We start from the raw sequence: 72,089 nt of genomic DNA on the forward strand, positions 1-72,089 counted from the left end.
CACTTTCTCCCCCCCCCCCACCCCCCATCTGCTTGATATTTCAAATGCTAAGTGCCACTTTCATCTCGGAGACGCCCATGAATTAATTCAGAAATCTTTCCCAGATTTTCAAAAAAAAATGCCGAGGAACCCGTCGCCGAATCTATCGTCACGACATTCTCTGGCGGCCACGTGTTTCTGCAGTTTGAGTGACAGCGTGCTGGAGCTGGTGTGGGGACCGAATGTGCTAACATGATGTGGTTTTTCTAGCTGGGTGAAAGCCCAAAAGGCTCCGTGCAATTTGATTGATTCTGGCAAACGGCGCGGTGTAACCCTCAAACGGCCGCGTGCAGACTTTAACCTCTGCTTCATGCTCCACAGCTGTTTCCTGCCCCAAACTGCTAAAACAGCGGTTTAGAAGGACCTGAGGCAAAGCCTCTCTCTGTTGGCCTCACGCACAAAAAAAATAAAAAGTAAAAAAAAAGAAGAGAGCCCCCTCCCCCCCCTCCCCGCCTCCCTGTGGACTGCTACTGGTCACCTCGCAGCACTTCCTGTTTGAGTAGGGTCATTTCCTTTTTTCGCCGAGGGAGGGTTCAGACGTCGCTGGGGTTGTGAGGCTCGGGCTGGATGAGCTGGGGGAGGAGGGGGAGGTGGGGGGGGCGAAGGTCGCAGCTTCCTCTCTATTAACGGCCTTCCACCTGTCCGTCACTCGCATAGCTCTCCCCGCAGAACAATGCGCGCGGACAGACGCCTCTCTTCACGCCCCAGTTCTGCGCGCCAGAAGTGACCGAAAAACCACGCAAATTCACATCTGGGCAGAATGAGGGCTTGGTGGGACTCGTGTGATTCTAAAATAGGGGAGGGTGGCAGTGTGAAGGGCTGGGAATGAGGCTCACGACAGGACGGTCGCTGCTCTGTCCAGCGAGTAGGAGCGTTTTTTTTTGTTGTTGTGTGAAATGGCAACGGACCCTTGAACGAGGACCTTTCCCTGATTCAGTAGGGTTGAGTAGTGCATATATGAAGGCCGCCTGTTTAGTGATAAAGTGAAGAGTTAGGTGTTAGGGTTAGTGTAGCATCACTCCTTTTTGCATGTAGAAAAGTACAAAGATTATTGAGTGTGTCCTGGGAAATGAGCATCAAACACAATACACCTCTCCTCTTATCTGCATGGGCGAATCAAAAGCGTCTTCTAAACGAAAGCTGACTAAAAACAACTGTTTAGAGACCATCCCCAAAAAACGCAGATTGCTGAGGAGGGAGACGTTTTTCCTCACTTCAAAGTGGTCCCAAATGAGACGGGACCCGTTAAACGGTTTGGCCCCTCAAGTGTGCTCAGCGCCATCACTCTCTGGCAGAGAGAGGGCAAAGAAACGAGGCAGATTGTTTGTGACAATTAGACTGATGCCAGATACGGCCCGCCATGGCCAGCGCAATCACTTGTCCCCATCAGCCAACTGTGTTTACGGGGTAATTGTAATTTGGAAAGAACTCTGCTGCTGCGATTAGGCCGAAGGAGTGGTCGGACGGGGAGCTCGCCCAGCCCTAAACAAGAGAGCAGTGTTTGGGTAGAGTCTGCACGAGGTCCCACTGAGGGTGGAAGGAAGGAAGGAAGGAAGGAAGGAAGGAAGGAAATATCAAGAAAAGGAGCAAATGGACCACGTGCGCCACATTAAATATTGTCTGATCGTTGACACATTCTGTCTGATAAGGAAGCAGTATTTCGGCACATTCTTTTCATACTTGGCTTCATCCTGTCATATATATTCTGCCGTGTGCATCCCATAATATTTGGGCAAACGTTCCCCCCCCCGAGAGCGCACGGCCATTTTGAACCAAAGGTTTTTGTGTTGTCGGTCCAGCATTAAACCGCGTGCAGCAACAGCATGCTGGTGGCGTGGACTGGTCCCACCGTAGGAAGAGCCAGGTATTAACACGCCGTTTTGCGTCGTCTCTCCTCTTGTTTTTTTTAAGCGATTGAACAGCCGTGTCCGGGACCACAGCCTGCCCGTCTGCGTATCGCATTGGAGTCGACGAAAAAAAAGCCAAACAGGGCACAGCTTTGACCCGACGTCCCGTGATTCATTCCTTCAACGTCTCCCCTGTAAGACACAGAACACACACACACACACACAGGAGCCTGACTGACATCTAGTGGACGTGTGTGGCGACTGCACGCCGAGGCCCGGCGTGGCGTACGGTCACGGTCGGGAGCCGTCATTTCCTGGGATCCGCGCTGCGCGTCGGGAGACACTGCAGTGCATTAGCGCGCCAGATGATGGGAAACCTGCTGGATTTGAGGGCTAAAGCGCTCGCCGTGACAATCTGCTGTTTAATGATTATAAAACCTGTTTTATTTTTCCCTCCTCGCACTCTGCAAACACAAGGAGAACATTTCCTTCCACATCGGTGTAATGCTTAATGTATCCCCACCTCTGATTGAGACACTTAACTTGTTTATTTCACCGTAAAAACTGTGTTGCTCCTCTCTTTCAAACAATAAACTGATATTGTTTCATTTTAATTTCCATCTAAGGTGTTTTGCTGAAGATGTGATTCATGTCCATGTGGGTAATTTTTCATCTTGTATGTTTAGTCTCATCAGTATGTGTCTCCTTTACATCTCGTAAGTTTGCAGTGGAGAGAGAAAACACACATCATGTCAGCAGTGTGTATCTGCTTGTCTACCTTTTCAACTGTTGTAATGATGAAATTGAAACGAAATGATGTAGTTATTGCCCGTAACATCGTTATCATTTTAGTGTGTGTTTAAATGAGGGGATTCAGCCAAAACAAGGCTGCCAACTTAGTTTTTAATCATCTATTCCCGTACTTTTAAAATATTTCCAATCCCGCTGCAGAGATATGCACTGGTACACAGTGAGTATTAAACTGTTTCATGTTGGTGCAGTCTGCTAAACGATTCAATTTTGAGCGATTAGTGCTTTTCAGATGTGAGAGGAGAGCATTCCATAAATCATTGTGTGCTTAACAGAACCAATCACTGCCAAAACTGATAAGTTGGTGAAGCACATCAGGTGATTCTCGAGAATCACCACATTTCTACAGAAATTATGAAAGCTTAGAAACAACCATTTGAAACTAGAGGCTCCCTCCGCATTTTTACTACACTGAACTGAAAAATTCATGAACACATGGCACATGTAAGCCCCCCCCCCCCAACCTATAGACAGTCTTCATATAGCTCAAACCCAGGGGCTCAGGAGGCTGCAGGCTACAGCTGCTTCTGACTCAAGTTGTGCCAGCTTCGTGTGACTTTTTGTACCAAAAAACCACAAAGAGGGGGGGGGAAACAGTCCTCCTTATAGCCCTTCCTGGTCCCTTCCCAAGTACACACAGACACACACACAAACTACTAATCAATGTGAAGTTTGAGAAAAACAGGGAACTTTCAATCTTGTTCACACGCAAAAAATAGATTCAATGTCAAAGTTATGCCTCGGTACCGTAGCAGAGCAAACAAACAAGACCTCAACAGAGAGTCAAATAAATCACCCTTATCGGTGTCAAACAGAGGGGGCCCGTGAAACCTCCTCCTGCCAAAAAAAGTTTTGTGCTTCTGTACCTTTTTAATTAGGCAATCGCCTTTTTAGAGGCCACCAGGCGGTGAGGCCAAAACAAAAAAACAAAAAAAGCGACGCGCGCCACTGCCGGCAGGAGATACGCCGCTCAGAGCGTCAAAGAGAGGACGTTTTGGACAGCCAGCTAACGGGCCAAAGAATAACCTGCCCCGCCGTGTGTCCGCGCGGCCCTTTCAGGTCGGCGCGTCCACCCTCGGCCCGTTCTGTCGATGCCAGATGCCCTCGGGCGTCCACGCTTCTATTAATCTTCCCGAGGAGTCCGCTGGATGCGCATTGAAACGTCTTCTCTTCTCTTCTTTAAACTCCGCGCCGCATCGAAGGCGGAGTTTCGAGCAGCAATGATGAAATAGAACAATGAGCCCTAGCAGGACTCGAAACACTTGAAACATTCCTTCCAGCCACACGCCTTGCACCGAGCCCTTTCTTGTGTTTTCCCATCGCTTCCTTATGGCCTTTACCCTCTGCAACCCCCCCCGGCCCACCCCCGCCCTCACCCCCGCCCTCACCCCTCCATCCTGTCTGCAGGCTGCCAGGCACAGATAAGGTGTCTTGGCAGGGAGTCGCAGTGCCGTCCTTCGCCTCGCTGAGTGATGCCGTGTTCACGCCATGTTCGCTGGAACAATAGGACAGAGAGGGGAAGCAATTGGGATGAAAATGAAAAAATAAAAAAAGGAAAATGTAGAGGGGGGGGGGAAGAAAACGAGTGTTGGACAATCAAAGCCTTGCCCCTGCCAGAAGTAGATAGCAAGCTGACACGGTTTAAGAAACAGCGCACAGCAACACGTTTTGTCCCTGATTTCCCCCCCATTGTCAGAAATTTGGAAATCCTCGACATTCGCCGCACAAATGTATCGATCCAAGTTATTTTGATGCGGTGAAAGATTTAAACGTTTCATTTACTGCATTCTTTGGCTGATTTTTTTTTGTTTTTTGTTGATGATGAAGTGGTGGCAAGTGAGTAATTGGTTTGCGTGTGCTTTCACATGGCGGCGTTGTGAAAACGCCAGCCCACTGAAATCTGGTCCTCGATTCATACGCCGTCGCTCGGCGCAGAGACAATGGCAACAGAACAATCATTTGAACCGTCTGTGGTGTAGCAGGTAGTGCTGCACTATCGAGGAAGGGTGGATGTCTCGAATAAACACAAGGATTTCCATCCCCACGTTTTAGAAGTGGCTTTGTTTTGTTCTGCTACCAGAATTTAACTTGATGCACTTCAGTTTTAAGCCCAACCGTGTTATTTCTTCTTAACCTCTTCTTGGTTCTGTATCGCGCAATGTCGGTCCAACTGGGCGCGCAGGAAAGGTACGACTTGGAAAAGTCAATAAATAAATAAATCACGCAAATGAACAACAACAATCACCGGGAACTCAACTGTTGGGACCATTTCTCAAACCGCAGCGGGGCCCGAAGCGGCTGCTGAGTTTTCGGAGTGCGGCGTTCCTGTCGCGCTCCCGGTCTGATTCACAAAAAAGCACGCCGCGGCGTATCCGCTGTGCACGAGCACGGACGCCTTTCACAATCACGGCCCCTGCGGCCCTCGCTCCCCCCCGCCCACTCCCCGTCTTCTGTGCCTCTCTCTGCAGCCAGACATGCCACAGAAATGCCACAGACATGCCACATGCCACATGCCACATTCCCACCGGGTGTAAAGCGTGGCCGGGCTCCGAGTTCGATTCTCTCTCTCTCTCTCTCTCATCTCTCTCTCTCTCTATCTCTCTCTCTCACTCGGCTTTGTTTCTCTCAGGGTCCAGATGCGTCTCGTACGTTTTCAAAGGGCGAGAAACATCTGTCTCGCTTTCTGTCGGATGCGTCGTGTCCTCGAAGGCCGCGTGACAGACAGCCGTGAAGGAACAAAAGGAAGCTCCGTTAGAATATGACAGATGATATGCACGCATTTACAGCCTTTAGAAATGTAAGCCTGTCGCTTAATTAACGTTCACCTTGAATACATGTTTTCGAAGCTCCAGCTGCCATCTGAAGACTCCTCTGCTCCGTCACTGCCTTTTTACTGCCACAGCTTCACCTCTTCAATGCGCGGCCCTCCAGAGCAGATCTATCACTCCTCTCTCCTTATTGTTGAATAAATATCTCCACCAAAGACCACGTGAAAATCCAACCACGGGCCGGTCATCTGTGGAAGGCGTTGAAGGAAGCCACAAATTTGGGGGTAGAAAATGAGGACCACGAACATGTAAACAGTGTAATTCAAAGCACCGTCCGTGTGGTTGGATCAAGAGTCGATGCGCGAGGCCTTCTGCAAATCATGGCCGGGCTGAATCTCTCCTCCGTTAAACAAGGTTCATTACCCGAGTATTGGCAAAGTAATGCTGACATTATTTTAATGGTTATAACATCTCTGGAAGGACATTTGTAAATTGTGGTAACTGGTTAGTTTTCTCAAACATTTACCACAGTACCCTTCAAAAAATCCCCCTCTGAGCTAAAACTTTCTAACAAGAGAGTAACTTTCATGGCTATCAATTCAATTCAGTAAAGTAGATAACTCAAGTTAGTAGCATCATTTCAATCATGTTCTGGTCGGCCCGTTCGAAAAAAATCCTTTGAACATGGGTGTTTCTTTGAAATTGAAGCACAGTACAAGTGTCCCAACATGTCATTGTTGAATGAAAACATGGCGTCATTCAGCATCCGGGGACCACCGAGCCTCAACCAACCTTATTATTCACAATTTCAACTTTGCCACTAAATGCTCTTGATGGTGCACATGGAATCTGACACTTGGATGGAGATGTGTCGGATGTGTCGAAGGAGACATGAACCGATTATTTTGAAGTGTCGTTAAGAATCAATTTTTTTTATTTTTTTGGATTCAACCTCCTTTCGTCTTTGAGGGGGGGTGGGGGGGGGGGGGTGGGGGTGAGCCTGGAGCCGAACCAGAGAGGCGGCTAATCATAACTCCTGAGCCGAAACTGAATTCACCACACCTATCAAAACCCATTTAGGATCAGAGGCCAGAGGTCCAAGCATTTACTATCTGTGCGAGCGCCCCCCCCCCCCCCCCCCCCCCCCCTCCCTCCCCCCTTTTTCTCTCTAATCCCTTTCTTTCACAGGGAAGAAAACAGATAAATGAAAGCCAAATACACACGGATAATCCCCGGCGTCTTTCCAAAAAGGAAATTATTATATTCAAAGTTATGAAAGTGCTTCCTGAAGTGAAGGAAATGCACTGGATTTTACGGGCCTGCGACTTGATCTAAGAAAAACATAAGCAGACTGCACACTGGCAGAAAGACAAACATATTACCTTCCACAACCTTCTCTTTCTCCTGCTGGCTCAGCCCCTCCGTGTGCGCAGCGACTCACAGTATATCTCAAAGCTGAAAGAATTTCTTTAAAAAAAAAAAAAAAACGTGGTGGAAAACTCTAAAGAGGTCCTTGTGGCCAGCGACATGAAGGGAGGAAATTGCATTGATTTAAGCTCAGCTTCTTTTGGCATCTGTCTGCCTTCTTGTTTTTTTTTTTTTTCTTTCCTGAAGTGAAGGCGTTTGTTCCACGGCCCCCGGTTTTTAGACACACTCATCCAAGATGTTTCTTCTTTGTCTGTCATTTCATCCACGGTAAGCTGACGGGTGGAAGTGAGCAAGCGGCATCTTGAAGCTTTATGACTTTAAACCATAAACTGCTTCACGGTCAGTTTTTTTTTTTTTTTTTATATATATGGTAAAGAAGCTGGAACAGACAGACAATAGCTGCTCTCATGAAACGGTCAAAACTCAATTGAACTGGTTTTTATTAAAGAAGTAGTTGGGTGTAGTGATACCATATGCATCAGTTATTTGTCCTCATTTATCTGTTTTAAATAATTTGTCATCATTGATGTCATGTTTATGTTTAATATACTGAACTGGGATCAATTTTTTAGTAACTAATCTATTTCATAATGTTTTTGTTGATCAAAGAACCACCTTGTCAGTCACTGAAGAAACATCTGACTCTGTGAGCATCTCTATTCCACCTGCTTTGGGGTTTTTCTAGTCTTGCATTTGATTCGGGCCTGGAATGCGCTGGACGACACGGCCGCGACCCCCCCCCCCCCCCCACCCCTCCGGCGGGAGCTTCAGTTTTCAGGACGATTGATGGCCCGCTTCCCCGCCGAGTTCACACGGCAGCGGCCCGTTTCCGTGGTAACCGTCCGCTTTCCCCCCCCCCCCGGCACACCCAACCGACACATTCCCTTATTGATTACAACCCCCCCCCCCCCCCCCTCCCGCGTTGACACAATGTCTCTCATGGTGCACCACCTGCAGGTCACGCAACGCCAACGAGCTTCGAGATCTCGGCTCGTGTAACCGCTCGAATAGTCGGGTTTTGGTCTCTGAAACCCGAGCCGGGCCGGGTTGTTAAAGTTAGGGCTGGGGGGGCGGGGGGGGGGCTTGACCTCCCTGTGACCTCTTGACTCCTTGGCGTCTCCGAGCAGCTCCGAGGGAGGAGATGCCTCGTCAGCGGAGCCAGAAGGAGGAGAGGCTGGAGGCTGGAGGAGGTGAGGTTGCGCGTCCAGAGGTTCGGGGGGTGTCACTTGGTCCGACCCGACGTGCCAGACTGAAGGCCCGGGTGGGGGGGGGGGGGGGGGTTGTTTCTATTAGGACCCTTATCCCATCCTTTGATTGGCCCAAACACATTCCCCCTGGTTTCTCAGTTCTCCCCTTCTGACCTCTGCTTACGTGCCCCTTTTTCTACATCTTTTGCAAAATCAAACACGGAGACTCTCAAAGTGACAAGTTTCTTCGCAGCAGCCTAAATATGTCATTAAAGCGCAGAGAACGAGGGGAAGGGGGGGGGGGGGGGTGGGGGTGGGGGCCCACAGAGCTACACGGTTCTCGGTGTGGGAGATCATACGTGGTTCTGGGAGAGCGTTTCAGGTCTTTCCAAGCCGTCGTTTTTGAGACATAAAATGAAAGCAGCGCAGCAGTGTGGGAGCCAGCCGAGTCCGTGGAGGCTCAAGGACTCGGTGCTTTGAGCTCTCGGTTTCATATCGAGCCAACGCCACTTCTCAACTCCAGCTCCGGCGATGCCTCCCAGTCATCCGTTTTCTCTCCAGGCCCAACGGTCCGCTGCTCACTGCTCCCTCGTTCCTGCTGGATTCTCTCTATTTGATTGATGAATTTCACATCACTCGCTAGAGGAAAAACAACTGCCCTCTTTGCCTCTTTTTGCCTCTTTTTGCCTCTTTTTGCCTCCTCTCGGTCCATTTTCTTTACATTTCTGGCTCCCTCTTTTTCTTTTTTTCCTTTCTGCCTGCCCCCTCTGCTCCACTTATGCATCCCAGCAGTCTAGATTTCCTTTCCTCGGGTTATAATAGTCAGACTGTGAAATCACCCGGGCCCCCACACTCCTCCCTTCATCCCCACGTCCTCCTTCTCCCCAACATCTCCCTCCCTCCCTCCTTTGATCCCCTCCCCTTCTTTCAATACTTACAGCCAATCTTTAATATTTATTACGACCTCGAAGCTTGAGAAGCGAGTGTGGGGGGGGGTGAGGGGGGGGGGGGGGGGGGAACCAACGGAGGGTTTTTTCGCGGGCAGGAGGTCGAGGCCCGTGAAGCTGCAGCCCTGCAGGAGCAGAGCGGAGGGTGCCCAATCTCCTCCGAGCCCCCCATACTGAAGTGATTAGGCCACAGGAAGCTGAACCTGACATTGCTGACACTAGCCCACCCCCCACCCCTCCCCTCCTCCTCCCCTCCCTACCACATCCTGCCCCAACATCCACCCGCACAACACGACACCGCCTCTCCGCGCTGACACCCGACTCACCGTGGCAACCACACGCGGCTGATTTACATGTTCTGATATTGATGGAAGGGAAGAGGATCCAGGACACAAAGTGGGAGAAAAATAAAAATAAAGTCAAGAAGAAATGTGAGATCTGTGGGAAAAAAAAAAACGAGCTTGAGGCGGTTGCTTCTTTTATTGTCTCCCTGTCTCACAGTGTGTTGGTAGATATAAACAGGAAAGAGAAAATAGGCTTGAAATTGGAAGGCTGACTGAAGTGTAAGTGGGATGACTGCTGCAGGTGCCTTTTCTTTGTCGGGATCCCACGGATCAGGAGATCTTTCTTCACATCAAACCTGCGACTACGACACAATTACGTAACTCAATTAAACCAAAGACAGGAACAAATGTGAATAAAAGTCCTCCCCACGGAAAGTTCAAGCACGTTGTTTTCTTTGCTTATCGTTTGTAAATACACGCTAATAAAATGAAGGGCAGCTTGGTTTGAGTAGACAATAGAGTGATTAATGTAACCTTTGTGAAAGAGCACTACTGCCCTCCTGTGACTGGGGTGGTAAGGGCACAATTTAAAAACATGGAAATGGCATTTGATTCAACAGATTTTAACTTACGAAGTCAAAGATCACAAAGACAAAAATAAATCACATCCAAACAATGCTTTTTTTCTTTTCTTTTTTTTAATCTGCATTTGCTTCACTAGCGACTTACATCAACAGCAGTTAATTAGAAAGGTTCGGGTGGCACATTGGGCTTTTTTTTAAATCGTACTATTAAAATGTAATTCCCTCATCCGTTAAAAATCGTAAATATTACATGCAGGTAAAATTAGGCACGTTTAGGCTTAGCAATAGTTTTGGTTCTTTGATGAGCATTCAGCAAATCTGATTCTTTATCCACGTACAGTCCCATTTTAGCTGTTATTTGTTCTCTCTGCGTCTCCCTCATCCTCTGCGGCACCAATCAAAACGTGTCTGTGTGGTTTTTCTTTTTTCTTCATATTTCATATTTCATTTTTTTCAAGATAGCGATTGCTCTCAGTTTGACTCCCGTCTCCGGTGAAAGTGTTTCATTTCACTAATGCCGAAGTGAAAGCGTCTCACTGAATACTCTGGGGGCTCGTGGAAATAATCAAAACACTGAAAAGAAAAAAAACCGGCGAGGAATACAAACTCCGGTTAAGAACAAAAAAAGGAAATGGAAATCAATGGCGGGATATGCAGATTTTTTTTTTGACAGCTCGACAGGGCAAATCATCTTTCGGGAGTTTGCCCTCTGTTGCCTTTGCCGGGTTAAAATAACAACTGCGCGGGGGGGGGGGGGGGGAATATAAAAATGCACTACGCTGTACAAAGGGCACAGCATTACACCTACTTAGTTTTTTTTTTTTCTTTTCCTGTGAAGCTATTCCAAAAACAATCAATAAAGAATGTAGTGCATGGCGAGCAGGGCTGAACGGCCCGAGGCATGGTCGCAGCTACCAGCGCGCAGGCTTTCCAACCTCAAGAACTCATTTAAAGCCGGCCTTATTGAAATGCTGCGACCCCGGGGGGGGGGATCTCACGAGCAGCTGTGCGGCTCGGCCTGTCGACACTTGAGGAGCTTGAGGAAGGCCTCCATTTTGTGGGCGTCCTTCTTGAAGCAGCGGAGCAAGGCGTAGTCCTTCATCACGGATTCCACCACGTGGGGCTGCACGTCGTACTGGAACAGGGCTTCCTCGCTGTGGTCCAGGCTCAACGCGCCCTCGTCCAACATCTGGGGAAAAAAAACAACAACAACAAGCGCGACTGGTTTGAGAGCGGGTCTCGCGACGGGAAAAATCACAAAGCGGGACCCCCCACGCACCTCCTTGATGAGGACCACCACCCCTTGCTCCAGACTGATCAGTTTCTCGGACACCCACTTGGTCTTGTTGATGATCGATTGGGGGGCGGCGTCGTAGCGATCGAGGGAGGTCTGCAGGTAGACCAGAGGCTCCACCCACGACTGGACCAGCATCAGCACCGAGTGCAGCAGCCACTTGTCCTGCGAGGCACACGGGGGGCGAAGACGTGAAATGACCCCGAGAGAAGGGCCGACGCGCCGGGAATATGAATAGCGGCAGGGGCCACTTCGTAATTATTGTAAGATGGTAAAGAAACGAAAGCGATCAGGAAAGACACATGGCCTCCGGGCCGCACAGCTACCAAGCATTCAGCACCAAACGGTGGGTCGAAATGTCACGAAGGTAAAGCAATGAGCCGGCTTTAATTCCCCTAAGCAAGTGCCCATGGCCACCATACAAACGGCCATTAATCCGCAGAGCAGGCCATATTTCAGCATAAAGGGCAGGGGATGAATTACTGAAAACAGTATATGCAGTTTATGCAGTTTCAAAGATTCACTGCTGCAGCCATGACATAACTTTTAACCAGCATTTTCAATATAGCTGCATTTTAGTCCTTAAATATATTGTTCATGACATGTATATATTAGACTGATGGAGGACTATTGTGTAACTTCCCATCATCCTTTCCATAAGTGGTTCAATCTAGTTTCCCGCACTGCTGATGAAACCGACATTTGGCCCCAAAAAGGGTCGCGTCCCCTTGGACAGTGTTTAACATTCCATGTTAAAACAGGTGAGTGCATGTGAAAGATTCGAGGACCTTTCATTGCAATTAGTGCAAAGCAGCCCATCAGCCCGTAGCTGACGGGGGGGGGGGGGGGTGAAGCCTAAGGAGGAGGAGGAGGAGAGGTTCACGTCCACACTGAGCAGCATCGAAGCAGCTTGAGCTCAGCAGCCTGTGTGCAGAACCCATGTCCCATGGACGCACAAACAGTAGACGAGAACACACATTTCCGTCGTGCATGGAAGAAACGTGCCTCACAATGATGAATTGGCACAAGAGACGGGAGCCACACACACACACACACACACATTATGATCGGCTCTGCACTCACGGATATCTGTTGGACTTCACTCCTGGAGCTGGGGATGGGGACGGGTGAGGTTCTGGTGATGCACGAGTAGCCCGCTTGGTTCCTCTGGAACTGCAAGGGCAGCGGGATAAACGTCTCCTCCTGAAATCAAACCACACGGCCCCCCCACGCATCTCATGGTTACACCGCGTTGACCGACGCACCCTCAGACCCACTTCTTCTTGAGTCTACTCTCCTGATTTTAAGATTTTTTAGTACACATTATGTTGAAATGGCTGCACGTAAATCCAAGCAAAGGCAAACAAACGCTTCAGTGGATTTCTCAAATTGTTTTGACAACCTTCCGTTCTCACAAGTGGGAAAACTACAAGAACACACGCAAAAAAAAAAAGAAAAAAAGACACAATGACAGAAGCTCCACCGATCTCGCCCACCAGAGCCACAGCTGAGATTCATTTTTGTTTGGCTGTTCTCATCTGTCGACCGCATGCAGCGCCTTCTCCCTAACAAGTCCTACATCATCCCATTTCAAAGGACCATTTTGGATCTCGAGCCGCAGAGTGAAGGGGATTCAACAGGCTGCGAAACCTGCAGTGTATCATTATCACACTCGTGTTACCCCCACTGTTGGCCCGCTTCTTCAATAAATCATCTCGGGCTCAGGAGGAGAGAAAGAAGATTACTTTGAAGCAAGGCAGCGAGAGGATGCTCATGTCAGAATCAAAAGCGAATAACACGGAGCGTCCAACAGGAAGTCAGTGGAATGCGTTTGGTCCGGCGAATCGCGAAAGGAGGGCCAACATTTGTGCTCTCGTCGTAGAACTCGTTCCAAATTTAGTTGCTGGATTCGATGATTAAAAACACCCTTACCTGAGAAACGAACGAGATGTGAGAAAACAACATAATCACCTCCCTCTCTGGATGTGTAAAAAGCAAATATGAAGCTTTTTCCCCACACGCAAACTGCAACCCATAAAAGTACTTAAAATAATAATAATCATGGCCGAGAGATGCTCAAGTTCCTCCCGAGGCTATACAAGCCCCCCCCCCCCCCCCCCCCCCCGCCGCTGTTACTCACATACAAAGAGCACGACTCTTCGGAGACGCGGTAGATGAGCTCAGCGTGCTGGATGACTCGGTCCAGAAGTTTCTCCTGGGAGATGGAAGGGCAGCGGGGGATGCCGTCCTGCTCCTGCCTGCAGTCCAGCGGGAGGCCGGAGGTCAACAGGTCGGGCCACAACAACACGGCCCACACACACCACCGCATGACTGAAAGCAAAACGCGGGGGGGGGGGGGGGGGGGGATGCAGGTGTAAGCACCAGTCACGCAAAAACAACGGATTCAATTTGTTCTCCCAGTGGTTTGTGAATAAAACCCTCGCACAAAGTGGGATTTGAACCCGTCAACACCAGATGAACACAAGCCGGCGTTGGGTTTTCAGTGACAAGGCCTTACCTGAAACAAGGTGCATTCTGTGAGCCTTCAAGTCCTCCCTAGGTTTCTCTACGATGCCGACTTTCTTTATAAAGCCTGAACAGGCCATGAATAAAGGAAAAGAAGATTTTTGGTCTCGCGTAGGTTCTTGTAAAACGATACACGTCGTCCCAAAAGCGATGCATAATACCGAGATGGCAACAGTAGTCAGGCTCGCTAAGCCTAAATATCCCTGTTCCAGATTTCTAGTAACAAAATGATTTTATCCCGATATATGTGGCAATGTGAAATCAGCCAATGAAATAAAATCAAAATTCAAAATGAGTGTATTGTAACATTTTTTTTTCCACCAGCGGGCCAATGACCAAGGAATAAAAGGTCTGAGACCAATTTATCAACCAAAAGGATCTGTAATGTAGATGCAAGCAGAAGAAAATGTAAAACTGCAATAGACAAAAAAAAATGAGCTGGAATAAACCACTGAGATCTTATAAAACCCTACAAAGCCTTCCTTTTTATTTTTACACTCATATTCCATTTAAAATTTACACATATTCTGTTCAGAAAAACAACAGGTGCGGGAGAGCAGCTCAACTCAGAAGGTAGACTTTAACAACTGTAATGACTGTTAAGCTGTCATAGAAGGGAGCACATGTTTAGTCGTAATGCATGTCGGCTTGAAACAGGCTTCATTAAAAAGCTGCTTTTCCTCCCCGGCTGCACTTCTTATTTAATCCGCCTTTAGGCAGGTGTAATAAAATTGGCAGGTTAACGGGTTGAATTGTCTGGTAACAAATCCACCCCTTTAAATAAGATAAACACTCTGTTCTTAAGATTTTTTTTTTTCTATTTTTTTAAATTTTTTTACATGGAGCATAACAATGGAGAGCGGCAACATTGGGGAGGCTCCGATGTCTCTTCCCTCGGAGATGTTTAAGGATAAGCAAAAAGCAGGATGCGGATCAGAGTGTGGCAGCTGACGCGTGTCTTGTTACTCAAGAGATGGTTTCCGCCCACCCTCAAGAAACCTGAAGCCTCGTGCCACACATGGCCACCTCTTACACATTAAACAATGTTCCCTTCTTAAGCCACTCTTTCCTTCTCCACTTGTTTTCCTCCTCCAAGCAAAAAAAATATATGCATGTTGAATCCTTTTTAAATGCGCTGGGGATGTATTTTGGTACATTTATAGAAGATTATGGTATTATTTATCAATCGAATCCGAACTGGATGACGTCCAAAAAGGTCTTCGTCGCCCAACCTTTTACAGATTTAACCCAATTTGTAGAATCAATTCAAATTACCACTACTCCTTGAGTTGTCGAAACGCAGAGGCAAGAAAAGCCAAAGCTTCTTTTATTAGCTGCTATGGCAGAAGAAACAGAGCACCTTACGTTACGAAAGAGGAGAACGCCGGAATTAAAATGTAAAATTATATAATGCGGAACGTGAGGCCTTCCAGAGTGCAGAGAGGAAGAAGAGTGTGGACCGGTGTCAGTGGGACACAGAGGAAGAGTGTGGACCGGTGTCAGGGGGACACAGAGGAAGAGTGTGGACCGGTGTCAGGGGGACACAGAGGAAGAGTGTGGACCGGTGTGAGTGGGACACAGAGGAAGAGTGTGGACCGGTGTGAGTGGGACACAGAGGAAGAGTGTGGACCGGTGTGAGTGGGACACAGAGGAAGAGTGTGGACCAGTGTGAGTGGGACACAGAGGAAGAGTGTGGACCGGTGTCAGGGGGACACAGAGGAAGAGTGTGGACCGGTGTGAGTGGGACACAGAGGAAGAGTGTGGACCGGTGTCAGTGGGACACAGAGGAAGAGTGTGGACCGGTGTCAGTGGGACACAGAGGAAGAGTGTGGCCCGGTGTCAGGGGGACACAGAGGAAGAGTGTGGACCGGTGTGAGTGGGACACAGAGGAAGAGTGTGGACCGGTGTGAGTGGGACACAGAGGAAGAGTGTGGACCGGTGTCAGGGGGACACAGAGGAAGAGTGTGGACCGGTGTCAGGGGGACACAGAGGAAGAGTGTGGACCGGTGTCAGTGGGACACAGAGGAAGAGTGTGGACCGGTGTCAGTGGAACACAGAGGAAGAGTGTGGGCCGGTGTGAGTGGGACACAGAGGAAGAGTGTGGCCCGGTGTCAGGGGGACACAGAGGAAGAGTGTGGACCGGTGTGAGTGGGACATAGAGGAAGCGTGTGGACCGGTGTCAGGGGGACACAGAGGAAGAGTGTGGACCGGTGTCAGGGGGACACAGAGGAAGAGTGTGGACCGGTGTGAGTGGAACACAGAGGAAGAGTGTGGACCGGTGTGAGTGGGACACAGAGGAAGAGTGTGGCCCGGTGTCAGTGGGACACAGAGGAAGAGTGTGGACCGGTGTAAGTGGGACACAGAGGAAGAGTGTGGACCGGTGTCAGGGGGACACAGAGGAAGAGTGTGGACCGGTGTCAGGGGGACACAGAGGAAGAGTGTGGACCGGTGTGAGTGGAACACAGAGGAAGAGTGTGGACCGGTGTCAGTGGAACACAGAGGAAGAGTGTGGACCGGTGTCAGTGGGACACAGAGGAAGAGTGTGGACCGGTGTCAGTGGAACACAGAGGAAGAGTGTGGGCCGGTGTGAGTGGGACACAGAGGAAGAGTGTGGCCCGGTGTCAGGGGGACACAGAGGAAGAGTGTGGACCGGTGTGAGTGGGACATAGAGGAAGCGTGTGGACCGGTGTCAGGGGGACACAGAGGAAGAGTGTGGACCGGTGTCAGGGGGACACAGAGGAAGAGTGTGGACCGGTGTGAGTGGAACACAGAGGAAGAGTGTGGACCGGTGTGAGTGGGACACAGAGGAAGAGTGTGGCCCGGTGTCAGTGGGACACAGAGGAAGAGTGTGGACCGGTGTAAGTGGGACACAGAGGAAGAGTGTGGACCGGTGTCAGGGGGACACAGAGGAAGAGTGTGGACCGGTGTCAGGGGGACACAGAGGAAGAGTGTGGACCGGTGTGAGTGGAACACAGAGGAAGAGTGTGGACCGGTGTCAGTGGAACACAGAGGAAGAGTGTGGACCGGTGTCAGTGGGACACAGAGGAAGAGTGTGGACCGGTGTGAGTGGAACACAGAGGAAGAGTGTGGACCGGTGTCAGTGGGACACAGAGGAAGAGTGTGGACCGGTGTGAGTGGAACACAGAGGAAGAGTGTGGACCGGTGTCAGTGGGACACAGAGGAAGAGTGTGGACCGGTGTCAGTGGGACACAGAGGAAGAGTGTGGACCGGTGTGAGTGGAACACAGAGGAAGAGTGTGGACCGGTGTCAGTGGGACACAGAGGAAGAGTGTGGACCGGTGTGAGTGGAACACAGAGGAAGAGTGTGGACCGGTGTCAGTGGGACACAGAGGAAGAGTGTGGACCGGTGTCAGTGGGACACAGAGGAAGAGTGTGGACCGGTGTGAGTGGGACATAGAGGAAGCGTGTGGACCGGTGTCAGGGGGACACAGAGGAAGAGTGTGGACCGGTGTCAGGGGGACACAGAGGAAGAGTGTGGACCGGTGTCAGTGGGACACAGAGGAAGAGTGTGGACCGGTGTCAGTGGGACACAGAGGAAGAGTGTGGACCGGTGTCAGTGGGACACAGAGGAAGAGTGTGGACCGGTGTCAGGGGGACACAGAGGAAGAGTGTGGACCGGTGTCAGTGGGACACAGAGGAAGAGTGTGGCCCGGTGTCAGGGGGACACAGAGGAAGAGTGTGGACCGGTGTCAGTGGGACACAGAGGAAGAGTGTGGACCGGTGTCAGGGGGACACAGAGGAAGAGTGTGGACCGGTGTCAGGGGGACAGAGTGGCTGAGGGTGGACTGAACGAGCTCTTGACTCTGGAGTGGACTTTGGAGGACTCATCGGGGCTCTTGTTGGTTTGAGTGAGTCGCTACAACAACACTCCTTGAAGGCTGCAAACGCGTCTGTGTGTGTGTGTGTGTGTGTCTGCACAATAATCGCCCTCCTTTCCCGGTTCGTCAGTGCAACATCAGCAGAGTTTCATTGTTCCGACTCGCCTCCGTTTCCTGCTTTTTTTTCATGTTTTATTCCGCTGTTGAATCCACTAAACGCGTGATGTAATCCGGTGGCAGCCGCCATGGTGTCCCTCTTGCTATTCAAAGCGGTCGCGGCCCTCTCGGCTGGTTGTGTAATTGATAATTGTACGCTCAGGCTGCAGAGAGCAGATTAGTGCCGTAGTGCTGAGAGGGGAGTCGTCCGTAGTGTGAGAATATTGTCATGCGACATTATCGTACGTTTTCTTTGCTCCATCATACAATAAAAAGGCTCAGAGAATACATTTACCCATCTACTTGATAACTCATTGTACTTGCCCACAGGTAACAGTACTTTTACATTAGTGAGAAAATACTCTTTCCATCATTGGCTGTACGCAACAACACTCCAAAAATAGAACACATTGTTGCACAAACAAGGTTGCTGAGGTCTGTTTTTTAAAAGGATGCGAGTGTTTCAACCACCTCACATCAACAACCGCCTCCTTTAGCCAACGGGTTCATGTTTGCGTTAGAATCAATCACATCGTCACACTGTCACTGTCCACACGTCTCCGTCGGTCTGGGTCTCATCCTTCAGCGGGAGGCCGACAAAAGAACAGTCAGAAGAAATATTGGAAGATTTAAGTAAAGGGTAAATAACATGAGGGATATAACTATAATTTGCACAAGTGACATCGGTTTGCTTTTAGCTTCGGCCTTTGATGTCTTATCACGGGTCATATACTTTTCTTTTCTCTTAAAATGTGTATTTTTTTTTTTTCTTCACCCCTTTCATTTTCATTTGAATGAGCGGTTTGAATCGTCACAGCAAAAAAAAAAAAAAACCCCATCATTACTGCTCTCATCTCGCAGACACGTTCTCATCTCTGCTCTTGTATTGCCCTTTGACGATCCACCCTCAGCCCACCATGCGATCGCAAGCTAGATGTTAAATTGCAAAATACACATTTCATTAAAATATCCCAGAGCTTTTGTCAATACCCCGATACGATAGCGGCAATGTTCCTGCATATTTCTACGTTTTAATTATTGAACTGAAAGTTCATTGTCTCCAAAATAGCTCTTTGGGTTCATGTGAGCACATGTGACCGTCGCTCTGTTCTCTGCAGGATGTATACGTTGTTGCACTGCTCTCAGTCTGGTGTCCATGGCTACGGAAGCTGTGCAGACGACTGTGTTATATTTTCCTCCTGTCAACGTTCTCAATGCGTGTACCGGTTCTTACCAACTCGTGGTCACTTACCGAAGGAAAAAGTGCGCTTGAAAAATCACAGCGACGAAGACTTACTCACTAACTTTTCCCTCTTCTTACCGTTTTGTGCTCTTTGTCACGTCCGTGGGCCGGTTCTCCAGCGCGCTGCGTCCGTCCTGCGGCCCCCGAGCTGCGACCCCTCCTTCCAATTGAGCGGCGCGCGCGGCTGCAACGCGTCCACTAATCAAGCACCCTCCGGCCTGTCCTCAAAGGTGGAACTCACACACGAGTGTTGGTGGGGATGGTAAATTAGTGTCATTTCAGCGCCTCAGTGAGTCCATGGAAAAAGCTGCGGACCGGGCCCTTTTGTGTCCCACGTTTGAGTCCCGCTTTCGGAAATCCATGAAGGCAGAGTCTGTCATTTCTGAAGCTGTCAGAAGCAGAATTAAGGGGACAAGGAAATCCAAAGAATGGGGGGGGGGGGGAAACTAACGAGCGCCGCCAATGCCTTGTCACCTGAGGGTCACGCTGTCACTGAAACGAAGAACAAATGGTTTGACGTGAAAAACGTCTTTTTTTCCTGTCAGCGGCTGCGACGTGAGGTGGTTGAATCACACTGATGTTTGTAGTGTTGTACGTTAACATCATCATTGACCAATTTAAATATAAACCACCAATGCAGCGTTGCCAAGATGATTTAAACCTTCAACACCATTTGGTTACAATTTCCTTCAGTTGTATTTCTATTTAATAATTTGTTCGATTTATGAGGTGGCAATCAGCGGGGGGGGGGGGAGGGGGGGTCGATGCGTATCGGTGTTACTTTTCCATGTTTACTGTTTAATTTTCACCTGCATGGTGCATTCACCCGTGGGCACAGACACTTTGCTATTTTGTTCTTTTGGAATGTAGGGTGAGAATTGCATTCACCAAAATCCCTTGCAGAGATTCGAATTAGTGAAAATCCTCAAAGGGGAGAAACCTTTGTCTAGTATTTGCTGAAAGGCGTCGCCTCGATGAGGTCATGTCGGCCACTTGAAGAATGAAGTGTGTTACCAAAACTCTAAAGCAGCCCATCCAACAGGTGGTCGCCGTACCAAATGAGATGAAAAACATGTATTTTAGTGGAACGTGCTGCAACATTCACGATTCTCTGCATAATTGAAAGGGTTCACCAGCCGCTTTACCTCGTCCCCCCTTTTTATTTTGTATCCCGATTTTCTTTCAACTTTCACCGGCCGTAGCGTGTCTGGCGAGCGCCTCGTGTACGTTCTTCGTCTCGCGCCATTGGAGACCGTGAACCTCCACTGTGGAGCATCCCACCCAGACCTGAAACACCGAAGCCGCCCTCCGCAACCGGACTGCTGCCGCCACGTTGTCATGTCCGTTGTCCATCGGTCAGAAAGATGATATAAAACAACTAAATGACGTGTATGAAGTCAAACATTATGTACGTCACTATTTTTTCTTTCTTTTTTATTGTTGTGGGCAATACTTTTGAGGAAAAAAATCAGTAAAGTACAGTTTTACAGACTTGTAAAGTTAAGTTAAGGTCGAGATGAGAAGGAAGACGTGTTCGTGGCTTTGAAATGTTCAGTGACTCACAATAAATGTGAGTCGAATTAAGAAAAAAAAAAAAAATTAAACCAATATTGGATGTTTGGACTGAAACTGGAGTTTATTTTGGATTTGTCTGAGACAGTAACAAACTCGTTATTTTACCCCATTCTGATATATTCTAAGTCATGTTCTCAATCCGTCATTGTTTCATTCATAAAGCAATGTTGTTCCTCGGTGTCTTCAACTTTACTTGGAAAACATTTACATGCAGTTTTACAGCTTGTTTTTGCACTGTTGTTGGCGTGTCTGTATCCCAGAGCCCAGTATTCAATTCAATATATTTTATAAGTGCACTGGCAAAGAGACAATAGTTTTTCTTCTTCAGATTCACCACCACGTCAGTGTTTTCTCACGTGTCCCTTGTGTTTTGCACAATCTGTGTGACACTTTCAGTCGACTGCATGACAGTGGTTGAGCACAAGAGAATGTGTGACTCAGTGTTTTTAAAATTGACAAGAACCAAAGCGTTTTGGGCATTATGGCTCGTAGCTGTTGACTGTTTTTGTCAACAGCTGTCTTGGTTTTGATGTGCATCAACGTAACCCCCCCCTCGAGGCATTGAATCACAATACGATATGGATGTCTTCTTCTCAGGCTTCAAAGGAACAGAAAGGTTACTTATTCAAGGCAGATCTCCCCCCCCCCCCCCCCCCCCCACACTGGGAAGCCTGCAGAGTTCTCCTTTTTTTATTCTTTTTTGTCTGCATTTGAGAATTCATCATATTAATTACGACGAGCTGAATCACGAAAACAAAAACAGTTGGTTGATTCTTCTCTGGGGGTGTCTTAACGTTTCACGGGATGAGTTAAGTGCAGGTTATAGCTTTTAAATAAAATACTCTCATGAACTCTTCCAACGTGGCTCCTTCCCATTGTCTGCAGGCAGAAGACACAGCTTCCGCGTTCACGTTAAACCTATTAATACGTTGTTAGCTTTGTTAATGGGGAACGTTTCATTAGACCTACAGTAACGAGAGTAGTCGTCTGTAATGGACCCCCCCCCGTTTGTTGGCTCTGCGTGTTTGTGTAACGTTAGTGGGAGGGGGGGGAGGAGACGTCGATAGAGAAAAAAGGTCTCATGAAAAAAGGGCAAACAAAAGAGGAGAACTTGGAGATTATTAATACTGCTGTTGGAAGTCATTCATATTTTATTTATATTTTGAGGCCCCTTTATAGCTGGTGGAAGTGGGTCATTGTGAGTATGTGCCTGCATGTATAATTGTGGGTTTGCATTTAAATGTGTGCCCGATTTTTTGGGGTATATTTTGCAATGAAAAGACAGAGACAACTTGAGAAATATGTGTTGACAATGAATTCACTTGTAATTGCTAACAGCAGTAATTGGGTAGAAAAATAAATAGTATTTCTAGAACTTCTTGTGTTTCACAAGTGAAAGTATTGTGTGAGACAGAGAGTGAGAAACGCATTAAATGACGGTGCACATACAGCATCTTGAAGAATAGTGGAGACAATAAATCAAAGTGTAACATCCTGTTAGTTTCATCGTGTCTGTGTGTGTGTGTGTGTGTGTGTGTGTGTGCGTTTCCCCTCATTGCACTCATCCTACTCACCTGTCCGGTCCACACAGCTGTCTCCAGTGGTCTTACCCCCCCCCCCACTCTCATACCTGTCCTCCCGCTGCAGATGTCCTATCGGTTCTTCTGCTTGTGCTCTTCACATCTCTCGTTGCTGATCCCTCGTGTTTGTTCAATGATTTATGACTTTGCCTTTTTGTTAGTCTTTGCTCGCTCCCGGTTGGAGTCGCTTTAAGTTTTTCTTTATTACTTTTGGTGAACAGTAAAAAAAAAAAATCTAATTTCCAACTTCACCTCGTCTCCAGCATCGACCTCTTGAGTCTCAGCCGAGTTCTGGATCGTGACACTAACAGGACAAGGCGTCGTTTTGTTATGGCATGCACAAGGCCTGAGTGTATTGTGTATATATATATATATAAAATGTAGTAATGTATCCTGAAACACACAATGCAGTATATTACAAGTAGCTGAAAGTCCACTAGCTTTATGCTACCTGGGCAGTCGGATACGTTTATCACATCTTGACAATTCGGTGGTCAAATTTGATCAAAACTTGCTTGTGAATTATAAAGTTGATTTAAAGTCTTTAGTTTTTCATGTAGCAGTTGCCGACATGTCAGTAAGCCATTCCCTAAGCTATTCCCCATTAGCATACACATTCCCACCCTTTCCATTAGTGATCCTGCACCACAGCCACATGTCATTTGACCTTATCTAATAGTTGACGTCCACATTCATTTTTTTCTTCTTCTTCCCTCTTTGAATTCTTTGGGTTGACAGAAAACCACTTCGCCCATCAGAGGCCGGCCACTGGAGAGCTGCAGATGACAGTCCCGGGGCTGATCCATTACCACTTCGCCCCGGGCTTAATTACCATCTCCCTCCAGCAACATGCAACACTCTCTCCTTCCAACGCAATCTTGCACTAACTTCTCGATCTGGTTGCAAGGAGCAGGAGCAACACATTTTTTTTTTACGACACCCTCCCTGCGGGGGGGGCCTTTGCTGGAGCGCACCTGCATGCGTAAAAAAAAAAAAAACACCAATTAGGGAGCGATCGCGATGATCAGCGCCGATGAATTCAGCTTGGCTGAGTTTGTTATTTCCCGCGTGGGATTTAGTGTCACCGCGGAAACACAAGCAGCAGAGGTTGGCGTGCCTCTCTCTCTCTCTCCTGCCCGTGGTGCCGCGTGTCATCTTTTTTTTTGGGGGGGGGGGGGTTTGAAAAAGTCTCGGGGATGAAGAGAGCCGGGCGCAAAGCTTTAAAATCAAACTTTGGCCGCACAGCCTTGCCGATCACTGCGTGGCAACATACGCAGGCTCGCAACAACCAAGGTGAGGCTGTCCCCGTGGAGAGAACATCTCCCTCTGTAATGGAAATGAAACCGTTACGCGCCCCCGCGCCTATTGAGCAAGGGGGACCCGCGTGGGCCCGAGGTTGCAGCCGCACTCCATCGCCGCTGCGAGGAGGCGCGTCGGCTTTGCCCTCCTTTCAAAGTGAGATTCACCGAGAGGAAATGCCCGCCTGGGTTGATTTCAAAAGATGCTGCTGCTGCTGATGGTGGGAAGACAAAAAAAGGTACATGCTCCTCCTCCCCTAGAGTGCACCCCCCCCCCACCCCCCCGGGGCTCCTGCTGGATCGTCTCCCTTCACTCTCTGTGTACCTAAGTTAAACTTGTCTTGTCTTTTACTGCTCACACCCCCGTTGTCTCTGTCCTCGGGCTCTCCCCTCTTAAGTTTCTCTCCCTTACCTCCGGGTGGCGTCTCCCCCCCCCCCCCCCCCTCTCTGTCTGCCAGAGATCAACCCTCTATTAACAGACGCCGAGGCCAGATGGCGGCTCAGAGATGGATCATATATATATATATATATATATATATATATATATATATATATATATATATATATATAAAGTTCCCAGACTGTTTTTTTTCTTCTTTTTTCTGCTGGGCATCTAAAATATAACTTGCACTTTAGCATTTCCCCTACAGACCCCGGTGTGGGACTTGTTGCTTAAATTACCACCGCCTATTGGCCCAGTGAAACCAAATAACGTTTGCTTGTCATTTACTCAGAAAGCCTAAAATTAAGTCCTGAAAAACTTTGTTCAGAAAACATTCTTGGCCGTTTTTTTTTTTTTTTTTTTTTTTATCTTATCTCGCTTACTGAGCCAAAAGCAATTCCAGGGACAGGAGTGTTTTGTGTGGATTTGGACATCTCTTTTCATCGCACACTTTCATTACACCCTGTACCCTCAGCAGAGGCTGTCAAACTGTGATGGGTCTTGTTAACACACAGACCTCAAATCCCCCCCCCCCCCCAGGTGGCACGATTCATTCCCAGAGGGAGCTTCTGGCCGTCGAATGAGAAAAGTACCATGGCTGCAAATGCCAAAAGAAGAGAAGCAGGTACAACACGTCCGCGGGAAGAGAACCCTGCAGTTTGCCTAATGAGACGTTGCTGGCCCTTACGCTTTGGTCAGTTCAGGAGATGAGCGTGAAATCCCCCCCATTAAATAATGTGAACCTCCCATTAAGAGGTCCTTCCTGAGTGTCTGTGGTAGGGATGACTAACTCAAATAATTCGCAGTCAGGTCTGAAAGTTTCTTCCAAATTACCGACTTGTTTCAGGGTGTGTGTCAAAATGGCCATTTGCCCCCCCCTTTGCGTGTCCCGTTACACCCGTTGGTTCACTAGGTGGAGGATGGCTTCATTAAGATCAAAAAGTGTCCTAATTCTTGTTTTTCTCCACTTGTCAGGTAACGTTTGGAACCCCTCCGTCCCCCCCTCCTGTCCCCTCGTCCCCCGTCCCTCTCGGTATGTCTTAACGCCAAAAGCTTCACTCTTGTCATTTTCGCCCCAGCCGTGGTCCCTTCCCTTTACCCACGCGGAGAAGCAGGTTCATTGTGATTCGGAACGCGGCTCCACGGCTCAGTGGGTTCTGCCTGAAATGAGATTTGAGGGAGTGAACATGAGGGAGGGAGGGAGGCAGAGAACCACCAGCTGCCTGGCGTCCCCATGAATAAAAGATGGAGGCCACCGAACGTCTTAAAAAACAACAGCGCAGCATAATTAGCTCGGTTGTTTTTATTTTTAGGAACACTTCATGTCACATTTCCTTTGTGTGGCTTTGCTATTAATCGCACACGTTCTGCTGTGTGGACTCCCAGTAAAGCTGGAATAATATTTGTGTGGTGTGAAAAAGTAAATACTGACATACATTTCTGTACACTTGGTTTACTGATGCCATATTGCCTGCCTGTGTGTGTAAAGTGAATTCTAATCATTATTAATGTTAAAGAATCAAACAGCACAGAAACACATTTGCGGGCCTTCGTGATAATTACAAATAATCGGGGGGGGGGGCTGGATTAAAAAAGGATTCGTACATTAAATGATTCATTGAGCTTGTCGTGTAAGAAGTTAGAAAGAAAATGATCACAAGTGGAAAAACACAACTACAAAGAAGCAATGACACACTGGAAATAGTTTAATTATTTGTCCTATAGCTGCGTCAGTTTTAACTGCTCGTTTTGCGAGTGCAGTTCATCTAGTTTCTCATCATGTGAGACTTATAGAGCAAAGCTTTTATAATAATCACACGGTTACTGGCAAATGCATCCGTCATTTAAGCACACCTGATGGTTCTCTTTGAACCTCGGCTCGCTGCGTAATGTTTTCATGACCGACTTCTTTCTCCAGCAAACTACTAAATGAAGCTGAGGCGTCGATTCGGTTCTGAAGCCCGCCGTGCATTTAGCAGGGGGGGGGGGGGGGGCGGCGCTCCACCTCTGGTCAGCTGATTGGTTAGAACTTTTAAGCGCTAGCGACCCTGCACCGACCCTGACACCTCCGACCCGGCGTGCCACAGGGCTGCAGCATCCGTTTTATCCGACAACCACCACCGCCAGCCAGTGTCTGGACCCCGGGGGGGGGGGGGGGGGGGGTGAATGCATGATGTCATCATGGCATCCCGGCGCCTGGTTTGTCCCACAGCAGGATGGAATCCAGGCTCCGAAGACTTTAACTTTAGTTCATTTAAAAAACTCTCTACCGATGGATTTGGCTTTTAACGTCAAAGTCCCTTCCCTGTTAAGCGGCTACATTGTTTAGCCTATACCTTTTTGTAAAAAAAGCATCTCCATGTTTCAGTGATACAGAACTTACCCGACATTATAAAGACTCAATTCCCACGGGGAATATGAAACAATTTCTAAAACTGCCACGTCAGTTTGAGTCAGGCGTGTGATGTCGTGTGTCTGTCGCCGTCTGCGAGGTCCCCAGAGCGCCCTAAAAAGAGGCTGCTGACGGCACGCGTTTGTCTCTCTTTTGCCGTCTTCCCCCCCCCCCTACATGCAACACGCGTGCACCCACCAACGCAGTGATCTTTGATTCTGTTCTGTATCGGGATGCCGGTAAAGGCTCCGGGGGGCCCAGGTACCGCCTCGGGGGGGCTGAGCGAGTGGCGACGGCTGGAATTAAAGGATGATTGTGGTGAGCTTATGCGTTTGTCAAATGCCTTCGTCCCCCCCCATGTGACCTTCCAACCCCACCCGGCGCCAACTGCACAAACAATTGTTTGGCTCCGGGTGGATCGAAGTGGCGCAGAAGGATGAAGGCAGCGTGCTGGTCTGCAGCAACGGACGTGAAAGCCAACACACACACACACACACACACACAAATGGCATTGAGTCGCCGGCCAACAACGAAAGGTCACCTGGGATGTGAAAATGATTTCATTTAGATTGTCATTTAGATGAACACGTTGATTTCTAGTTGTGTGCTATAAGAGCATTTCAATGCTGTCCTCACAATGTAGGAATTATGAAATTCATGAAATATGAGACACAGTTACCAAAAGCCAAAAAGCTGTGGGCCAAATGAAGCATCACAGAGTTTATAATTCGCTGTATTTACTTTTATCCAATTGTCATGTATGTAATGTATGACTTCAATTTTGATTCATGTATTCATATTCATTATCGTAGATTTGGTTCGTATGTTTATATGGTCTATATGTTCTACTGCCTTGTTTTTTTACATGATTTTGAGTGTTGATTGTAAAAAATGAATGCTTTTTCTTTACCGTGCGAAAAGACAATGACAACAAAATATTTAATCTACTTCATAAAATGTGATTCATGTGTGCAAAACGGAAAAAAAAACGATCAAAATCATCTGAAAAATATATTTTTTTGCAATTATCGATGCATATTATTGGATAATCTACACGTAACGGTACAGGAATGGCTATAGGCCACAACCGCTGCATATTAAGGTAGGAATATGTTGCTCCCTGACACTTGAGTGGCTGAGACACACATTGCGAGAGGATCAATAATGGAATGCTATGGATGAACTCCCGTGCTCACACTCACCCCGGCCTCGGGTCTGTCTCTTTTTTTTTTCTTTTTGACCGACACTTGCAGTCAGCTAAACGCCATCCATAAAGTGGACAGGCAACTGTTTGTGCCTTTAAAAAAAGAAAAATGCTTGGTTTAAATCCCCCCCCCCCCCCCCTCCGATACTCACAGACTGCTCCCAGTCTCACCATTTCCTCTCCTTTGGTTCCCATTGCCTCCCTCCGTCTTTGGGCACCAACATGTGGTGCTTGTGGAGTGACGGACTGGCCGTCGTGAGCAGCCATACAGGTGCCACTGGCTTTATGAGAGCTGACCCGTGGGCGAGGTCGGGGAAGGAGCTGGAGGCGGCTTGTTGGAAGATCTGGCGTGTGATGACGCTGAGACAAAGAGGTGATACGGCGCCTTTATGACGGGGAGTATGTGCTGTACAGGCCTCCACAGGTTGTATTACTTGAGTATATTGTTTAGTGGTACCATTGAAGCTTGCTGGTGAGTGTCACGTCAGCTTCCTGCTACATCAACTGCAAACTTGGGCTCTTCTTAGTTAAAGAATGTGTTTCCGCATCAATGACTAAACCCGAATAAGCAAATGGAAGAAGAGTATAGACCCAGAATGTGGTGGAGTGTCAAAACATATCCTTTAATCTCTTTTCCCTGTGCCCAGCCCCCCCCACCCTCCCCCCCTTCTTTCTCTGAAAATCTAGGGCATTCTTTTTTATCATCAGTGTGTTCCCTTGTCTCCGCGGTATGCCGAGCCCCGATGCCAACGCAACGCGCTAGTTACGGAGTCTCTTTCCCTCTCGGTCTTTGGTTGCATGCACTGTTCAGGGCTGGGTGGCTCACACGTGTGTTGTGTTGTTCCCCTTTTGCATCTATTCACGGGAAAATGAGATATGGCAGAAGAGGTGGATTATGTGAGGCTGGGGGGGGGGGGGGGGTTGAGACAATGCTGTTGTATGGTCTTTGTGACAAAACACATTAACAGGAAGGCGGAAATACCGAAACGGGGCGTGAAAGACGTGTCTGTGTGTGTGTGTGTGGGTGTGTGCGCATTTTAAAATGACGCTTGGACTCGGTCTTTTAGAAACTGTGCACCATTAGTAATGGCACTGGATTAGTTGTGTTTGCTTTTAAATTGTCGTTAAGGATCTATAAAATATAATTGAAAGAAAAATAAGACATTATTAGGACGTGACAATGCTGCTCTGATGATGTACCCTCGAGAAATATAATTCGCATAAAGCAACTATGATCCCATGTCTGCTTCTGTTATCATTTCTATTGCCCATTGGCTTTTCTCGCTATCATTTCTCTAATGACAGTTTCACACCGGACCATTTAGCTTATGAGCCATTGTGCTCTTTCCCTAATGCAGCTGAAAGTAACAAACAGGTAATGGCAAAGCGGATAGAAGTGCACCCTCTTCAACGCTGTCAGATCAGCAGCTCTGTTTCTGAGGATGATTTGTTTAAAGTAAAAGCAGCATTTTGTGTGCGCGCTGTTCCTAAGATGACAGCAGACGTGGCTCATTTTCTGCACAGGAGGTCATTTAAAACCTTTTTCCATCAGGTGCGCCTCCTTTCAGAGGCTGCCACTAGGTGGGAGTGAAATCACGTTTCCCTCCCCTTGCCGTCTACCCCCACGGGCTTCTGTAATGGGGCTGACTGTTGTTGTTGTTGTTGTTGTTGGACAACGCGAGAGCTTACAGTCCCCGGGTTTAATTGTGTTGTGATTTTTTTTTTAAAGCCATAAGCATAGAAAATAGATTTTTTTTTTTTTAAACGTTAATGGGCTCCAAAAATGCAATTCTAAACTGTTGTAGTACCAACGGCGTGAAGATCTGATTGGAGTCCTTTGCACTGGTACCCTGTGTTCGTGAGTCTTGTGATACATTATTCATCCTGCAGATATGTCTCATTGCAGCTGGTTTGCATAAACCCACAGCATCATTAGATAAAATAAGCTAGTTGATTAAATTTACTGTAGCAAACTGTGGTGTTCATTAAGACAAAATATTGAGACGGGCTTTTCCATGATCCTTAATGGTTGTTTTCCCACATTAAGAAAGATCCAGTCACGGGCAAGAGGAGGCGAGCTGGATTTTCATTTTCAAGCCTCAAGATTGAGATATCGATGCAGCAAAAATGGATTCAGATCAATAGTTGGAAGGTGCACCTATTATTTTATACACTGATCCTGCACCACAACACGGTGGAGCTAAGAATGTGCAGAACTTCAGAAAGAAAACTCTGCTCACAGCTGTGTGGGAGAGAGAGAGAGAGAGAGAGAGAGAGACAGATTGCATCTGGCGAGAGGCTGTGATCTATAAAAAGGAGCCCAGGGAATGGGAAGGCAAATCTGACTCTGCAAAAGCAAACAAATGCGTTGGTCTGCACCACTAAACCTCACCTCGGGCCGGAGTATCAGCGATGTTTGCTTTCCAACCCGGTGGCCGACCCCCGAACCCGTCAGGGTCCCGGTAACCCGGGGACGCTCCTCATTGGCCCGTCACGCAGCGGGCCAATCACAGCCAGTGGGGGAAATGAATTAGTGTACAGGACAAGGTTACGGACACATAATGAAAGTTATTGGCCATGTCACTTCATCATTTCCCCCGGAACACCCCCCCTCCTCCGCCATTACTCTCCGCCAGGGTAGTCAGCCGTGAAATGGTGGTTCCATATTATGCAAGGAGGAATTTACCACCACACCATCAGCACCGACACCTCCCACGCTACTCTCCCACCGGGTTTGCACATGGATGATCGAGGCACTTAAACTAATGTGGATGGCATTGGGTGATGAGGAAGGATTGGGGGGGGGGGGGGGGGGGGGTGCTAGCCCAACCTTTTACATCATTTAGGGATCATTCTTTCAAACGGAAGCTTTCACAACAAGCTCCATCCTGTATTCATCAAATTAACCTGTGTTGTTCCGGGGGGGGGCACAAAGGAGGCCTTGGACTTGATTGTCGGGCTTGTTTGGATTGTCCAATAAGTTGTGCCTTTTTCAGGTAAAAGGACGACAATTCAGGCTTGTCGTTGTCGGCCCTGAAGGATTTGAATAAGGACGGTATTTTCACCACCAAGGGTTCAATGAGTGGTACGTAGCGACCACTTTGGTTTTAGAAAGATGCAAACGGTGCCAATTAGTGAAGAAGAACCTATTTTCCACAAGCATGAAGAATATGGGTCACGGGTGAGAAGATTTATGATTGAGAAAACGATAGCAAACAATTTACTTTGAGTCAAAGGTGTAAATTTGATTAAATCCACTTATTTAACTCACCGGACATAGAAAGGATCATTTTGACACCCAGACTTGATTTGAAATATGTTTTAAATCAGCAAAAAGGATTGCAATGAGTGCAGTTTGGACACCAAGAATTGGCTTATGAAGTTTCCAAAACCAAATGTATCACATGTTTACCTGTTTTGTTATGACAAGTTGTTTTTTTTTAACATTCTGGGCCCATCCATCACCAGTCATCTCAGACATCAGCGTGGTCCTCCGAATCAATGGCTCATTGACTGTCCCCGAGCCGCAGACATGGACAGACGTCCGTCTCCCTGACAGTTACAAAAAAAAAACCCAAAAAGAAGAATAAAAATTGGGTTCCACTGTCTGACAGAGGGGGGGCCAGAAAATAGATCCTTGACAATGATGACAAATCCATCTCTGGTTCTTGAAAAAAAAAAAAACAAGCCTTTTCCATTGTTTCCTCTGGTTTCTGCCAAGTCGCCTTGCTTAGTATCCGTCGATATGGACGCACTCGGAATAGTCATTTTGTCTAGCCGTCTCTCCAAGAGTGCTTGGGATTAGGTGCTTTGGAGGACATTTTGGACAATGGCAGAAGGATTGAGGCAAAAGCCTGTCAGTGGCTTTGCTGTTTATTGATTGCAGATGTGGCGAGAGCTTAATTGATTCACACTTTGAGATCAACACGATAATCTGTCAGCCTCGGGACTACAGTGGACTGTGCAGGTAGGAAACCAGACAGCTGGGAAGGGCACGGAAACTGTGAATCAGTTTAGTGGAAAGATAAGTTTATTGTTTGCCTCTGGTCAGCGTGCTCCACAAAACAATCCCAACCATCAATGCCGCTCCGGGGACTTAGTGATTAGGGAGACCTTCAAGATGTGAAAGTGATGTGTGTTTGAAAAGTTCATCCTTTTTGGAGGTTTGTCCAATCTCCACCCATGAGCTTGTGGATCTGACCTTTTGTGAACATGTAAATATGTTGATTTGTGTTTCTTCAATTTACTGGGCCATTCATGCTAAAACCATTTCAAATTCTGTTTTGACTCTGAAATTCACCATTTATTTTTCGTTGGGATATTTGCCAAGATGGGTGTAAATTCAACTTTGACTCATTGGAATCCTACTTATCCAAAGATATAATGACATTGGTATTTGACCCTTGACCTCAAGCAGAAAAATAGAAATCCACAAAGATACATCAATAGAAATGGGCTCCTAGTGTACCAAGGGGTCGTCTGTTTGGAGCAAAAGCCCTGCAGTTATTTGCAGCCAATGTAAATGTGTTATTTCTGGTTATTGTAAACATGGCTTAATTTCATATTTCTGCACACTAGGCTCCCTAAACGGTCTTAGTATCAAAGCATGAAAAGGGTACGACTAGATACCTCAGACTCATGTGACCCAATCGTATTCCTTTCAATTTTGGTCCTTAAATATTATAAAAGTATTATTGTGAGACCATTTTTTTCATCACTTTATAAAATAAAAGGTTGTGACTTTTGGGATAATCACAGCTTAATGAAACTCTACAATCACAAACAAAGACTTGCATTCAAAAGGTGTACTTCCTTGGTATGTTGACATTTTTGGGGTTGTATAGAAATGGAAACATTACTTTTTGTAGTATTCCACAAGGTCTTCGTGTTTGAAAGGGATTCAATAATTGCAATAATTCTCGGCTAATAAGAAATTTATAAATTTAGCACCATATCAGTGTAATAAATATTCACCACCCCCAAATATTTAATGTCATCAGACATAACAGAGAATGGAATGGCCATCGTATCATGAAATAAAAAAATCTGCTAGAGACCACTTCAGTCCAACATGTTCACATAAACACAGGCAGATCTTCTCCTGATAGTAGAGCAAAGTGTATGAAAGCACATTTTTAAAGTTTGTTTTTGTCAGTTGAATTTACCATATTAACAATCAGTCTGTTTTAACAGACATCAAACAGAGCCGCGGACGCGTTTTCAGCTTTCATCCTGTCCAATCAGTGGTCACTTACTGTGAGCTGCAAAAAGGAAACAACGGCAGCAAGTCAAATTTAGACGTGCCTGAAGTTTAAAAGATATCCTGCAGCTGGGTTTTAAATAGATGCGGTCTCAATACAATGGCTCAGCAGGTTGTTCATCAACAGATATATTCATTCTCCTCCTCTGGTTTGGTGCCTTCCTCACATCTTACCCGATACACCTCCTTACTTTAACAGCCCTTAAAAAAAAAAAAAAAGATTTCATCGCTTCTCTTGTCAGAAATCACCCAGCAGCTTCTCTCCCCGCCGTCAGAACCAAAAGCTCCGCTCGTTTCCCCCCATCAACGCGACTTCCCATGGTGAAGCCTCGCATCCGACAAGAGACAGAAGTCACTGATGAGATTGCTGCCAGACCCCGGAGGCGGCTGGCCGAGGCAGGCTAACAAGTCAGATGGACACCAAAAAAGAGGATGTCAAAATGAAGCAGCCTTTTTTTTTTCAGAAGGTGGTCTGGGGCTTGAAAATTGAAAATGCAGGGTGGAGACAGGCCCGCATGGAACCGCAGCCATTTCTCTCTGTTCTACAGATGAAGAAAGGAACGCCTGATCAAGCGCAACAGGGGAAGAGGGGGGGCCGGGGGGGGATTTGTGCCTTTTTGTATACCGCCGTAGTGCACGGCCATGTGTGCACGTCAGGCCACAGCAGTTTCTTCTGACCTAAAAAAAAAAAAGAAGCCAGGCAAGAGGATGCACACGGCCTTAAGGCTAAATCACAGAGGTCCAGAAAGAGTTTTCTCTGCACACCAAAGTGAGAATACTTTAATCATTAAGCTGCTTTTGAGATGAAAGGCAAAGTGATCTGTGGATATGTAAGTATCTGTTTGTGTGTGTATATGTTTATTAGGGCTGTCAATAGGTGTCAATAGGAAAATTAATTAATCGCACATTTTGAAATTCATTAATCTCAATTAATGCCGATTAATGAATGTTGTTGTTGTTTAAGACTAAATCTTAAAAGTAACGAGTAATCACATCAGACATGGTTGTGTAATTGTTAATTACATAAATTTGATCATCTTGGAGCCCGAATTCCACCTGGCGGTGGTCCTCTGCAGACTGTGTGCCGCGCAAGCTAACAGTTACACGTTGAGATGGAATTAGCCTAGCAGCTAGCTTAGCCTTTGTTCGTTTTACCTCCAATGCAAAAAGCTCTCTCCGTCTTGATGTAACTGACCGCAGCTTGCGGCCGTTTCTTTTCAGCTGTCATTTTACTTTTCGAAAGTTAACCAGAAGTAAACAAACGTACGTCAACCACATTCAAATATTTTGTCGCATTAATCTCGGCCACATGAATCGCATGGATTAACGCGATTATAGTTGACTGTTGCTCTGTACTCGGGCCTGCTGTAGTCCAGAGTGTCTTTTTCATTTAGAAGATAATGTGATTCCTGAAGATAATTGCTCAAATATGCAATAAAAATAATGAATAATGTGGTGATTGTTTACACCTTTGCCTCAAAAGCTTGTGACTTTTGGGACTGTAGCGCAGCCTACTTTAGACAAAGCAAGCATAATGGATGTCACAGAGCCTAAAGTTACCTTAGCTAAATGAGCAGTGGAACGGGGCAGTGGCTTAATCGTTGCCATTTGCTGGGAGCCCAAATAAGTAGGCTGCTTTAGGTGCACTGGTGAAAATATATACAGTGCTTTTAGGAGAAAAAGAGGAGTCATCTCTCTCAAAGCCCATTTTTTAAAAACTCATTTGGTTTCTCTAGCCTCAGAAAAAAAGAAAATACACCTTTTCTCTAACAATTGTTTCACAGAGCCTTTTAATAAAAATTGACTTTGGATGTAGCTTCACTGAGAAATACACCTGAAGAATGAGAAATGCATTTTCTTGTTCTTGTGACATGGAAAATATGTTTTTTATACTCAACAATATGCCCTCCTTTTCTCCTTGTCTGCTAGATCCCCATCACTCCTCTGCATTTCAGGTCTCCAGTCAGGCGAAAGTTGCATGTTACCCTAAGGTGACCATGCCAGCAGTGTCAGGAATATAGCATCATGTCCGTCAACAAAAAGTCACAGCTTCCTGTCCGGCAAAATGCATTAACCAGGACCATAGCTCTAAATAATTTAACATGTGGTTTGACACGGCTAGGCAAGAACACCACATTGCTCAATTAAAACTTTATCACCAGACGCTGTGGAAAGTTTCCAAAACAATTAATTACCAGCGTATTAGTGGAAGCTCGGCCTATGTGAGACTGGATAAAGTGGGGTACTTAATTAAAAAACTCATTATACTTGCTTTTTCAGAATTTCATAGTCCTCATATGTATATAACATAATTTTCTCCCTTCTCTGCCCGTGTCCCCTTTTCCTTTCTTCTTACACACAAACTGACACACACACGCGCTCATGCTGCTGGTATTCATGCGCCACCTCTGTGGATCCAACGTGGGCGTGTGTGTGTGTGTGAACTTTTGCATTCATTATCACAATTATACATTTAAATCCCAGCTCATTTTTCTCAGTGTGATTCAGTTCCTTTCTTTTCTTTGGCTCAAACGGAGAAATTGAGAACTTAATTTCCATTCCCCTCTGGTGCAGATTGGGATCCACTGGAGAAAGCTGCTCAGTCTTGTCAATTAAGGGGAGCGGAACAGGTATCCAGCCACTTTTTCTCTGTTCCCGCTACACCTGCTTCTGCAGACCCAGTTGGGATTTTTTTGATAATGGAGGAAAATTGCATTGACCTCTTACATCCCTGGTCAGCGGCCATACAAATGCTTCTTTTACTCAGTCGGTGTCCTATCATAACTAAACTCATCCCAGGGTCCTCAGCCAAACGCTCTGAGAGAAGACAGCGATTACCGGGCGGTCGGGGGGAGCTGCCCGTCAGACGCCGGACGAAGTGGCACTAGAGGGAACATGTACCTGCCGAAGGAAGAGAGCAAGAAAAAAGGGTTAGATTGAGGGAGCACGTCGCACTTGAACGTGAGCACAGATAAACAAGCGACTCACCCACCCACTTGGCCTTATTAATCACAGCCGCTTCGCCGTGAGTACAGACGCAGTCACAATTTCAAGGACACACTCGAGGGGGGAGAACACAAGCCAACAATGACTCTGAGAAAAGGATGGTTGCCTGCTCGATTTGGCGGTTGGCGTCAAACGCGGCGTTCAAGGCGGCGGCGGCGTGAGGCCCTTGATGTGCTCCATCGTCGATGAAAAGAGGAGGACATTCGATACTCATGATACAAATGGTTGGTTTACATCCTCGACTCCTCGTGAATTGTTATTCGTGGATTTAGTGGTGGCCGTGGTATATAAAAAAAAAAAGAGGAAACTGATGATCCCATTTCACGTCCCTTGGAATTTTAACTAGATGGGCTCAGGCTACTGGCTGTGTGTGTGTGTGTGTGTGTGTGTGAGATATATTCATGAAGCTGAGGAAAAGCGCAGGAGGGTAATTTTCTGTACTCACTGAGCCAGGCATTCCTCAGGACAAAGGGACTGGAGGGGGGGGGGCACATAGATTACAAGGTTGAGCAGGAGTGATGAGGGGAATGCACACACACACACACACACACACACACACACACACGCACACAGAGGTACACATCCGACTCCCCTGTTTTCTCCTATCACAGCTTCATAAAGTCCGACTCCCCCCCCCGCCTGCCCCCCCACCCCCCCTCCATTCCCCCATTGCTTGTCAAAAAGGACAAAAAATTAGAAAATGAAACTGCGCAGCTGACAAACAAGAGGCAATTAAAGCTCCGCCGACCTCCCCCGGACGGCCTCTTAATGTGGCGTCTCTAGGCACACCGCCGCAAGAAGGCGCCCCCGCCCGCCGTGGCGGCAGCACTGCCAGCCGCGCCGCCTGTCATTCTTTGGCCCTTTTTTTTTTTTTTTTCTCCTTCGCTGTCTGTGGGACTCTTGCACAGAATATGCTACGTTGAGATTTTCATAATTAAAACTGTGGCAAGGACGCGACAGACGCTCAACTGATTTTGGATTTAAAAGCGGATTTAGAGGATCCAATAAGGGGGGGGGAGTAAAAAAAAAAAAAAAGCAAAACAAACACGACAACAGCAACAACAACGGCACAAAGATCGGGAGGGAAAAATCTGTGTGTCAAATTTAGCATTACAAAGTGTGTTTGAGTAGAAAGAAAATGTTGTCGTAGGCAAAAATCAGATCAAATATACATATCAAATTTCTAAACGCATCCTAATTTCATGTACCGTGTGTTCCGTGTACGCAGTGCATGCTGGGGGCTTTTACTCAAAGTCCTCTCGTGCTGCGGCTCCAGCCCGAGGGAGTTTTCTCAAAAGCCCCTTTATCTTGAATAGCCCCATTTGAATGACAGCAAACAGGCAAACAAAATTGTTTAAATGTACCACTTACACGAGCCGATTGCTTTCTTCTCTCTTATTTGTGCCGGAATAATAAAACGGACCCTTCGCGTAAACAGACGCCGCATCTTTATTTCATAAGTCTGCTGTCTTGAGCGAAGTAAATTATGTACACATCTTGTGGAAGACGGGCCTTTCTCTCGGCATTATTGTATAAGCTGCCCAGATGAGGGCAACGTCTGTCTCAATTTAACTGGCTGAGTTCACAAAAAATACATGCATGAAAAGTGCAGCTCTATGTATTCTCTGTGTTAGCTCCTGTTGTCCTTGACAGGTTTAAGTAATATATAAGCGCTGTCCATCCCTCATGGCTCCCGTTTGACTCTGCAATGTCCCTAGTTTGGGATTCTCACTCGCATGGGATTTATTCTTCCTTGATAATGACTTTAATTGTGGTTTGTCCCCTGAACCTTTTAGCTGCTTGACTGTTTTTTTTTTTTTGGTATCTTTTCAGTGTGCGTCACTCTCTCACTCTCCTCATTAGCAGTCGCTCTCCTCGTCGCACCTCTCCCTCCGGTGGATTCCAGTGTCTCTCCGTCTGCGGCGTGGAGGAGTGTTTGAGAGCCGGGGAGGAAGAGGGAGGGAGCGGGGGGGGGGGGGCTCTGGAGTGACAGATGGAGGCTGGGTTGTGACCCTCGGAGATTGGCAAGCCCTTCCATCCCCTGCTGATTGAGTGTCTAACTACCGGTCGCTCTAGTCACGTCAAACAACCCCGCTCTATGTTATCTAAAGCCTCTCCCGGTTGGCCCACTCGTCGCGGTGGCGGTGTCAGATCCTGACAGCCGTTGTCATCTGCCGCCAGCACTGATGACATTGAGGCCAGATAAGTGGCACTTTTATTATTAAAGTAGTCAAAAGCGAAAACCCAGGCACAGGTTTGAATGAAGATGTGAGTCTGCAGGGGAGAATATAATCCGAAAAGAATTCCTTTTGTCTTAGCACCAGATGACGATAGTGTCAAAAAAGTTTTTCTCGGTGTTGTTCCGAGAAACATCACAAACACCACACGAATGCCCGGGCAGTAGATTTAGCCACTAGTGAAGGATTGTTGCAAAATCAGGACCATGGACAGAGGCCATAAGAGGTTGGCTTGATGTTTTTTTAAATCCCACGTCTGGTTATGTTTACGAAAAAAAAAGTAGATTTGTTGGTTAGTTTGAGATCTTGGTTTGGTTACATTTGCATACAGTAAACATGCATCGTTTAATAAATAATGCACAACTGTTTGTTCCATTGAACCTGAACCAAGTGCTTTGACTGCCTGGGCGTAACCATTGGTGTGGCAAGAACGGATTAGGCGAAACATTTCAACACATCGATGCTGGTGCAACATGCGGCAAAGCTTTCATATCTCAATCCAGATTGGTGGCAGATCAGGCTGTGCCAGCTTGTTTATTGCTCTTCTGATGATAGTGTCTCCACCAGAGGAGCGCTGACAAGAAAGGATAGTGAGTTCAGCCCTGTCGAGGACTCACTTTTTCCTCACTTTTGATTTGCTCAGATGATGTTAAAGTTGTTTTAAAAGAGGCACTCTTCTTCTCAACCTACAGGCAATTATCTGGCCTACTGTATTGGCAGCGGTGAAATGGAGGAAGGAAGTAAATCAATACTCTTGTGTGAGTTTCTCGGTGTACTTTAAAAAAGCTTTCACTAATTCAGCAACCGCCCTCTCTGTGTACACACGGTTACTTTTAACGGAATCTGTACTTTCTTTTGTGCTTGGCTGATTTTTGCAAATTCACCAGCTTTAATCCCCATATAAATCATCTTTAAGCAGCTGTCAAGGGGATGCAAGGCACAAACGGAAAATGAGTAAACCATACAATTTTTTTCGTGCCAATGATTCCTTTTGAGATAAACAATGCTGTATGTAAGTGAGTAGTTTATACGAAACGAGTGGGAAGCAAATCACCAACAACCTTCTAGTTGATGAATAGTTAATAAGAATACACTAAATATAAATCATGCCGATATACCAGAGACCAGCTGCGGACACATTATATTAAAGAATAGTTAGGAAATGATTAGATCTTCATATCCGTAAATCAACATGCTAACAACTTTCCTCAAGAGCATTTCCTGAATCATCGATTATCATATTTAGAGCACATTTACATCCCGCCCACATGTTTGTACTTTACACACAGATGCTACTCTAACGTGTGAGCATTAGATGGTATGTTAAAACGCCGTCCTGTTCAGTGAAGGAACATTTGATGATGTATATTTTTTATTAGTGATACCACGGCGTGCTGTGACTCCCTCAGTCTTTCCTCCCTCCTTGTTTTAACCAGCTGGATCTCTAAAGCTTCATTAGCAGCAACAACGGTGGCTCCCAGCTGGATCTCAAGTTAATATACCTTGAAGCCGTTCATATCAAGATGCACATTTTCATTACCAAGTAACATTTAAGAATGTTGTACACAGTTTTCCCCCTAATAGGAGATCATGTGATTTAGAACGGGATACTTGTGAGTGGATGCTTGGGATGTGTAAAGTTATCCTCCGTAGCGTGTGGCGTTGCGATTTTGGGTTTGTTTTCTTGAAACAGGCTGAAGTGTGAACTCCTTAAACGTGGCTGAAATCTACATGTGAGAAAAATGCCGATTGAAATCCAGCCAAGCATATGCGACAAGCACATCCTGCAAAAGCAAACATGCATTAAAAGGAAGCAACATGATGCTCTACTAAAGCAGCACCGTGTATGATGCATGGATTAATAAAGCAATAAGGAGAGGCTGTACTTTATCGTCCAATAATGTAACACTTCGAGGGTGTTGTTAGGCCCCAACTAACGTGTTACTTTGAATGCGCACCGATATGGAACTCTAGGGTCAATGTGAACAGCAACCGTACATTATCGCTCAATAATACACCTGACTCAACCAATCAGAACGCTGGATTTCATCTACCCGCGTTGTAATGCTCACTGTTATCTTACCAGCAGTACAGGAACTAAAGCAAACAGACATGTGATGGAGCGCTGAGGGGTAGAGAGTGTGCTCCTCTCCTGCGCATCCCTCCTCATGTCACTGATCTACATCCATGCCATGATACATCTATTAAAAGCATGTTGTTATATAATCAGAAAAAGGTTGAAATCCAACATAACATTTTTCACTTTATCTCCATCCCAGATATATTGAGATTGAAACTTACAAAAGCAGTTTGTGTTTCATTGCCTGTCTAAATATCATTCTTACACATTTTTGTGAGATTTGTTCCCTCTCTGGTTTGCTATTAAAGGTGATCAATATGGAGTTATATCTAAATTGCCTTCACACAGCTCTGAACCGTTGCTAGAAGCAGGAAGTGTGTCAACAGTGATGAAATACCAATCCGTGTTTACGTGAGGGGGAAACCGGAAAGGTGGCCGCTACGCTTCCAGCGTGACACCAGGGTGACACCAGGGATCTGGACGGCGTTGATCCACTATATCTTTACAGTGCAAGTATTCTATTTCTACTATTTGAAAGAATTAATGTAATTTAGCAACATGCAATGGCAATCTACCCTAGTATTGAGTTAGTTTACAAACTTTACAGCTGATAGACCTTCCAGTTACAGCGAGAGGTAACATATAATCTCCTTATTTAACGACTTAATACGAAATGTCTACATTAGAATTATGCATACAACTGAGTGAGAGGCTGCCAACCACATATTGGTACCGCATTGGAAGGGATCACTTAAGAAAATCCTAACCCTGACCTTAGAGAATTTGGACCTAACCAGACATCTTTATTTACTGTAAACAAATATGTATATATATATATATATATATATATATATATATATTTTAACAAAAATGTTACTGGGGTATTGCATGTATTACAGAGTGTACAGAATACAGAGTGTACAGAAGGAAGTCAGGACTATTGGAATTCCAACTAGGTCTGCATTTAGCTGAAACAGAAAGTCAGCGAGAACCACGAGTGCAATCGAAATTTTTGAAGTTGGCATGAACCAACCAAGCGTCGACGGTTTGTTCTGACGGGCCAGCTGAGGGGTTACCGACATCGACCGGACCAGTCAGAACCAGGAGTAGTAGCGACTGATAACCCAGTGGAGGTTTTATTTAAGGAACAGCGTTTAAATGTGTGGGCAGAATAGTGCTGCGAGACATAATAAAGTTTGAAAATGATTCACTCTACTAAATATCAATTTTCAGGATACCATATGACTTAAACAATAATACATGGGTCCAAAGGCTGGCCTGAATGCGCACTATGTGACGCACTCTGAGGATACAGATCGCTCTCGTTTATAAAGCCATCTTAAAAAAATCAAAGCGTTGAATCTAACATCAACAAGCACCGACGTGCTGAGGTGACTCATCAGGCTCCGGGTATGTGAAAAGGGACCCGAAGTGGGACTCTTAGGACCAAGAGAAAAATGCTGGAATCCCATCATCCTTCACTCCCATAGATCACCATGGTCAAAAAAAAAAAGTCAATTGCAACTAACCTTCAAAACCTTAAAGAACCTCCTCATCGTTGACTCTTTTATAACTTATCGTTGTTGGAAAAATGAATTATGACATTTACTTGCAGAAGCTCATAAATATACAGTATTGAGTGTTGAGGGAATGTATGCGTGCACACATACTCCCTGCCAGGCCTGTGTATGGGCGAGTGATTTAATCAATAATGAGAGCAACTTTTATCATCCACAAAGATCAGCCGGTTTCATCTTTGACTTGCAGCCCTGTTTGCAATTGTTTGTTCTGCAGCCATAATGTAATATTATGTAACCATGGTTGATGTAAAATGTATAAGAGTAGCCCTGTCCTTGTTATTGAATGCAGTATTTTGTTAGCTCGCGGTGTTATAACGTTAGCCTGTTCTCACAACTGGTTTTCTGTTGAAATTTCTTGAAAATTTGAAAAGTGTGTATTCAATCATATGCATAATAGATGCAAAATATATTCAGCTCATGAGTGGGCTGTAAGGTCACTTGAAAACATGATGAAAAGCAGCTTTTTTTTCAAAGAAAACCTTCAGCATGGAGCTGAAGTCCACTTGGAGAAAGCCCTTGCAGGAAGGATTTCACACGTACAGGCAAATCAAACTGTAAATGCAAAACAACAATGTGTCTCAGAGTAATAATGCATCAGACTTGTGCACAGCTGAGGATTGACTGTCCCAAATTGGATGGATTGATTGATGCATGTTATCATATGATGTACATTCATTGTCATTCAATGGTGTATACATATCTGTTTGTATGTAGAGGATCTTCCTTCTATCCTGACAGGTCACTGTCACTTTTAACTACAACAGATGCTCCGCGTTTCTTCACACATTTGGGAACGACAAAAGCCAAAAGCATGAAGTAAAGAGAAAGGAGGGAGAAGTGAAGAGAGAGAGAGAGAGCCCTGCTCGTTGGTTCTCTGTATCTCCCCCGGTCTGGGAGGAGCTCTGTCACATTCATGCCCAACAAGGCAAGTGCTCCCGCAGCTCCCTCTCCTGGGTTTTCAGCCCCATCTCTCCCTTTGAAGATCTATTTTTTCCCTTTTTTTTACTTCTTTTTTTTTTTTTTGCAGCATCTGCTTTTTTATCCTTCCCCCAGCCCACTGCTACATCGCCTCCCTTCCTCTTTTCACACTTTGATTGCATGTATCTCTCATCGGAGTCCTCTGGTTAATTGCATCATTCTAATGGTCTTTTTCATGATCGTTCTCTGTGGTAAGTTTTGTGTCGCTTATTAATTAGAATTAGCAAGAATAGAACGGCAAAGTGAAGAAAAAGTGCTGATCAGTAGTCTGGGTGTAGAAATTGCAATTGTCTTGGTTGAGGGTATTGGGACCGCGAGGGGATCAGGAAATGAGGCCCGGATCCAAAAAGTTTACATCATCCCTGGCTAACCCTGCTTATTTTAATCCCATGACATTCCCTATTTAAAGGAAGACTCAGACATACGAGCGCAGTACTGACATAATATCTCACTTGGCCGCAGCTATTATCAGCAGCATCCACACAGCAACAGCACTTGGCCCGCTGTTGGAGAGAGTAGGTGTCTCATCGTCCCCTGGCACGCACTCACTCTCACACACACACACACGCACACACACAAGCCCACGCACACACACTGGTGGCATTCAGGGTGTTGGAAGTTTCCTCCTTTAGCTTGGGGGGGCTTACCTCTCTCTCTCTCTCTCTCTCTGCCTCTCCTCTTCCACACTCAGTCACTTGGAGATGCTGCCACGTCAGTGCAATTTAACAGTTCTTTGATCCACGTCCTGAGAGTGAATGGCAACAAATTAAGCAAAATGATCTGAACCACCCACGGGCGTGAGGCTAAGAGAGAGAGAGGGGTGGAGGGGAGGAGGGACCGGGACACGACGCTGTAGTTGTTAATAGGAGAGTTGAGTTTAACCACCTCGGCCGATGGGGAGGGAATTCATGGCAGGGTGGGGGGGGGGCGTCTCCACCTGTTCTCAGTTGAGAGCCCGATTCAGTGGGGGTGAACGGCGGAGCTCTTTGAATGAATGTTTGAAGTTCGTTCTGTGAACAGTATCAGGAACCAACACACTCAGTGTTATCTTTAGGATGAAATCAATTGGGTGTAAAAGGAATCCTTGTGTCCTTTTTATCTTCAAAAAAAATAAAAAGTTTGGTATTTTCACCGTCACATCTTTGTGCTTTTTGAGGTATTGTCATTGCAGTCTTTTTAACGAGATGAAACAAACATAAAGCAGTACGACAGTAGAAATGTCAAATACAAAGAATATTATCTTTGCTGATGCGATCCTAAAAAAAATTGGTTGAGTAGATAGTAGGTCTTCAAATCTGGCAAAAAAATGAATTTATAATCCCAGCAGAGAGAGAGAGAGAGAGGCATACACGTACGAGTCTTCTTGATCACCTCACTTTCCTTGCTGTTGGTCTCCAGTGGATCAGGAGACCCTCCTGGGGTACATCATGTTTCTTAATTGCATCCACATTGTTGAAACTTGTGTCTTTTCCTTGCATCTCAGTCCTTCCCACCAGGGAGGCCTGAGCAGACTCAAGGAAACCACTCGAGGAGAGAAGAAACAAGGAATTATTTCCCCCCCCCCCCCCCCGAGAAGTACTTCCAATCGGAGGCGTCGTCCGCTTCTGATGACTGAGGCCCGTTGATCACATCTGGACCAGCTGTCAGTCGGCTTTAGCAGCTGGAGAGACTTTCCTTTGTGTCTGCAGAGAAGATCACAGTACTTATATTAATAGAGACAGTTCTCCCCAATGCCAGAGTAGAGGCATATTTATAATGTGTTGTGTCATGCTTAAAAGCGCAGGATTGATTTCTACTGAGGAATTATTTGCATCTTTATGTTTTGAATGAGTGATAAGTCCTTGTTTTTGTCTGATTGGCTTTCTCACTAGGTTTTCCTCAGCATATGAATAATATCCAATTTATTGTGAATGGTCCAAACTCTTGCCAAAATGCCTCCATTGGTTTGTTTCTGCCAGTTTCTTTCAGTTTGCGACTTGGTTCCATCTCCATCTGTTTGACCTGAGGTGAGTTAGAGGTACTTTTAGCATCTGGACTGCCTTGGAAATGTATGTTCCGCAAAGGTTTCGCCACTTCATCTCTCCACTGTTGGGTGCTACATAACACACATGAATTATGTTGCTCAATACCCAGTTCAAACCAAATCATGTTAATGTAATGTAATAACTGATGGTGTCCGTCACTTAACGCTGATTTTCTCTTTCGGCGGAAGGCAGCGCTCCGACAGTGAGGGAAAAAGAGCTTGTTGAAATCCTCAGGCCATGAGTGCTATCAAGCATGGAACATTTGGCACAGATTTGACTAAATCTAGTGCAGTGACACTTGTTTGAATGGTGGAGAATGCTATTTTGGAAGAGACAATTATGAAACCTACATCACACCCTAAGTTCAGCCAATCCTCTCAAATCGGGTGAGTATTCAGCCATGGCAAATACCACCAAAATGCCCCCAGAGAGAAAAAAATAGGTTTTTGAGGAATACTTCTAATCCATGAAGTTTCAATAGTAATTTGTTGGGCCGACGTTATTGGCTATTTGTTAATAATTGTGAGTTCGACCAAAATACCCTTCACACCACCAGCTGAGCATGGGTGGTCTTTTCTACGTAGGTGCAGACACATGTGCATTCAAAGAGGGTTTTTCCTGCATCTTCTTGTTTGGTCCAGGCCGTATGTTGATAGAAACTGGTTGCAAAACCTCTTATATAGCTTTGAATTTCTTGTGGCTTGGTAAAATAGTGACTGAATTATTGAATTTATTAAAGAGACTGAGCGCAAACAGGGGGATGTCAATCATTCCCCGCCATTATCTCTGTTCCACTCCTCAAATAACTGTGCTCCATAACATCCACCATCGTAGCCGTCATGATTACGTCTGTGTTCAAATCTCCGAGAGCCTCCCGCAACACATCCTTCCATTCAGGTGTCGTAATTTAAGTTCCCGAAAGTTGTCCTCATCCATTTCACCAAGTTAAGAGGAGGAACCGGGCAGAGCGGAGCCACGGCTTCTATTCGCAGTGGAATTTCACAGCTCATTATAGTCCAAGGATCATTCCCTTTCAGATGGTGTCAGCGCTGGTACCAGATATGCTTTACCTGGCAGATCTAGGTCACGGGACATTTGAGAATCATTCTTGGCTCTTCTCTGGCGTCTAAATCCAAATGTTAAGACCATTAGAAAATAATATTTGTTACTAGTTAAAACCTCTCGTGTTTTGCTGAGGTTGATAATATATTAATAATCCTGGTGTTCCATGCGCGGGGGGGGGGGGAATAAACAAAGAATTATTCTTGTATTATTGTAAGGGGCAAGGCGTCAGCGAAGCGGTCCTCCGAACCCATCGATTGAACAACACAGTGTTTTGTTTTTGTCCCGAAAGTAAGTTTGACAATTAGCGATGGAAACCAATTATTGCGTAATGCCTCACATCATTTTAATGAGCCTTAATGACGCATTTTAACAAAGTCATTAAAGAGCCTGATGAAGATTGTAACGTATTCAGCACACAGGTGTGCTAACATTTATCTTCAAATCAATGGACTCACAGTGCCTGAGCTGTAATTAGACTGCGAGACTCTGATAAGGGTCATGCACAAACTTGTGTTGTGTGTGCTCAGCAAACGCCTGAATGTGTGTGTGTGTGTGTGAGAGCGAGTGCTTGCATACCTGCTGCCTCAGCTAGACTGCCATGCAGCCGAGGTGGCTTTGCCACAGACTTGTTATAAATTATCCAATTGACCTTGTAAGACGGATCAACTCTTGATTTTAGCTCAAGGTGCAGTTGCTTCGTTAGGCTGCGTACAAATAGAACGAGGCACAACATAGGCGGATCTAATTTGCAAAGGTTATTGTAGGTCTGCAGCTAGCGCGCTAGCAACTTCTACTTGTTAATGCGCTGTGCCTCAGGAAAGAAACTCGCGATTAGCAATGAAAGCCTGATTGATCTATTGATCCGGCGCATGGAGCTGGCGTGCCCTGCCTCGACAGAGCGCGAGCCGGGCCTCGTGCCGAGATCCTTCTCACAGCCCCGTGGACAGATGCGTTTGGGACGACGCACAACACAGATCAGCGTGTGGTTCCTCATCTTGTCCGTTCTCGGTTATCTGGTGAACGATTAATGCGACAGAATGCACCTACGTTCTAACATTCCCCTCAATTCTACTAACTAAATAAATTATATATATACACATCAGGTGAAACTCAAACAATTTGAATATTGTGCAAAAGTTTATTTATTTCAGTAATTCAACTTAACCGTCTACCAGGACATTTTAGAGCACTTCATGCTTCCTTCAGCAGACAAGCTTTATGGAGACGCTGACTTCATTTTCCAGCAGGACTTGGCACCTGCCCACACTGCCAAAACATTTTCTGAGATTTAGAATTTGGGGTTTTCATAAGCTGTATGCCATAATCATCCAAAATTATATCAAAATATCTTACTTTGCTTGTAATGAGTCTAAATAATATATTAGTCTCACCTTTTAAGTTGAATTACTGAAATAAATTATCAGTAGTTTTTGCACGATATTCTAATTTTTCGAGTTTCACCTGTATTATGTATATATATACTGTATATATAGCAGAAACATACATGGCCAATAATGCTGATTCTCATTCTGAACTGCAGATGTTAAGTTGCACCATTTGACATTAAATCCCAATAAACGGGAAAACCATTGCGTGTTGCATAATCTCATGAGTATGCTGGGGAGCACTGTTTGTCTGTCTTTTGGAACACTTATGGACATTGGCCACTCAAAAACTCATTTCACCAACTACTTCTAATTGTGTCTTCGGAAAACAAATTGACGGACTCATTTTGTCCGGTTTGATCTTCAAGAGGCCATTAACGTAATAGCAAACGTCTAATAGAAATACCAGACACTCAAATGTGTACCCATCTTAGTTCGGCAGCGAAAGATCTTAAAAGCACGTAGCCTCATGAAAATGAATCTCAGTGTTGCATGTTTGTCATCCAACAGTGGGAACATAAAATCTCTCGTATGAAAACATACTTTAGTCTAGAAGAATAATGCATTCCAGAGAGCACACAGGAGCTGAATTCTTATTTTGCTTGGTATTATTTGGTTGGTGCCACAGTGGATATCACTCGACACCGACACGAACCACAGTGAAAAAAAAGAGTCTTTTCTTCACTGAACTCCTCACTTTAATCCCCCAGCTCACCGAGCACCTGCAGTTCCTCGATAGAAGACTTACACTGTGGCGCTGCATGTATCACATGATATGCAATATAATACACAAGATGCTGCACAGTAAATAGTGGTGATGTTTTATTGCATTATATTCCTCTCATTGTTGCTGTTTGACCTTCTTTAATTTATTGAATTTCCTTACGAAGAATTTCCACATTATTTTTAGCACAGGTTATCTTGAGAAACAATTTTGGTACATCTTATACTGCAGAGCTCCCTCTGCCCCTGCCGGACCTTCATTGCTTTGGGTCGTAATGCCGACGACGACCTCTGAACAGGCGCGAAGCCACGCAACGTGACATGAGCCACGCGGCATGAGCCACGCGGCATGAGCCACGCGGCGCGACATGAGCCACGCGACCCGACATGAGCCACGCGACATGAGCCACGCGACATGAGCCACGCGACGCGACATGAGCCACGCGACGCAACATGAGCCACGCGGCATGAGCCACGCGGCGCGACATGAGCCACGCGACATGAGCCACGCGACATGAGCCACGCGACATGAGCCACGCGGCATGAGCCACGCGGCATGAGCCACGCGGCATGAGCCACGCGGCATGAGCCACGCGACCCGACATGAGCCACGCGACATGAGACACGCGGCCCGACATGAGCCACGCGACATGAGCCACGCATGACTTCGGATGGGCCCATATGCAGCCCATTTTTACCAAAACATTTGACCAAATCACACACTGTTATTTAGAGTTCCCAATAAATGTATTGAAGAAAATAATGTATTCAAGGGATTGAGAAAAATAGATAATTATTATGCGGATTTTGTCAGACCCTAATATATTTAAATGTATTTGAATATATAATATTGAAGTGGAAGGTGGGCTGAAGTAAAACCTCCGTCACATTAAAAGGCCCTCTTCTTAAGTCCATAAACTTTCTTCAGGTTCAACCCAAGTACCGAAAATAATCCTCAAGCATTTCCCCGTAGGTCGCGTCAACGGCCTACTGGAGCTCATTAAAGTGCAAAGTGAAACCCAACGCCAAAACTCAAATTCCCACGTTCCAATTTCAACTTCACCCAGTCGAATTTTAGAGAGGCTTAATAAATTGTTTTCGGTTGAGGGGGGGGGGGGGGGGGGTTAAACCTTCCGCGCTCCCCACTTTACTTTTACTTGTTTGGGCATTAGTTCAAGTATTATCATAGAAAAGGTGGTAATTACGTGCAGCCATAGGGAAGGAATTGTAAAATATTAAATGATTCTTCTTTTGAACGACTACTGTTGTCAAGCACCCCTCCACACACACACACACACACACACACAGTTTTGTCTGCTGACTGACAATGGCCACAGGTACAGCTGCCTCATGCCTGTGAGGGAGGTTTTGAGTCACCAAGCATTTCTAATTGGTCGTGACAGGAGCTTCTGGTTGCCAGATTTGATCTGTACAGCCCCCAGCATATTTATTGGTAAACATCACCATGCACAGTTCATCTGAAACAAACCTTTTTGAAGACTTCGTAAGCAACCGCACCTTTTGTAACACCTAGAAAACCAAATTACACTAAAAATGGAATAACAGATGCAGAAAAGGTCAGGGATTAGAAACACTTACGCTAGAGCACAAGCATTGTGTGCATTCAGGGGCCGTCATTATATCTTTTTTTAAATTTGATTCCCCTAAATATTTTTTGAAGATTGACCCTAGCCCGTAAGTACCTCTGGAGGGTGGAGGTCTGATGATTTGCGAGTTGCATACGAGAGCACCTCTGGATTGGCTTTAAAGGAGTCCCTGAAGTGATCAGGAACATTCCCTTCACCTGATCAAGTATCGTATGAATAAAATTTCAAATCTGAGAAGTAATGATGTAATAAATCACGTGGCTCTGCAATTTCTGGAAAAGAGCAGCAGATGAGGTGTCTGACTCCGATTTGGTTTGCAAGCCGAACTAAAACGTTTCTGGAGGACCAGATCTTTAATCAGAGTACTGGGAAAAGTACCCGAAATACATTTTTAACTGAACACGATGCACAGTGAAGAATCTTTAGTCCTTCTGCTTCTCATCATCAGTGCTCTTCTACTCTATCTGACCACTCTAGGCGATTTTAACACTACTTCTTATCATTCACCCATTCAGCCTCATTCATACACCAACGTCAGCTACCCCCTACGTGGCCCAACAGGACACTTTGGTCACAGCCGTTGGTAGTGAGCGGTTGGTTTTTCATCAGTGGGCAGAATGAAGAATAAACAGTTGTCTCTGTGACAAACGATGTGAAATTATGCGTACAACATTTTGTTGACTGCTGAGTTAATGTCAAAAATATTATGATCTCATCCTCACTAATTCTAATATCATCTGTTGGACAAGTGGATGCATAACAATGCTTCGTGACATCTGGCCTCTCATCAATTAGACCTCAGACACTACTACCACCTAAAAACTGAATTTTAACCAACGGTGTTTGAACATGAACATGTGACGTGGCATTCGATGGCAGGAAAGGTGGCATTTGGAGCAGACTCGACCTGAATAGGGAGCTGGTTCATTAGGAAAGTCAAAGGAGGGCTTTGCATGAGACAGGCCTTTTTGGGGGGGGGAAGTAAAATGAGCTCAGCTCACACAATGTAATGTCAGAGAATCCCCGTCATTAGTGGAGATGTGGTGATTTCCTGTCCAGGCTTCACTTCTTCCCGCACTTTGAGTGACATAAATGGAGTTACGATGATGTGACAAAAGTTGTGTTCAATGAGGCTCTCAGTTTGAGAAGTGAGTCTTCATATGCCTGGGCTATCAATTTGAAGTATAACTTTATCGGTGAATGTTTTCAGTATATTATTTTTTCAGATGACTTTTTACCCTGGGAACGATTGAGACAGCATTAGTTGAAAGGCTAATTAAGATCATTTTGAATGTAATATTATACATATATGTATATACTGTATATATAAACACATACATGGTGCATGAACTGAGAAATACATGCTTTCTTGTTGTCAGCATTCTGCTCCCTGCAGGCTCAAATGAAGCACCGTGCATACCCAAAGCAGACTTTGGGTATGCACGGTGCTTGGGAGGGGGTTTGGGAGGAAGGGGGGTTGGGGGGGGGGCAGCTTTCAATTCTCAGGATGCAAAGCAATGCAGAAAAGGAGTTTTTTTTTTTTTTTTTTCAAATGATGAGCTCTTGCAAATTGATGACGAGTGAGGATCACTGACAACTACAAAGCTGATGGATCCAGGTCACCCTAAAAGACAGTGTAGGCATTAATGTGTCCTGATTAAAGAGCAACCTGCATTGATCCACATCCACCCAGTCAATCATTCCCCACGGGAGCATTAAGGGAATTAATGCTCAGAAACCACAACAGCCAATCACCCATTTAGCATCCACTGAGCAGATATTCCAGGAGAACTAATGTAATTAGGCAACACTTTGTTTACCAAATTAGCAAAGCGCAGGCATCTCCCCGTGGTCCTCTGTTTCGGGATTTTGCATAGTTGATGCAAATACATTTGTCTACGGTGATGCTTGTCTGGATTTTAATGTCCCACGATCCATTGAGGAAGCAGCGGACCAAGAGGAATGTTTTTCACCGTACTTTCCACCAGGCTCCCGTACGAGAGCCCCGGACCCTCGCTGACTGACTGACGCGCCGCAGGAGTTGTCATCAATTTAAAGATGCGTGAAGGTGCAGCAGAGCAATTAGCGCCACATGAGGCTTCGTTCCCTGGCTTTTTAGAAAAGGCATGATGTATGGCCTTTAGAATGAGAAGAATTCTGCAGCCAATATTTGTTTGAAATAAACATCTTTAAATGTCTGTATGTGGACGGATTGCGTAACAGTGATTACATTACAACCGTGCGGAATGCAGTCTGAAAACTTTAAAAGAGGTTGGAATATGTGTGCATATGACCGTCTTTAAGGAAGAGTGGCTGAAAAAAAGGCTCTTGAAGAAAAAAATAAGTTTGAAGTTTCCCATTTGCCCTTTGGTGAAGTGTAAATGTATTTTCTTTTTCTTTTTTTTCTTTACTTCTCTTCCACGAAGCTCCTCTGGGGTTATTTTTGATCAATAACCTCCTTGTATGATCCATGATTATTCGTCATGTCTGTGTATCTTTTGTTGTTTTGCTATCTTATTCCATATTGTACGTTTATTGCACAAAAGTGGACCAACTTTTCAATAATTATTGAAATATAAACGCCACACTGCTACAAATCTTTTTTAATTCCAAATTGTAAATTGGGCAAAATAGGAAGGAAAAATGCGTTAAATACTTTCAGGAGAGTTTACAAAAACATTGATGATATCCAGCGGTGTTGAATTTTCCCAATGCGATGCATCGATAGATGCACAGGAAATGCTGTTCAGTCCGTACAACGATGTTGAAACTGATGTCAGATAATTGCAGTCGTTATGAATACTGTTCATGGAAACATAATCACCCCCCCCCCCCGCCCCCCCCCTCCTCCTCCATCTGCAACAGACTGTAAAACTGGAGAGAGACAGAGAGGGAGGGGTTTACAGTCGAGCTGGCAGTCTCTCTCTGCTGGGATGACGACTGGGACACTCGAGAACAAAGGCGGCCTCGGCGCACACTCTGCACGGGGAGTTCACACTGTTAAAGTGAAGGGACGGCAAGTGTTTCCTTTCCCGGCAATACCCAGAGGTCTTAATTACTTTAGGTTAATCACGCTACGCTATAATTGACTACCGTTGTTTCTCCTTTTGATCTATCGTTTCACTGCCTGGAACCAACCTGTGGTGGAGTTTCTACCGATTCACCCCAGTTCCCTAATATGATTGCTTCAGTAGCTCCTTTCCTCCCTCTCTCCTCTTTCTTCCTTTAATCTCTGTTGCCCACATTCCTCTTGTCTCACACGCAATCACGCAGCGGTGATATACCAGCTTCGTTGCCGCAATCTTCGCAGTTATTTTTTGAGTTTTGAGGGCAAAAAAAAAAAAAAAACCCAAAAAAACCGCGAGTTTATTAATCAGTAATCAGTCGGCTCTAATCATGAGAGAAAATAACGCGACGTGGTTGACGCTTAACCGAAGTTATCTGGTCTCATGCCATGCGATGCAGGCACCTTTTCACCACTTTGATTATTTTATCATTAAAGAAGACATTAATATACAAAAAATCAACTAGAAGGCACTTGTAATCACTCGGTGCATCTGAAACAACCTTAATCATGAATGCTAATTGCATTCCATGCTCGGGCGGTGTGCTCCAAAGCCGGCGTTTGTCGGGACGTGAGAAGTCGATGACGTTTAAAACGAGACGGAATACAATCCTTCTTCCACAAAAATAGTCTCTCTAATGGCAATATCCTAAGCATTCATATCCAAGCATTCAAAGAAAGACGGTACAATAACAATAGACATTAAATTATTTATTTAGTTATAAAATAATAGGTTATTTGCAATTAAATGTTTTTTACTTCTATAAAGCTGTGCACACAATGTTTGCGTCCAGGACCCTGGAGTGAACTACAGGACCCTCTTGGTCAGCTCTGGAGAAGCTGAAATGGTCATCAGCCGTCAGGTGACTTCAAATAGAAACCAAAGAACAGAACAGAGCAATCTCAGTTTTCCATTCAGTGTTTGCAGGTGAAATCGCCACATTGAACACATTTGTGGATGCAGCATATTGCGCGCAGACAAACTGTTAGCAGCAATCACAGCTCCCACAGCTCCCTGGAAGAGAGGAGTCGCCGTGGCGACTGTCACTCACTTTGCCTTCTCCAGTCAGCCCGCTTGGCAAATCTTCCCCACCTGCACGTAAGGATTGTGTCAATCAACAGTGTGGAAGTGCGCTGGTGACAGATCTCGTACGTTCAGTCCCTATCATATGTGATGAACATTTACAAAGCCTCAAGACGTATTTTCTTGTTACATTGTTGTTATTTAAAAGTGCCAACAATACATACCCCTTATTTTCACTAAATGCTTCTAGGCATCCACATAATCAGCACAACTTGCACCTGTCTGGATTTAGTATTCATCACTGTCTTAAAGGGCAGTTAATCCCTCCACAGAGATGCGTACTTATGTAGAAGCTGTAAGAAAGAAACATCCCAATGATTGCCTGTTTTTAACGCTTAATGACTCCTTTGGTACAATCCCCGGCTCCACTGCCGACGTGTCCTCGGGCAACTTGAGCCCAAATTGCTCCCTAAGGCTGCGCCTACGGTGTGTGAATGGTAAAATAGCACCGATGGCCTCCCGTCTGGGCGTTTTCGCCGTCAAAAAACGATTGTGTGAATGACTGAATGTCCTTGTAGTAATTAATTCATTGTAGCGTCACTGGTCTGAGGGGTCGGAAGAATAGAGAATTACACGTCCCATTTGAAGCCGATTTGAAAGGTTACGCTGATAAAAAAAGAAGAAAAAAAGGTTGTGTTGTTGTCACCCCAGTTACAGGCAGAACACCCTGCTGGACGCTATGGGTGATACCCTGCAATCCCAAACATGCGTTTTCCCACTGAAAACCTGCATAACACTTTTCTAATTTTAGCGGAAAAACAAATGGAAAAGCGCCCATTGATGTGAACGGACCTGAACAAGAGGCTGGCAGCCGTAATGATAATAATAATGGCCACTGTAATAAATAATGGCTACTGTCTGTGCACACAGCACATGCCTAAACACACTCGGTCAGCGCTGCGGGCTGAAAGATATAGATTTAAAAGTAAGGTTTGCCAAATCTGTTATGAGGGAAACCATCTTGTCATTTTCTTTCAGAGAATAAAGCACAGAATAGATAGAATTATATACATATATTTATATTTTAATAAATTGTTTTTTTGGACTCACTAAATGTTACGGCAGATTATCTGAGTCTGGATAAGTTAACATAATAACTAATCTTACTACCAGCCCGCTGCTTTTATTGGCATTCTCTAAATCTAAATCATCACAGAGAAAGCTCACCTACAGCTGATATAAATAAAGACTTCCCACACCGACTGTGCAAAGTAAATGTGTTTGTTTATTCTGTCACATTTTAATGGTCTCCGTCCCTTGAGGGGCAGTCCTTCTGTGCAAAGCTGTTTTCTTGGTTGGTTTTCGTATCTCAGTTCAAAAGTGCCCTGGAATTGTTCATGCCTAATTTTTGTGTGCCACTTTCTGTGTTTATTCATGGCGAACAGCTACGCTTGGACTGGATGGCAAAACCAAAGAGAAAGACTTACACTGGGCTTCAGGGTGATGCCAAGCCATCTGCTCCTCTGGAGCTTCCATGTGGGAGAGAGGTGGACATGAGTGGGAAAGAAAAAGAAATAGAAACATTACATTAACCCTGAAACTGTTTTTGCAACCTCCGGTAATTCCCTAGGAGCTGCTATCAATTTAAAAAAAAAAGAAAATACAGGATTTGTGTTTGAAATATGTCAAGCAAAGTTAGAAAATATCCACTGAGAGGCCGGTTGCACTGCCAAACAAGCACGTTCCGTTCTTACGGAGACCTTGTGTGAGGAAACCCTGAGGAGAATCCCAGATGGTTGCACCTCAGCAGCCATGAGTCATATGGTGTAGAGAGTACCAAGGTCATTTCACAAGATGAAGAAGAGGAGCAAGTTGGGGACAAAATGGCATACAATTAAAGCTTACTGGTTGGTAATCTAAAGAAAATAGCAAAAATACACGGATATTTGTAAGTGACCTGATTGAGAAACCCACCGTTAACAACTCTTTACCAATAAAGGTAAACGCCAAAAGCAACTAATTCCAGTGAGAAATTCATAGTGGTCTTTTATATCAAGAGATAAAAGAGTAAGTACGAATTTGAATGTAGAGTAAAAATGGTATATTTTAATGCTGCATAGACAGCATAGACAGCATTTAGATAAAATGAGACAAAGAAAATGCAGTCAGCGGCCATCATCCCGCTCATATATTAATTCATTCAATAGTTATTGTGAGTGCATTCCTCTTCAGGGTTATGTAAGCGTGTATATAAAATATTTTCAAAGTAAATTTAACTACCGTTTAGCTCGAAATAAAGGGAGATTAATACCACCTGGTTACAGTGGCATTAAGTCCTTCTTTTCTCCCTGGATGAGAAAGTCGGGTTACAGGTAAAAAAAAAAAAGATGTTAGAAAACTGTTTTTTCAAGTACATACATTCATTCACAAAACTGGTTTTGTGAATGAATAAAAGTTATACAAAAACCTTCATGTTAACTTTAGAACTGGCCCCTCTTAACATGTGTTTTTGTATAAAATGTGAGAAGTGCAGTGTTCTGTGTAGGAACAGTTGTGTACAGAGGACAATCAGTGATACACTTAAATATCTAAATGTTTAATCTACAGATATTCCAAAAACTAAAACCCAATGTTGCAATTTTGATATATTGTATTAACAGAAAGTAGCATATGCAAGAGACACATGAGTAAATGGCCTGTTAACTTCTTCACAATGTGAATAATATCTCACCATTTGCAGGGAAAACTATTGAAAAGAGTTTGATCAGCCAACACTAATGACCAATTAATTTTTGAAGTAATAGGACGAGTTACATTGCTGTCTTTAAATGGTGCTCAGACAGGTAAAAAGTATCATGAAAAACTCCATCCTCGTGAAAAGGAAAGTTGCACTTATTAATCATACTTGTAGCCCGTGTTTGCAAAGAAACAACCTTACATCTCCACATTCCAAGTTGCCAGACACAAACAAGTTTTCTCCAAGAGCAGCGTCACTGTTGTTGTTCTATTTCGGGTTTCCTATTTGTTAATGCGCAAAGAGACTTGGGATTTTCATTTCCTTAGTACCCTGAAAGCCACCGTCACCGGCATGCTAAACTGGGAATCAATTACCTTCCTTGCACTTCTGCATCTCTCTTTCCTTTCAGTTTATTGCTTCTGAAAAGGAAGAAACAATAACTTGTGGGTATATCTGAAGTCCCGGTTCAATGACGGAGTATCTGGCAAGCAGCAGCGGGCTAAAAAAAAAAACAAATGCGGGAGAGAGTAGAAGAATGGAGGACGGGGGAGCTGACAGAGAACGCCACGACTGGCTCACATAGAGGCAATTTTTCCATCGTTAAATATAATCATCCTCTGTTCTGTGTCACAGGAAATTCCCCTGGGAATTCATTTACATGAAACTTGGCGAATTTAGCAACTTCCTTTGATTCACTGCTGTGCTTTTGAGGTTAAAACACCCTACTAAGCAAGTCTGGGACCTATTTATTGGACATGTGTTATTGGCATTCAAAAGTTTTTCAGTCGAAAAAAACCCCCCAAACCTTAAATTTATATCATTTTTACACAAATGTATTACATGATAGTTACCGAATTAGTACGCCGATTCCTATTGTATTTAACATATTTTGTGTTCGTTACACACATTAAATGGTAAACCTGTCGATGGATGAAATAACGCCGCATGAGAGACACTTTTTCCTTTCGGCACTTTCGTTAATTTTAATGTCAGTATTTGATTCATCGCATACTGTTGGATTTGCACTTATTGTAATTCAGATAGTCATGTTCCACCGACAAATACCACCGCTGAATGGCTATCCGTTCAATTTGTGATCTAGATGAAGATTCATTATAACCATGTTGTGGATCCCTGACATTTCACCTAGAACCCTTTTGGCTTTAAAAACCTCACTCTGTCCAATAATAATTCGGTCCATTCCTAGACAGCTTATTATCGTCCTCAGCTGCACTTTGTTTTAGTGCTGATTAGCCAACGTTAGCGCGCTAACCCGCACACTTCAGATTCTGAACTGTGTCCACAATTATTAACACCCGCATGTTAGCGTTTTCACTATGATAGCATGCCGGCTTTAACATTCAAGCAGAGGTCTCACTGTGCCAAAACACATGAGATAAGAAGAGCAGCTTCATAGTCCAGTCAAACAATACAGAGAACTCAGAAAACATTATCCCCATTACAACTTACTAAGTTGTTTTTTTTCCACAAAAATGTCTCTGCAGAAAGAATCCTTACAAGGTAATCCATCTGCTTATTTAAACCTATTGAGAAACGCACAGAATGATAGACCTTTGCGATGACACTTAACAAAAGAGCTGAACAAAACAACACTTAGGCAAGGCAAACATGCGTACGCATGCTATATTTAGAGAGTGCAGTGTTGTAGGTAAATGAGTGGTAGAGCGGAACTAAATAATTGTATCTTCCCCTCCTCTTAATCCAGCATCTGTCACTGGAAAAACATTTTTAAAAAAGCAACGAACTCTGTAATTGAGAAACTAAACCTAAAGGAGCTTCGAGGCATAATGATTTTACCTGCTACCGATTCCACAGCTTCACGCAGCTAAATAATAAATTGTATATTCAGCATCCTTTTGAAAGCAGCGGTTGCTGTTTATGTACAAGTGAAGGAGTGTGCCTTACAGAAGAAACTCAGCAAGGGGGGAAAATATTCTTGTCATTTTCTTGTTCAGTCTTCAATATCTTCAACAAACTGTCAACAAAGTTTGCCGGAATGACGCTCTTTTCCTCTAGAAGCATTGTTTGTGCGGGGGTATCATAGGGAAACATGCATCCCGGCAGTTTGTGCATTGTGTACACATCGCCGTTCCCTCGCACAAAAACCCAAAATGCATCCAGATCCAACTTTTGCTTTTAAGTCTCGCGTCTTGACACAAAGGGGATCCTTCCTTCCCCACACGTCATCTAAAAAGAGAGAAAATCAACAAAAAAAAAGACACAAAGAGCCCGTCGCGCTATTCAATGGGGAGAAAACTCATTCTGTCTCTGTGAGATTACAGTGGGGACCCACGGCCCGCGATGCCTTTGCATCCCTCTTGCGTTCCGTCGTTGGCGGTGTGTGTGTGTGTGTGTGTGTGTGTCTGCACAATCCATGCCTTTCCCCGGGAGTCGTCGACGAGTACGCTGTCTATATGCGTTGCTATTAACACCGTGTTTCATTGAGGGGTAACACGTGTACTGTCAGTGATGCACAGATGTTTTCAAAGTAATGCATTTTTTTTTTGTGGGTAAAAATAATCATGGCTGACCTATCTTTGCTAGCATCTGGTTTTGTGTTTAGAATCTGTATTAAAGCAGAAAAAGGCAACTGGGTTGCATGAGAATAGAATACACATTAATAAGTAAATACTAAAATAGCAGATGAAAAACGGGATAGAATCAGGTCTTGGTAATTGTATTCTCTCTAATTTTGTCCTGCCATACTTTCAGTAGATGTGAGGTATACAAGAAATGAAAAAATCAGAGGATCTTAAATGGATCTTTAGAAGGCAGTGTGGTTCTACTACCTTCTTAAGAACCATTCCATTAGATGGATCTACATGTTTTCCTTTGGGATATTTGGGTGTCTTTTCCTCCAGATTGTGATATTTCTGCTGCCAGGTGACGTTGTTGACCGTGAGTTCAGCACTTTGGACGGAAAGTCGTTCTGTGGTCTCGATGAGCTTCAGAGATAAACCCTCGTTGTCCCTGACAGTCTCAGCCAGAGCCTCCGTCTCGATCCTCAGCAGTGTGTGTTCGGCTTCCAACAGGTGCTGGTTGTTGGCCTGTTGCTTGTGCACCTCCTCTTGTGGAGAGACGTTGGTGGAGAGGAACCCTGTTTGGTAGGAACGAAGACCGGTGGATTGAGAGCTCCGCCTTCCGACTCAAGTAATCGAGGGAAGAATAGATATAAAAGAACTATGATCAACTGAGTAGAACACCAACACTTTTCAATGTGAATACAGTTATCAGAGGGTAAAAGAGGGAGAACTGATACCGAGGTCTGGCTGCTTTTGATTGGACTCCATCCTGACGGAGAAATCACGTTATAATGCCGTGATTGTTCGAGTGCATCGAATAAGAACACAATTAACACAGCCAATTCAGGCAAGTGTGACAGAAACTATGGGGATGTGTGACTTTCATAATTAAGCACAGTATGGAAGAGGAAGAAAAGACAGCACGCTCTCATCAGATGTTTGAGAAATAGCACGTTTATGGTGACATTTTAAGGTATAAATCATTGCAAAAGTAATGTGAAGTGCTATGTAGAGGAGAAATGTAAAACTCAACAAAGTATCTCATCCTCTGCATACACACGATATACGAAGAAATCTTAGTATTAACTACTGAAAAATTACATCCAATTGTTTTTTTACACAAAGAAAAGATAACTGAGTTTCACACTGTAAATGAATGTAAGGCAGATAATCACATATTAGGAAAGCAGCAAAATGTGTCTATTTAAACCCCTGGGAAAAAGCAGTAGCGAAATCTAAGCCATTCATAAGCCTGTTTACAAGTTTCATGTCCCCCCCCCCGAACAACAATGTAATGTTCAGCAGAAATTGAATGAAAAGTCATTTCTCTAAAAAAAAAAAATCCATCGGCAGAAAGTGAGCAAAGGGATTCTCTTTCTAATCCTCTTTCAAAAATGTTCACGAATGCTTCGCCGCTGCTGACTGTGGTCGTGTACGTCTAATCTACGCCAGGCTCCCTGCTGGATGTGTTACAGGCCCTCCCCTGCTCTCTTTCCCCTCCGCTAATCCCACCAAATCTCACGGTCTGACCCCCCCCCTCCTCCACCCCCCCCGCATCCATGGCCCGCCGTTGCCGTTATCAACCTTGGCCGCGTCACAATGGAAGTCCGCCACTTTCTCTCCTGTGCCAGAACAAACTGGTGGATCTCTGAAGATCCATCACACATATCCGCAAACACAAAAACACAACCACATGAGGTCAAAGTGCCGTTGCACTGGGAGCTGTGGTGGTGTCGTGTGGTTGCTACCGGGGGCTCTTTTGAATTGTTTCTCCCCGCTAAGGATGGACCACGCTGCACTTGCTCTTCTAAATTCCAGCTGAGGAGCTGTTCAGAAATGAGACCCTGCCTCGCACATAACAAACACACACACACACACACACCTCACTTGCCCTATATATCTCTTCATTTGGGTCACTGTGTCATCTCGGGAGGAGACGCAGGTCCTCTCCTTACCACTGTAATAGGAGCTAATGCATCACTGTCCACATGCGCACCGTGGGCGGGTAAAAGAACAGACCCAAGTAGAAAGACGTGTGATTGGTTTAATGCAATTATGGGGAAGATTTAACGCGGGTGATTTAGTGGACTTGTCACATTTTATGGCTTTCGATATATCCGTGAATAGGCCCACGGAAGGGAAAGGGAAGGCTGCTCTGCGATACCCTGAGAGGGGCCGTCAATGATTTTCATTTCACAGCCTGGTGAGCACCTTCAACGTGGTCTTGATAAGGATGTGAAGAGAGAGCAAAAAGGGGTCAGCTTCACCCTGAGCACCTGATAAGATGGTCACCATCGTCTCATCTGAGCCATTGACCACCACCATCCACAGTCAATGCTTTTACTTCTTTAATGGATCAGAGAGCTTATTTGTTGCATAAGTGTGACTTGATGAATGGTGATTGAATAGATTGTTGATTAAAAGGTCTGAAGTATTTGATACAATGCGGAGCGTGGTTTTTGTTTGGCGTCTGACAATTTGGGGGTTGCACAAGTATTTCTATTTCTAATTGTATGGTTTGTTCACACTGACAGAAGCAGCACATTTGTGTAGTCTTGCGACTGTGAATGTTTTTAATGCATTGCTTGAGATTTTATGTCACGCCCCGTCTCTCTTAAAAACACAAGGTGTTTGTGAAACCTGTTACGGACATGACAAACCTAGCCCTCAAAGGACAAAGAAGATAAATAATTTAGTTCTAATACCATGGGACGAAGCGTGGTTTCATACTGAGATTTCATACTGAGATGATTAGATATCACTGCAATAGCATAATAGCTAACAGGAGCCGGCAATTGATATAAAAGGAACAAACAATAGCTTTATGAAAAAATATTTTTACATGGGGATTTTAGTGGACAATGGTTGACATGTACATTTTTTACGATGACAACTTGCAATGCATGACAGAAAATGAAAAATTATATTAGACTAAGAATGTAAGAATACCAATATAATACAGATGATCAAATGAGAATGTGATTATTTCTCCCCATTTTTTAGGGGCGTAACATATACATTTGCAATAATGCAGATCACTACTTCGTTAGTGTACCTGTCATCTCCAGCACAGCCACAAGAAGGAATTAAGTTAATTTTTTACAGTACTTGACTGTTTTTTCCCTTTCTGTGTGAAACCAACAATGTTGTTTTTCATAGCCACATGTGTCCTGTGTTCACAACTCAAAGTTCAGTTCTAGTTTCCAAACATGCTTGTTTTATTATTCGTATTAACATTCAAAATGTAGAGATTTCAACCCTAAACCTAACTGACTGCCAAGGATCTTCAAAACATGTCAGTGTGTGATGCGTTGGAATGAGACCGGAATCAGATCGTGTCGCAATAGACGGATAATTTCTTTGCACAGAGCCAATTTATTTTGAGCTATTTGTAAAACATGTCCTACCCCGGAGGCTTGTCCTTTGGCTTGTTTGGTACCTTGCTGAGCAATTACCAGACTACCATGCACTGTGGAAAAGTGAGGTGCTTTCATCAGATCGCAGGCTTGGTGGCTAATTGGCCAGTCAGCTGTAGCACGCTGTACAGGTTAACACCCTCCATGAAAATGTCAACTTTGGTCAGTTCATATAGTGGCATAGTCCATTCTTCAACACCGCCGATGTGGAAGCTACAGCACGCATTAGTTGTATTTTTCTCTTCATTGACATGCTGGTCTGTAATCAATCAAACATGGGTCATGGTGTGCGTTTGCCTAAAGTATAATTTCTTCCTCTGAATAATAAACAAATCCCCCGAAATTACTGCTTGATTTTTGACAACAACAAGGGAGGATTATTTGTGATTTCCGACTCAATAATTTGCATAGAAACACAAAGACTCGTTTTTGCTAATGCTAACAGTTTTTCACCCAATCAGTACCACATTCTTGCTGCAGTAAGTCATTGGTGCCTTCTGTGTGGCATGCGTTATCATCACAGTTAGCAGAACAACCACCTCCTCTGAATTACGGATAGAAACCCTTTGCAACAAACGCAACAATCTGTCAATACATTTTCCGCCAATATTATTCCAATGCAAGAGAAACATGTGAAACAAAAGACAAACTAGTTTGTTGCACAGGTTTGTTGGATGATGTTTGGGGGTCTCGTGTCTTTTGTCGTCCCACCAGGATGGCTCCCCGGTTATCTGCTGTTTACCCTGCTTAATTAACCAAACTCCCCAGCCGTCCTGTTCTCAACAGCCACCTGTACAACGCACCTAAGAACAGACGCAGATTACTGCAGCGAGTCCCGAGAGCCGCTCAGATCAACAGCCTGTAATGCCTTCTCAGCTGGGACGTTGGGATGTTTGCTGGGAGCGCGGGCAGAAATAACAGCAATCATCCGCCGACTCGCAGAGATGGAATAGGTGGATGCCACATGGACGACTCAGACATACAGTGGCATACATAACGTACAATGTGGGGCATCAAAGACAACACGTTTTAATGAACGTTCCCAGGTAGTGGTGTGGGGAAAAAAAGAAATGAATACAAGCAGACGCAGTCAGGCCGGGTGCGTTATATGATGCAATTGCTTTGCAATAGTGTTTATCACTGGGCTATGTATATATTTATTTATACTTATATGCGATGTGCAGTACTGAGAGCTTAGAGACGCTGGTGTTCTAATTCATGGTCAGATTAACATCTGTTTATTTGATTTTCCTTACCCCATAAACCAGGGGTGGCAGAAACGGATTAAAGAGCGGCTAAGCAGCCTAAACCACATGTCAAGAAGTCCATTAATGTGCAGGGAAAAGGGGGGTTGGGGGAGGGTAGTATCGGCATATATGAATGAATCCATAACTGATTGACATGTTTGCATACCCCCAATGGATCTATTTAAAAAGATTGAGGTACTTGCGCCATAATGTCTGTATGATGATTGCACTCCCACAGAAGATGTGTTATATTTACGTGAAATGGGATTCTATCAATGGGAAAAGCACAGCAATACTCACACCACGTATAGATTGCATGTCATTTTGGATTATAATTAATGTGCAATTATCCAACTGCTTTCATAAAATTAGTGGTAAAAATGAGTAAAAGCTTCATTTTTTTTAACTCAACAAAACACAAAAGTAAGATGCTCAGCGCTGCAGTGCAGAACGATCCAGGCGGGACTGGAAGCGGATGTATTGGGATGAATACCATAGATCATGTCAGACTTGGAGTCAAATCTGTCCTGACATGCAAAGACATCAGTTACTTGAATTGCTGTAAACGCATTTCATTTGTGTACATTGTTGAAATGGAGGTTCAGAGTCAGCTGCCCGAGCTGCATTCAGTCTCCACACCGTTGACCTGCTTGGACCCTCTTCTCGCACTGCAAATGTCACACTGGTGTCGACTTCACATTCAGATAAAGGGCAACCACATCATGTCCCCTCCGCCCGAATCCATCGCAAAAAACGCTCCAACTTTGGGTCACCTGCCAATCTTTTGTGGAATCTGGAGTTTGACACGCGCAGAAATAATGATACACTATCATCGGTTAATTAAAATCAGGTAATTGATTGAAGCATTTAGCTGCCTCCACTTTAAGCACGAACGCACAAATTATTCGTCAGATTGATTCTGGCGGAAAAGCATAGCGTATTATTTCTAATTCACTTAGGAAATGAATTTCTTACGTCATTTAAAAAAAAGAACACAATCTCACAATACATTATTTTCTGTCATTTTAATGACGTTACTAATTATTTTAAATTGAATAAGTTGATTTGAAAGGAAATACGTTATCAACTGATTATAACCAAAACTCAAGTACTCTGGGATTTGGTTGATGTTTGAAACAACTGCAACTGCCTTCTGCTCATTCACACAGCATGTGTGAACAGCACAATATATTTTGATTATTATTTTCAGTAGTAAATAATCTAAAGCAAACACCAATTTGCGTGAAAGCGTTGTATATGCGTGTTGGTTTATTGTTTCTCGGACTTGCTTGTGCAACTCAGCATGCAAAATGGATAATTGTTTACAGTAGAAGAGCCAGCCTGGTGAAACAATCCAATCTGCTGTCTTTTGGAGACCAAGCAAATACTATTTTCTCAGAGCCCATTATGGCCTCGCATTCATCTCTTCTTTTTTTTCTCAAAGTGTGCTCACTGTGCAAAGTAAACAATATTTCAAGTTTGTCAGTTCCTTTAGATATCTGGTGTAACTGCCTTGCATGTCAGTGGTACAATGTGCGCTCGTGAACTCCCAGGATGGTATGCGGATGCTTGCAAAGTGATATTTACGTGACTGAATGAATATGTATGCCCTAATTGGTTGGGCAGCACGATGATCATATCATTCTTGTCTAAAATGTTGTGCGGGAAAATTTGTGTTGTTGGAGAAGGTCTTGTGCAGACAGTCAGATGCAGCTTCCTCTCATCGTACCTTGGCACAGCGCACGAGCTGCACACGGGGGGACATTGCAGCGTTGCCACCTTCTGTAGGCCTGAAAAAGCATAAGGGACTATTTGCTTTGACTGCACACATCGAGTCATTTGTTCCTTCTGCCACCTAATCAATGCCCCCCCTGAGCCACAGATGGACCAATGGGGTTCTGCTGAAAGGCATTTCAGATCTGTGTGTTCAATGCTTTAAAGAGCAAAGGGCTCCCATTACCGCAGAAGAGCTAGTCTCTCAATTCATACCGGTCACAAATGCAGATGGAGATGCACATGCACAGCAAACACACCACAGAGTCTTTGTGAGCAACCTTGCCTCCAAGGAACTACATCAGTGCCAGCATCTATCTTGTTAAAGGTGACATGGGCAGTGCAGGCAGTGTGCTGTCAGCTCATTTTTCTAAAACCATAAATTCAGTGCATAAAACTCACTGGAGTAAATGTCCTAAAGGGAAAAGTACATTTTCTTTGCACCCAGTGAGATTTAAATTGTCAATAAATGTCCAAAACAAAGCATTTTTACTGTCCTTAACTAAGATGGAAATATGAATCTACATTTAACATTATTATTATATTATATTATGTTAGCATTGCAAGGCAAACAAGAAGAAGACACTCTTTATACTGACATGTTTTGCAATAGAATCTAAAACTCAAGTTATTTTTTTTCCTCAAGGTGACACGACTATAAAACCCTTCCTGTTTTGTAAAACATATTGTGATTTTCTTTTTTTTTTTTAAATACATTTTTTTGTTACGAGCTACCGTCCTTGTGTCACACTGCAATAGATTACTGGCAGTATGATGTCAGCAGCTGAAGTGATAAGTGAAGTGTAATCATTGGTCCATGACTAGTGATCCATCACCCCATTCAATCTGAGGCTGATGGCTGGGGAGGGGCCAAAGAGCCACAATTGACGACAAGGTAAATTTAGGACAGCAGTCCCTGTTAGACGAATGCAGTTGACCTCCAATGTTAGAATCAATGTTCAGATAACACCTATGGATTCATTTCCCTTCTTGATTACCTTTGAACACAAGCACACTAGTATTGTTTTTGGGGTAAATAAGTGAAAATATTGCAATGGAGACCTTAGAGGGGGGGGGGGGGGGGGGTGGGTATGAACAACTGTTTGTCAACCAGAATTTAATTTCACCTGTATTTCCCAAAGCAAATCAATAAAAAACAGTGGCAACCTGTCAAAGGCAGTATTTTGGTTGAATATTCATTTCAATTATTTTCTTTTTTGTACCAAAGCACAGTTTTGTCCTTAAACCTCACAATCCTCCTCACGTCATTAATCTGTTTTATATAGGATGTATTCTGAAACAGCAACGGTCCTAGAAAAGTAAATGATCATCCAAGGCAGCTCTGAAACACAATCACATTTAAGGCGTGGTCCGAGAGAAGAAGACGGAGCGCTGATAGAGGACCAAAAGGGCTTCATCTGCCACATGGCATCCGTCTCTCTCTCCCTCTCCCTTTCTGTCCCTAATTCTCCCACCCTATCCGCCTGTTTTGTCTGTCTGCCTCGTCCTCTCCAGCAGAGCACAGTGTAATCTCCCACTCCCCTGTGGGCGCCGGGGAGTAAATCAGCACAGCTGGATCGCAGGCATCAATCTCAGCCAGCCCTCAGGATGGGCCACTTGTGAGCCCACAGGGAGGCATTTCCTCTTCATTCCAAATGAGTCAAAAGGGGGGTGAGGGGGAGCGCCGAGGGGGGGTGAGCAGGCAGACGAAGAAGGTGGTGGAGGTGGTGGGTGGTGGTGAGGGAGGCAAGATTGGCAGGGAGTAAAATTGATAGAGTGCGGACAGAAGAGAAGCGGGTGAAAGAGAAAAGGGAAAAAGTGCAGTCGGCAATAAAGGCTGACTCTTCAAAATGTGATGAAAAAGGGCCATTGGGATTGAAAATCTGAACTTATTTCCATACGGTGGACGTCCTTAAAAATTGCATTGAATTTACGTATTCAATGAGTGATTGGCCTTTAAAATACTACTAGTTTAAAACATGAAGTGGGTTTTTGGTGCAGCTTGAGACGTGTACTGCTGCAGAGCAGGAAGAAAAAGCAAAGGAATTTGAGAAAAAAAAAAACATTTGTTTTTACGCAGCAGAAATTTTTAGTTCTGACTGACAGTCGACTGGGATTTTGCTGCGGGATTGAACGTGTTTTCAGAATCACAGAGCATTGTTTTGTTTGGACGGCTGATTCAGAAGTAACTGTCGAGTGAGTTTTATCTGGTTAGGAGCTGTCAACACAACTGGACCCATTACACTAGCTAAACTCCGGATGACTTCTTCATGAAAAGATGTCTTTCCAGGTATTGAAAGTCAGAGTAAAGGACCGTCCAGCTTTCTTCAAGTTGATTTTCATAGGCAGCACAGGGCTATGGCCCGCTTCAGTCAGTAGCGCAAAGCAATTGAGCAAAAGTCCTCTTACAACACTGGCTCCCGAATGTCACGACCAACACTTTCATGAGAAGAAGCGCCCAGCCACGAGGCTCTAAGCTTGGATGCTGGAACTAAAAATACTTCCTTTGGAGACTGGAAAAAAAAGAAACTCAGTAACTGAAGAAATATAGGTTTGTATTTCTTCAAAATTCTCGACATGAAGCTATGCTCCTGTTATGCTCTGTATTTTATGTGAATACTGTATATATAAAACCAATGATATGAGACCAATTTCATTAGCCGCTGCAAATTTGAGGAATGTCATGAAGGTACGTAAAAGAAAAAATGATGGATGTTAATTTGCTAAAACAATATAACTTCAAAGTGTATTTTTAAAATAAAAATAGTGCGAACCCTCAAGCCTTGATAATAATAAAAAGTATCACAATGGGCCAATGTGACACTGTAATCCCACACTGCGGCTGCCTGGTATTTAAATTGATCTCTAAAGGTAGAGAAAGATAAAGTAAACGCAAACGGAAATTGACTGAAACCATTTTTTAGTTTTTTGACAGAAGTTGAGGCTGAGGTGGAGGCTTGATGATGAGTCTCTATGAGCACACAACTAAGGAGGATCAGTCTATGTCACCAGGACTCCAACATACCTTTTGGATTCACACCACTTGCTTTAGAATGAGAGAATAATTCTGCATTATTAAAGCTTCCGCAGATTCTCTGAGGTCCACATGTTTGATATTAAGAATTGCATGGAGGCAAGCAACTTTAAATGTAATTTCGTCTGCTATGAATGTATTTATTACCGTGGTCTAAACTTTTGGGTCGTACTGTATAGAGTAGTTCCATTATTAGGTTGCAGGAGCTGTGGTCTTATTTCCCAGTTGACCATAGGAAATGAGGAAGTTCTATATTCAATTTATGCAGTAGGTACGTACCATAATATAAATCACAGAGTTATATAGTTAATACACAGCTGAGAAATGATCCAAAATAACAACACAGCCAATTGCTTAACTGTGTCAAGCATTGCAGTGTAGCATAGTCCTTCAACTGATTTGTGATGTACTATAAATCATAGGAAAAAAGCTATGAAATTAGAAAAAAATATGAAAAAGATTGAAGAAAAATCAAACAAACTCAAGGAGAAAACACTGCAGCATTAATTCCCAGCACGCCTGCTTCCTTCACTGAGTTCCTTCACTTGCATCAAATGGCACTACAGGACAAATGATGAGATGAGCCACAACCAGGATGGATGAGTCTGGGAATGTTAAAGTGGTAAATGCACATCTGTTGTCCAAAAGTCCTGAATTGGCAGTCAAGAGCTGCTCCCTTTTGCTGATTAAGAGGTTCACAATTTTATGGATTGTCATGGCAACATATAAATCCGGCTGGCTGTCGTGCTTGGATCGTATGTGTACAATGAAAAGATTTAGTGGTCCAATTTGTAACACATTTTTCATGTAAAATGAAACCGCTACTATGCTTTCAATGGTATGTTAAGTTATTGGCCGTAGTGGTTTGAATGGCTATTTGTGGATTGTGGTTTCTGATTCTATGGATGAAATTGATTGTAGAAAAACGTTCCTTTTTTGTGACGCTTTTCTTTTATTCCATATAGGTGCTTCCTCTCCAAGTTTGCCTTCATAGAAACAGGTACATTTAAGTGGTTAATTTAAAAAAAGTTATTTCATTTGAGGACGCTTGTATTCATAGCCGTTTTCAAGGTGCCAGTTCCACAAACAATGTGCAAAACCCTTTTCACATTAACTAGCTCAAAAATTAGATACATGCTTAACTCTGGCTATTGATATTAATACAATATGTTAATTTGACTAAAAGTATGCTGACTTGCCTCTATTACAAATCCCACAATAAGAGAGGTACCTCTGGTCCTCACAATCCCTGGATAGACGGTGCAGCTTTCCTCTGACATCTATAGATTTCTTTATTCCACATCAAAGGGGCCTTTAGCCTCAGGTTACGCTTGTAAATCACCCAAATGACACTTGTTCGGAGACGTGTGACACTCTTTAGAGACCCCGCACTCAACAGAGTCTATTTTTCTGTTGCGAAGGAGTCCCTTCTCCGTGTTTTGAAGCTGTCTCCGAACAGTTGAGAAGCTTCAGCAACGCAGTGCACTGACAAGTTACTCAAAGAGCATACCTGACCTCTACGTGTACGAGATTAGACGGGTTGCAGTACACAGTAAGAGGTGCCCTGCAAACATGCCAAAATAGTATTTATTATGTTTTACTTATTTTATCATCTGCAAGTAATGAAAGAACAATACGGCTGCCATCAGCAAACCCTGCCAGCAATGCCTGTTATTTCTGGTGATACACCCGCTGTCAAAGGCTGGTTCCTCGTGGAATTAAGAAAAGAAATATTTGAGAGTTAAGCTAGTGCAGCGTCTAATACCCTGTACAATCAGACATTAAACATACTTTGTAGAAGTTGTGATGGATGCGGGTTTGCTAAAGGCTGCCACTGTGCCAATATTAATCCATCAGTTTCCCTGAAGCTTTGCCTAAATAGAAATCCTAGGCAAGAGATTGTGGTGCACTGCAAGCCTTTGAGGGTCCTCAGAGGAATCACAAAAGGCAACCTGCGGTTTCTACACAGGATTTATCAGCTGGTACAATCTGTGACATTTATTTTGGTTAGGAGGGGCCTGAGGCAGAGAAAGCCAGTTAAGAAACAATTCCGTTCTTATTTGTCAGTACATTATAGCACCTCGGCTATACCCAAACGCATATTCTCAATACCCCCTCCACGAAACAGATCAAACTTTGCTTCTATAAGTGATAATTACCCGATTATTTTTACCATGCTGTCAACACGAGCGACACTCACCCACGTACAGCAGCATGGGTTGTGGAGGGTGTTTGATTATGGCCTTTTATACAAGAACCTTTGCATCAGATGCAACAGCTGTCAAAGGAGCAGCTCCCTTCATTAGCAGTCCTAGCAGAGTGTTCCAGAAGCTCTCTGTCGAAAGCCAAGAGTCTTGCTGGAAAATGCTCTAATCTTACAGCAAGAAATGATGGGGAGGTAGAAAGAAATAGAAGATTTTGAAAGGATTTAGGCAGGGAAAAGATTAGAAACCCATATCGGCCTTATCGTGCAGCCTCCACACTGGGGAGTTGAATGAAGCAGCTGTCAAATTTGAGACATACAATAGCAGTAATCCTACAGTAAACAGATTGCTGGGTTTTAAATACAGCAAAATCCAGAGAGACAGAGAGCGAGAGAGTAAGCCATAGAGCGAGAGAGCGAGAAAAGAATCTATCAGCGTCAAAACAGCCTGCCTACGGGGAGAGCACTCTGCCGGGTCGATGGCAAAGCAGCGTCGGCCACCTGGGGAGTGGGTGAAAGTGAGAGCGTGTGAAGACGCTGAACAAGTCTCCCACTGAACAGGGCATTCGGAGAGCGCTGGCGTGTCATCGCGAAAGGCAGAAGAGACTGTGGTCAAGTGGAGGAGAGACTTTTACACGGCTCTGCGGTGGAGATTAAGACTGCGCTCACATCCCACTGTGACCCTCAGTCCTTCTTTTTCTCCTTAAACCGAGCAGAATAGGTGTCATCTGTGTGACATGAGTACAGGGGGCCTCATTTCGAACAAGATGCCGTGTCGTCGCTCGAGGACTGCTGTTTGGAGTGGCCGTCACCAACTGCCAATGAAGAGCTGTGTGCATGTGTGTGTGTGTGTGTGAAGATTTGTGCACAGAAACACGTCCCTTACGGGCGTTTCAATTAAGAAAACCCCAAATGAATACACTACATGCCCTTCACAGAAGAAGGAAGCTAAAAAATGAATTGTTCATCTCCCTCATCTTTCATTTTTCACACTCAGTGACTCATCAACCACAGATAAAATCAATGGTTTTGAGAAAGAAATATTAAAAACTGAATATTAATAAAGACACTAAAATATTCACAATTTCCTGATATTACGTATTAACTAGTTATTCAAGTCTTTGCCCTTGAGCTCCTTTGTATCTTTGTTTGAGTACAAGCAGTATTTGTAGAGCTCTTAACTGAAGATGGCAGGGGTAGGGATATTGAGGTGAAGGTAAAAACCTATGGTTGCAACAAAAAAGTTATAATGTCAATAGACATTAGCCAGTTACTTTAGCCAATGACTTCTAAAACATGCACACAATTGCTCTGAGCTGCACACCAAAAAAAGATATAAATAGTCTTCCCATTAGGCATCATTTTACTTTGTGATATACTTCTACAGTATACGCATCCTGTGTATACCATTTCATGCCACACAGTTAAAAAACAAAAAAACAATTTTCTGATAGAGGCACTTTTCCCCTTTAAATAGGAAACCAACAATAATGGTACCAATGAAAGCGGGGTAAATGCTATGGGCACTGCACTACTGCACAGGCAGAATATTAAGTTGCAATCAGAGTTGGTGACCCTTTTGAAGATCCAAACTGTACTCTATGCCTGTGCATAGAGAACACGTCTTGGTTTCCTCTGCTTGTGTACAGAAAAGCCTTCAA

General features: G+C 44.7%; 1 protein-coding gene across 1 annotated transcript; it reads right to left on the minus strand.

Moving 5' to 3' along the window:
- Positions 1-9,497: 9,497 nt before the first annotated feature.
- Positions 9,498-13,778, minus strand: smtla (somatolactin alpha). Its single transcript, XM_037478459.2, has 5 exons — positions 13,707-13,778; positions 13,329-13,519; positions 12,272-12,391; positions 11,174-11,353; positions 9,498-11,083 (listed from the first exon to the last, which is right to left on the minus strand). The coding sequence occupies exons 1-5, from the start codon at positions 13,720-13,722 to the stop codon at positions 10,889-10,891; spliced, it is 702 nt and encodes a 233-aa protein (XP_037334356.2). The 5' UTR covers positions 13,723-13,778; the 3' UTR covers positions 9,498-10,888.
- Between the last annotated feature and the right edge of the window lie 58,311 nt (positions 13,779-72,089).

Source organism: Pungitius pungitius, chromosome 3, assembly GCF_949316345.1.
Source record: "Pungitius pungitius chromosome 3, fPunPun2.1, whole genome shotgun sequence".
Taxonomy (NCBI): Eukaryota; Metazoa; Chordata; class Actinopteri; order Perciformes; family Gasterosteidae; genus Pungitius; species Pungitius pungitius.

What these genes read in the sequence shown, in the direction of transcription:
- smtla (XM_037478459.2), bottom strand. An exon ending in AAGAGTCGTGCTCTTTGTAT is followed by an intron (nt 12,392 to 13,328) that starts GTGAGTAACAGC and finishes GTTTGATTTCAG; the next exon opens with GAGGAGACGTTTATCCCGCT. An exon ending in TGGTGGTCCTCATCAAGGAG is followed by an intron (nt 11,084 to 11,173) that starts GTGCGTGGGGGG and finishes TTTTTTCCCCAG; the next exon opens with ATGTTGGACGAGGGCGCGTT.